The sequence below is a fragment of the Pinus tabuliformis genome, chromosome 2_1, assembly GCF_031772625.1.
Source record: "Pinus tabuliformis cultivar Carrire ecotype Pingquan chromosome 2_1, CPIR1, whole genome shotgun sequence".
Lineage (NCBI taxonomy): Eukaryota > Viridiplantae > Streptophyta > Pinopsida > Pinales > Pinaceae > Pinus > Pinus tabuliformis.
In genome coordinates, this window is record NC_142299.1 from 686016509 (window position 1) to 686088597 (window position 72089).

A 72089-nucleotide genomic window follows, 5' to 3' on the forward strand; every position below is an offset into this window, starting at 1 on the left:
CACAATATCAGCATCTGTATAATTATAACAATGCACTGACAATCCTTTTGGCAGGTTGTAAATCAAGTGTACAGTTCCCATATCGCTCACAATATCAGCATCTGTACAATTTTCAGATTCTGCATACCATGCATGTGGGCACTTTTTAAAGATTAGGGTCTGATCAATGTTACTAGAGTTGGAATTTGACGGGTAAATTGTGTGTTATGAGGTAATTTGTCTATCAAACACTGTTTAAAAAATTACAAAACTCTCAAAATTTTGGCTTGAAACTATGACAACAGGTCAAGAATTGTGTAAAACATTAAATTTAATAAGTAGGTCTCTTTTGAAATTCCAACTCCAAATGCTACTATGAAAAATATCCCTGTGTCTAAATAAATAACTAATTCACATATGTTTTTTAAATAAAAATAATAAATGTGTTTCCTATGAGCCGTGGAAGGGAGGGATTATTTTTTGTTTTAATGAAGAAAAAGAGATGTAATATATATAATTTACAAAAATAAATCATCTAATATATAGTTTGGAAATTTTTTTATTGTAAATATAATTTTTATATGTTTATTAGTTAAATTTGAATATGAAATATTCATGATTACAAATATGAATAATCATTATTTTAACTTATTTTAATATGATTTGTATCTTGTGTGTTTTTGGAAAAAAAATATCTATAATTTTAGAGAAAGATTCTTTGGCGAAAATCACATGGAATCTCATTTGTCGACGCGTTTCGAACCAACTAGTGTGGTTCATCGTCAGGACAAGTTGAAGAAACAGATCTAGCTCATCATGCTAAATAGTCTGAGTGGAGCCTCCAACAGCTATCATTTCTAACGGCTAGTTTGACTCAAGAACAGGGGTCAAAATTATTATAATAGTTTAATTCGTAAAAATAAATCAATTATTATTAAGGTAAATGGTACGAGACCTAATAATTAAAAATTATAAGTTAATTAATAATAAGTCAAATAAATGACCTTGAAATGCCTAAAAAATATAAACAATTTTATTTAAAAGTATTAAAAATAAAAGGTAATAAAGAAAAACAAAATTAATAATTAAAAATTATAATTTAATTAATAATTTAAAAGGAAAATTAGTTAATTAAATGACCTAATGGATGAATAAAAAATTATATTTGGCATGAGACCTAATAAATAAAAATTTATTATTTAACATACATTTTATTATTTAACATACATTTTTAATAATACTTTTATATAAAATTAATTTATATATTACTCTATCCTTATTACTCATTTAATTTTACTAATTTTCCTGTTAAATTATTAACTAACTTATAATTTTTATTAACCTTGATTCTCTTTATTACCTTTTATTATTTTTATTATTTTAATTAACATACAATTTTAATAAGATTATATTTTTATTCTTCATTTAACCAATTTCCTTTTTAAATTATTATTTAACTTATAAAATTTTTTATTTATTAAGTCTAATGCCAAATATAATTTTTATTCATCCATTAGGTCATTTAATTAACTAATTTTCCTTTTAAATTATTAATTAAATTATAATTTTTAATTATTAAATTTGTTTTTCTTTATTACTGCTGCTTTTCTTTATTACCTTTATTACTAATAATGTATGTTATTATTTAACATACATTTTTAATAATACTTTTATATAAAATTAATTTATATATTACTCTATCCTTTATTACAAGGTCATTTAATTTACTAATTTTCCTTTAAATTATTAACTAACTTATAATTTTTTTATTAACCTTGATTCTTTTGTTATTTTTATTTAACACACAATTTTAATAATACTTTTAAATAAGATTATATTTTTATTCTTCATTTAACCAATTTTCCTTTTTAAATTATTATCTATCTTATAAAAAAATTTATTTATTAGGTCTTATGCCAAATATAATTTTTTATTCATCCATTAGGTCATTTAATTAACTAATTTTCCTTTTAAATTATTAATTAAATTATAATTTTTAATTATTAACTTTGTTTTTCTTTATTACCTTTTATTTTTAATACTTTTAAATAAAATTATTTATATTTTTTAGGCATTTCAAGGTCATTTATTTGACTTATTATTAATTAACTTATAATTTTTAATTATTAGGTCTCGTACCATTTACCTTAATAATAATTTATTTATTTTTACGAATTAAACTATTATAATAATTTTGACCCCTGTCCTTGAGTCAAACTAGCCGTTAGAAATGATAGCTGTTGGAGGCTCCGCTCAGACTATTTAGCATGATGAGCTAGATCTGTTTCTTCAACTTGTCCTGACGATGAACCACACTAGTTGGTTCGAAACGCGTCGACAAATGAGATTCCATGTGATTTTCATCGAAGAATCTTTCTCTAACTTGATATGGATCACAGAAGCCTAAACTCTATTATCTATAATTTTATTAATAAAAACGAAATTATACTTATAACAAATTGAATTAGATTAATTTATTATTATTTTTTATTTTTTAAATTAAATTGATATTATGTTTTATTATTATTATACCTTGGGGAGGTATGGTATAACCATTTTTCCTTTGACTGGGTATTAGCTTGTCTTGCACAAAAAATTTATGGTATATATCCATAGTTTAACATTATGAATTCATTTTTTGTTATTATTTAAATGTATTTATTTGTAATCTGATTGGTTGAAGTCTTATTAAGGGTTTTAGTAACTTCTATTTCTATTGGTTACTAATTTTTTGTTTTAAGTTTTATTTCCATTTTATTTAACTTTTTTTCATTTTTTCATTTTTTTTTTCTATTATTTCTATTTTCATGAATTATAAAATTTCCAGCATATTTTTGATTTAAAATGACTTAAAATATTTATTTATTTATTTTCTATTAATTACGATTTTTTGTTTTGTTTTTAGTTTTATTTCTTTTTTATTTTTTCATTTTTTCATTTTTGTCTATTATTTCCATTTCCCATATTTTCTTTCTTCATATTTTATGACAAAATTTAAAGAGGAAAAAATATTTAAAAAACATTTTGAAATAATTTTTTTATAGTTTTTTTGTCTTTTTCTTTGGTCTTTTATTTTTTCTCTATTTTCAATATCAATTCCTTTAATCATGGTTTTTTTCTAGTTAATTTTTAATCTGACTTTATTTTTTTCCTTTCACCTTTCTATAATTTTCGAAGTAACAACTATACAATAAAACTTCCATTTCAATGATATAATTAAATTAGTAAAAAACAATTCTAAAAATAAGAAATTAATAAATTTTAAACAAACTTTAAGTGTAATTTTCTCCATATGTACATCTCATTCTTCATCCTACTTCAAATCTTAAATACCTATTGCCATTATTGCAAGCATTCAAATATTACAGATTTGGAAAATGACAATTTGTGAAATTGAAATTGACAATCTTTGTAATTTTCATTTATTTATTTCGATATTGTTAAATTGCAGATTTCAATCAATCATTATTTCTTATTATTTGCAGGTCTCTTAGTGAACTCTAACAACTACATATTTTCACACTGATGACTATTCACACGGATGACTATCCCCAAGTGCAGTAATGTCCCATGCAGTGACAAAGGAACTTGTGCCCAACCACTATTGTGTTGCCCAAATCCCATTAATAGGTGGTGTTTTTGTAAAAGTATTGTAGAAATTTAGTCGTTATTACTCATCAAAGTTTTAATTTAAATAATGGATGGGGAGCAACTTTGTTTCAAAAATAGTTTTGGATGGAATAAATGAAGTATCTAAGTGGAGATGATTTGGATGAGAACGTCTCTTCTTGCTTGTTGTTGCTTTTAGTCAATAATAATTATTCATTTTATATGGTGATGAGTTTTATTTTCAATTTCACAGTAAACATGCAATAATTTAATCAAAGCATGTATTTAGAAAATGTGAAAGCTTAATATTTGATTGGTGTTACCGTCTGTATCTTAGAGAAACAAAGTTTTTTTTATCTACCTATATTTTTTTAATTTTTTTTGACGTAGTTAGCAAGTTTTTATGTAAATTATAGTTTTCAACACATTTGTTATAAAAGAGTAGCCACATTGTATATGAGATTTAGTTGATTTTTTCAACTAGAATTATTTTTACTTATCTTTAAATTTAAATGTGCAATTTTGTCTTTCAAATTTTAAAATCTAAAGTTATTTTAAAATATTTTTATACAAAATGCGAAAGAGTAATAGGATAATTTTGTATTTAAATTTAAAGATATAGAAGTTTTAAACATGTTGTTAGGTTTTGTTCATGAACATTGATTAGATTTTTACAATAATAATATTGAAAGAAATACAAATTTTAATATTGGTATACAAATTTTAATATTGGTATTACCTTGATTTTTTCAAATTTTTAGAGTTGCAAAATATCTAATTTTTTAGGTATTAGCCTTTTACCATGTTAATACTAAAACAACACAAACTTCAAACTACTATTACTTTTTTTTACGTATTATATTTTTACCATAATAATACTGAAACAACACAAACTTGAAATTGGTATTATCTTAAATTTTTATTTTGTATTGAGAGTCTTACATATTTTAAAATGCATGTGTGTGCAATGTCCAACACATAAGTGGATTAGTTTTTGTGCATGATTCTTGATTAGCTTTTTGAAAATGCATGATTGTGTTGTCTCCCACATAAATGGATTAGTTTGTTTGCATGACCCTTGATTAGCTTTTTACCATAATAATACTAAAAACAAGTAACTTCAGTGTTATTTTAATTTTTTAATAAAATTCTAAAGAAATAAAAATTAGAATAATGGAAAATTAATATACAACATATATTTTATAAATGTGTTATTCATTAGTATTAAAGTTTTACTTATTTTTGGTTTGTTACGTTTTCTCAAAACAATGAGGTTTATGAGTTAATGTAAGTTTTCTAATCATCTTACAACTTTTGGAGATAATATTGAAGATGCATGGCTAGTGAACATGGCATTGAATGGATTCCTAACTTTAGTGGAAACATTTTTCAAAGTTATTTTCACTTGGGTAAACCTTCTTGATTTTGAGAGCCTTTATGATGATTATATCCAAGAGGAGACTCAAGTGGAGTCAAAAACTAGCAAGAAATATGGTGAAGACAAATTAGCTCTATTTGGTTATTCAAATAATGACAAAGGTAAAAAAGTTGAAAATGGTAAGGGAAAGAGTGAGGACTCGACCTCATATCTAGGAAAGAAGAACTTGAATAAAACCAATTATTCTATTTGTCATAAGCATAGTTATTATGTATCACCGCGTCTAGAGAAAAATAAGGGTAAAGGGGAGCGATATTAGAAGAAGGTAGTAGCCTCTACACAAATATAGTTGAATGAGTTAATGTTGTTCAAGAAGGATTTTTTGATAATATTGTTCCCTTATACCAACATAATTCTAAAGTGTGCATGGTATGTGGATAGTGAGGCATCTTGACATATGACATTAGCCCATCAATTATTTCATAATTTGAATAATTCAGACACAGAAGAATAGGTTGATCTTGGTGATGATGCCAAGCACCCAATAGTAGGAATTGGTACTATTCCCTTCTAGTTCGAGTCAAGTAATTATTTATATTTTGATGATGCCTTGTTTGTACCATTTCTCAAGAAGAATTTTCCTTTAACCGCCATCATGGAGGATAAGGGATTTACAGTTGATATTAGAAACTAACTATTTCTCATTAGGATAAATGATTATAGCCTTGATACTCAGGTAATAGGTGTTAGAGAAGGTCATTCATATATGTTGTAGGGTGAACCTATTTGAGCCTTAGTGCATAGCACTGAAAAGTTGTGGCATAATTGGATGGGGTAGTTGCATCATAGGGCATTGCTTATTTTGAGGGAGATAACCATGAGTCTTCTATAGTTCAATATTGAGCAACAAGCTATATGCAAAAGGTGCACACTTCGCAAGCATGTCAAGACTACTATCCCAAGTCGTGATTATAGGTCCAAGGAGATTCTAGACCTAGTGTTGGCTTGGTGGGGCTTGACTCAGGTTCAATGTTAGTTAGCCAAACAAATCCGTACACTACTGTCCCTTTCGGAATCAGCCCACGGAGCGTGGACCGAAGTCTCACCTGAAGCAATATGGGGGGATGCTGGAACCAAGTTTCCGCACCCTTAGATGGTCGTGATGTAAATTTATTCCTTCTATTCCTACTTTCACATAGTTTGTTAAGTTCTAGGGCCTTGTCATTCTAGCCCTTTATTCTGCACTTCGGTACCTCCGCGATGGGGTACGATTGCCCTTCACTCAACCCTAACCTGCGGTTAAGATACTTTTGCGCTACTAGGGCAACATAGCGTGTAGATTCCCAAATTATCTTAAGCGTCTTACTTATCTTATTAAACGAACATAGTTAGCACCACATAAATAGATATTCTTATGTGCGTTCAATTATCCAACGTAATTACATACATTCATGTATCATATAAGCATTATAAATGAAATTCATACACAATATGAAAAGATGAATTAATAGGAAACAAAGACACGGAATTTGTAAAATGCTTATCTTTAGTGATATCTTCAAATGATTACAGACTTTATCCGCCCTGTGCACACAGCTGCAAGTGTCAGTGCACTCAGCTGCGGACTTCTACGCTAGGCCTCTGTGCACTCAGATGTAGAGCCTCTACCTACGCTACGACCCGAGACCTAGACTTCTCTCCTTATCACTCAAGAATTCTTCTACAACTTATTACTCGTTAAGACTACTTAGAGCTTACTTAGCTCTTTTTATAAAATCCCATGGTCTATGGACCATGGGTAGATCTTTTATAGCCAACTTTACTTTACAAAATAAGAGCGGATAACCCTTTATGACTCATGACACCTTCGCACTCTGCAACCACAAAATGCAAAGTCTTTAAAACTTTATTACAAAATTCGGCCCAAAACATGGGCTTTTAGCCCGAAAACTGTCCTTGGGGGATCCCATTCCCAACAGGCCCCCAACACAAACATCGTGACTCCCTCTCAAGTCACTTGGCAGGCGTGGAGATCTTAGTGCGAAGACCTCCCAGCTCTACCCTTATGACTGAAACCTCAGCAGTGCACTGTGCAGCCGCTTGCTTTGCGTCTTCAACCATATTCTCGGTCACTGCTACTAAACTATCGACCTACAGCTTTTACTGAGTTGCTTGCAAATTAGTAATCTTTCCTTCGAGTTTGTCACTGTGTAAGCCTCATCCAGCCAAGGCTTCAGTCGTCCCTTTGGCACTGCTTCCTTGTGCAGTATTGTATCCACCTGTTCCTTCAACTACTTGGCCTCCTACAGCTTTGCTAGTCTCTATGTGAGTGTGACAGTTCGTGTTGTGCCTTTGAATTCATCATAGCATTGTTGCATCTCGCACGCTTCTGTCTCCAGTCACTGTACATTAGGGTCCTCTTGCAAGCTTGTCAGGACCTCGAACGATGCTCAAACATTTGCATGAAGTCTGCTACTGTGCTATCAACCGCCACTACTACTTTTGTGACAGTGGTCACCCACTGCTCCCTTACTTTTGGTGGAGCTAAAGGTTGGGCCTTCAATTACAACTTTATGATCTGCAAGTTCAACTCCAACTGAACCCTAGCCATTTCTGTACAAATGTCACGCACCCCCGTGGCCAGCTTGTGGACACACACCTCGGCTGGTTCTTTCTCAAGAATGGCCAACTCTAGGACCTTTCGGCATTCCTCCTTGATGACTTGCATTATGTGCTTGTTCTGATTGGTCACCTCGGTCACAACGGCGATGACAAGGTCTCGCTGTAGTTCCATATTCTCATTGTTAATATCCTGCTCACTAATCACCTAAAGGGCGTGGTGCTCATGGGCCCTCATCTCTGCAATCACTCCATCATGCAAAAGGTGGAGCGCTTCACCAGGGAGCGCTGCCAAATTCAACCCTACTCCCTTGAGGGTGCTGACAGTGGGCCTGTCAACTTCATTTTCCATGGTCAGTGCTCCATTAGGGAGCCCTATCGTGCTGGAGGCCTTCACGTGCAACATCTTAGCAGCTTCTGAAGTGCCAATAGTAAGGCTGGTAGACACCGTGCTAGCTTGTGACGTGCGGGTCTGCAGCTCCTGCAAACCTGTCTAGATAGCCCCCAAGGTTATTTTTTGCTACTACTCAAACTGTTGTAGGGCCTCCATGTTGACATCCTGCATTGTGTCACCAATGTCATGCAAGTCGCCCTCTGTGAGGGTGATTAGGTCCAGTGATGTCTTAGTAGCCTTGGATTTCTTCATGGACCCTCCTTTCTCTTACTCCCTTAGACGCTTGATGCGGGCAGATGTCGCCTATGGGTATACACCTTTTGTTTGCTTGTTTGTCTCCTCCTCTGTCTCAGGTGAAGGCGACCTTGTACCTTTGTCAGAGCCTCGCTCTGTTCCACATGTTTGCTTCTCTGTCTACTAAGTGGCATTGTGCTCCTGCAAACCTGTCTGGATAGCCCCCAAGATTATTTTTTGCTACTACTCAAACTGTTGTAGGGCCTCCATGTTGACATCCTGCATTGTGTCACCAATGTCATGCAAGTCGCCCTCTGTGAGGGTGATTAGGTCCAGTGATGTCTTAGTAGCCTTGGATTTCTTCATGGACCCTTTTTTCTCTTACTCCCTTAGACGCTTGATGCGAGCAGATGTCGCCTATGGGTCTACGCCTTTTGTTTTCTTGTTTGTCTCCTCCTCTGTCTCAGGTGAAGGCGACCTTGCACCTTTGTCAGAGCCTTGCTCTGTTCCACATGTTTGCTTCTCTGTCTGCTAAGTGGCATTGTGCTCCACTTGGGCCTTGTCAACGGCCTCCTTCTTTCTCTTTTGGGCCAGCTGTGTCATCTTTAGCTTGGCCTCCTCCTTCTTTCTCTATCCGGCAGACTTGACCCCTCCCACCTTTAAGTCTATTGTAGTGTACCTCTCTACCGACCATCGATTAAGTATTGCATTAATGGCATCATCGGTTGCCAGATAAGGAGGGTCATACCATTTCTGTGTAGGGTCCTTCCACGCCGTAATGGTCACATGGTGAAAATTTTCTTTGAACTCTACATAGCGTTGTAGGTTGGAAAACATCATAGGCAACAACTGTGTTTGCGATTAGTGGCCATGCGGATGTTCATCTCCATCAAGATCCAGAAGATCTTGCTATCCTTGATTTGTTGCGCATCCTTGGTCACCCACATCAAAGCATACTTCGCTGCTTCTAGTAGTTCTAGTGTGACCGAAGGGAACTGGCTGTCCTCTAGCATCTCCCATGCTACCAGCATAATCAATAGCAAGAGCCACGCGTAGTGGAATGTATTGTTGAGCTCCTGTGCTTCGCAGTAGTTCGCAAGGAACTCACCGTGGAGATAGTATTCCCAATTGAACTAAACTCCTTCAGCGCACTAGGCTGCTAGCGTGACGACAGGCACCAACACCTCACTGGCACAACACTTCTTCATCACCTTCCCTACTAGAATCTATGTAGCTACCTTTACAATAGGGTCACAAATGCTGGATATGACATATCCACACAACTTCTTTACCAACTTAAACTTCTCTTTCATGGCCTCCACGAGGGCCTGCTCAACACCTTTTCTGCCAAATATCATGGCTAGATTTTCTCCTATGTAGGGAGACTACGTGATCTTGTAGATCAATCTATCAGTAATGGGTATTGGCTCCTCCAGCCAAAAACACCCATCATGCACGAAGCATTGCAGCTACTTGATGACCGCTACTATAATCGGGGTGCTGTTGTAGTGCGACACGTAAAGCATATTGAGTAACCCTACCTTGTCTACTCTTTTGAGCCACTTTCGTAGCTCCAATGTGGTCATTCCAGTGGTTGTATCGATAATGGGATGCATCAGCTACTCGGTCACTAGGTGTGGGAATTTCTCATGGTTATCCAAGTCCCAGTCTTCAAGTTTTAATAGAGGAACCCACCCCAAGTGCGGTCCTTCAAAAACAATTTCATCCGATAACAGAGAGGTTTTGCAAGGGTACCTTGCTCTCATCGATATCCTTCAGTACCTTAGCCTTGCACTTGCACGAAGGGATGTACTCAGGCAACCAGGTGATAGGGTCATCACCCTGGGCTTCAAATGCCTCCACATATATTCCCACATCCTCATCATCCATAGGGATGTCTTCGATTTCTTCCTCCTCTGGCTCCAAATTGATGGCTTTGCCCTTCTCCTGTGCCGTAGGCTTCAATGGGTTTCTTCTCGGCAATGCGTGTACTGGTATCGAAAGATGCCTGCCCTTATTATACTTTGCACTTTCCTTGGTTGGGGTGGTCTTTGGTCTCACCATCCTTGGTGATTTGGGGACTTCTGCTAATACTTCGGCAACCTCGGGAGCAACTTCTTCGGCCTCCATATCAATTTGCGTCACCGACTCCTCTGCTTCGGTATCTATAGCTTCTATGGGTGCCAACATGATGTTCTGCAATAACTCCCCTGTCTCCTTCGACAATGTCTCAAATACTGAACTAGCTATCAGAAATTCAAAGTGCTCATGGTTCGTGTGCGCTTGAGAACTCAACAACTCAATTCTTGAAATGCCAAGTGTTTTTCATTGGAAAAATACCTGGAATTTATAGGGCATTTTCAATTCAAATTCGACCGTTCCCCCCCAAATTTGGTTCATTAATACCAGATTGGCAGCAAATTTTCAAGGATATGATCCATAAATTCTGTCTTAAATGTTGGCTGCCCGCTCTATTTGGTCGCATTTCTACAGTCAAATCATGAACAGTGACTTGAATGGTCACTTTCCGATTGACCTGCGCAATTTCTTCCTGGGTAGTGCAGCTCCCTTCATGCTTCCGTGAACCTTGTGACACTTCCTTACTTCACACAATCCTCCAATCACGCAGCTCCCCAACTTGGGCATTGTATTTTATAATCTCGTGCCTCCTTTCAGCTGCCTGGAGTGCTAAGACTATGCTACTTTCATATAGTACCACTGGTGTATGTCTTCAAGCGACTCCTGTTCACCTTTCCTGGGAAGGGACCTCCATTAAATTTGGCCAATTGAACCGCTACTCCATCGGTAATCTCCTTAATGACATAGGGCCCTAACCAGTGCATTCTGAATTTACCTAGAAATTTATCAAACTTCTTATCATATAACAAAACCAGGTCATTTACCTTAAAGGTGCACAGCTTAATGTTCTGATCATGCCATGCTTTTTCGCGCTGCTTTTGGACCTATTGGTGAAATCCAGCTAGAAATCCTTCTTCCTCATGCTCAGCCAGATGCACGAGCCTCTCTTCCAGGGCTCCACGATCCGTCATACCTATGAATGCCACTATGCACAAACCAGGCACTATGTATTCCATGGGCATTACGCTTCCACACCATATACAATCCTAAAGGGTGTTTTCCAGTAGGCCCATAGTACTACAGGTATGCACAGGTCCCAATCACTTTGCTGAGTGTTGCAAACCATGGTCAACACATTTTCCAGCACTTTATTGAATGCTTCCACCATCTCGTTAGCTTGTGGGTGATAAGGCGTGATCTTCTGGTGATATACATGAAATTCCTCCATCAGCGCGTTGATCGTCTCATTCAGAAAGTGCATACCGCGATAACTCATAAAAATCTTTAGACACCCTAATCACGTCAGTACATACTCAAAGAGGAGCTTCGTAGTCCATGCTCGTACAATCCTTTATAGGCTGTGCCACTGCCCATTGAGCCAAATACTTAGTCGCGGTGATAATGTATCGTGCTCCCATCTTCTTCCCTTGGGGTTGAATAGGTCCCACAAAATCTATCACCCATTTATGGTTTCAATGTCTTCTGTGGGTTCAAAGGAATCTCATCCCTTCATGAGGGTCTTCTAGTCCTTTGACACACATCACATGCTTTGCAATATGCTTTTAAGTCCTGATGGAGGGTTGGCCACCACAACCCTACACGTAGAATCTTCTGCGCAGTCGCTCTCCCTGCATAATGTCCTCCCATGGCACCCCCATGAGCATCTGTGAGGACACTACTCCTTTCAAACTTTGGTACATATCGTCACAATATTTCATCAAACCCCATTTTGTACAGATGCCCAACAATGACAAAAAAGTTCGTCGCGCACACCACTAACTCCTAATGGATGGTGTATCCTTCCAGGGCAGTTCTTGTCGTTAGGAAGTGTATGATATCTTCAAAATGACTATTCGTGATGTGTATTGTAAATAACTATGCGTCAGGCAATCCCTCCTCTAAATTAGTGGGATCTTCCCCTGTTTCGTTGTGCGCCAGATGGTCTGGTCCCGCGTTCAGTCATCCAGGCTTCACAATAACTTCAAAATAATACTCCTGGAACAGGTAAAAACCACCTGTAGATTCTACCCCCCAACACAGGCTTATTGACTAGGTATTTCAACGTGGAATGATCCATATACATCTTAAAATGGCTACCCAGCAAATGGTGTCTAAACTTTTGGAGCACATATACCATGGTTAACCCTTTGCGCTCAGTGGTGGAATAGTTCTTCTTCGCCTTGGATAACCTTCTGTTTGCGAACGATATAGGATGGTCCAAGTCTTCTCTGCCAACCTATGTCAGTACTGCTCCCAGCTTTATACATGACACATCGACATGTACATGAAACTCCTTCTTCCAATCCGAGAAGACTAAAATCGATACAGTAACCATCTTTTCTTTCAATACATCCAAGATTTTCTTATAGTCCTCGTTCCAAAAGAACGTGACATCCTTTTTCAACAACTTCTCCATAGGCGCAGTGATCTAGGCATAGCCCTCGATAAACTTCCTGTAGTATCCAGTATGCCCTAGGGTAGTGCACAACTGTTTCACACTCCTTGACACTTCTATGTTAAGTATCACTACAATCTTCATGGGATCTACCATTAGTCCCTGTCTACAAACCACATGACCCACCAGGGTCCTAAAAGGAACACAAAACATGCAATTCTTCAGATTGAGCACGATCTGGTATGTTCGACAGGTATCTAGCATTAGGCACAAGCTTGCTACATGGCATTTCACTAGCCCAAACATAGTCCAGTCATCAAAGTATACTTCCAAGAACTTGTGAATAAATTCCTTAAACACTGCAATGACTATGCGTGAAAAAATCAAAGGTGCATTCTTCAATCCGAAAGGCATTACAGTGTACTAAAAACATCCCCACTCAGTCTCGAAGGTTGTCTTGCTCCTATCCTCCGGTGCGATTTTGATCTGATGGTACCCAGAGAACCCATTAGTGAAGGAATAAGCTTCTTGTCCACCCACATTGTCCAACACTTCATCAATGAACGGAGTCGGGAAAGGATAATGTACACAAGCGTCATTCAACTTCCTAAGATCTATGCATATCCTTATTTCATCCTTATGCTTCTTTTCCTGTACCACCATTGGGCTTACCTAATCAGATTCTTCTACGAGCTCAATGATGCCTATCGCAAGCATCTTGTCTGGCTGAAAGCGAACTTTCTCCTTATACTTCGGATTGAGACGATAAGGTCTTTGCTTAACCGGTTTCATGTCGGGCTTCAACGTGATCTTCATAACATCGAGGTCCCTGATTATCCCTTTGAGATCTGTAAACTTGGTAGGGAATAAATCTTGGTATTCGCGGAGCAATTCAGCGACCTTATCCACCATTGCATCATCCTAGTAATCTCCAATCTTTGCGAATTTGGGCTCTGCCTCCGTACCAATATTTACCTGTTTCGTTTTCAGTGGCGTGGTTATATTAGGATTCTCAATCTGCGGTCCTCCAACCTCACGACGACCTTCTATTTCAGGGATGTTAATCTTTCATGGATCCTCATATTCTTCTTCAGCGATTACGTTATAGCATTCTAGCGCGTGACTTAGCTGAGTAGTCCAATCAAGCTGAATCATGTCCAAAGGATATTGTGATATCCTAAAGATTGTTGCTTTCACTTCTTGTAGCTCCTCGTCAATACAATCAAACCCATCTTCAAAGCTGAATCTCATTATGAATCCTTCACGCAGAATATCCCATTCACCTATACCATGTCGGAGCTCCATGTTTAACTACTAGTTCATGGGGATGACATCCAAGGTGTGACAGAAAAAGTGCACCCATTCAGGTTGGGGGTTCGCTCCATAAGCCTCGGCCCATATGGCTAAGTGTGCACATGGATCATCCTTCCCATCATACTTTTCTGTCATTCATATCTTTAGCTTCCCAAAGCGTGTTCTCATCATCTTTCTACACTCATTCCAATCATCAAAGCTAAGCTTGTGCGTACCCCACCACCTTGCGGGCGTAGTGCGCAGTGCCCAGTCCAAAGCCTCGAAGCGATGCTTCTCTGGTACCTCCCTCTCGAATGCATCCAAAAATATATCTACATCATTCAAGCCATCATAAATGGGTAGATCTATTACCTATCACGATAAACAGTGTAGCGACCGGGTCATCATGTTAGAACTTAGCGTGGTTACTTCATGTAACCGATTCTTCCAGCGCTCTAATTCTTCATCAGAGTCCAAGGTGCAAGAACTATCACGATCCCATGTAATTCATCCATCCACTATTGGATTCACCCAATATTGGTCTCGTTCTATTATCTTATAGATACAGTCCAGATCGTCATTGCTCTCATAATCGCGCACTGGTTCAGTATAGCGCGATCCTTCAGCAAGATCTAGGGGTACTATTATACGGAGTGATTTCTTTTCAAATATCATCTTATGCTTCTTTAGGTTGATTACCCCGTTCATATCAGTAGCCCAATCAATTCCAAGGAGCATAGGATAGGTGTTGCTATCATCCACAATTTCTATTACCTCAAAGTCAGCCAACGCACTTGAGCCTTCAATATCTATAGTCACCCCTTGTAGTCGCCCCATGGGGATGATCTTCTGCCGATTTCCCATCCTTAACTGAATCAGAGACCACTACAGTGTGGGTCTTCCCATCCATTCCCAAGTCTGTTTCAGTAGGATGTTTGCATCTAACCCCAAATCCAAAATAATTTGACCCATTTCATACTCTCCTATCTGCACAGTCAGTCTCATCTCCCATCCTATCCTTGTTTTATGCTTACCAATATTTCGTACCACACGCAGTTCACCTGGAGTGTTTCCAGCACATCTATTTATAAGCTGCTGTAATCCCTTCACAACTTTGATATCGCGCATCAACTTCATGCGAGTTTCGAGAAAGGTCGTAAGCATAGAAGGGTCCATTTTCTGATCATGATTATCCTTGCTCCCTGAGGTGGAGGACTTGGCGAAGCTCTTATTCCATTCCATGAATGTTTCGCATGCGCACTCCAAATCAAATTTCTTCCTCCCTCACCAGAGTTTTGCGAACCCATGCGTTGTCTTTGGGTTGTTCCCCTTATCATCCCCTGTTGCAATTCCACTTCAGACCACTATATTCACATTTAGATCCTCTTCACGAGGCTCAAACCTCATCATCTACAAGTTCTGAGTCGACTGAGGTGGTAGAGTCCCTTTGTCATGTATCCTTGCTATCAACGTAGGAAAGTCTTCTATCTCATGATCAAACAGAGTGCAATATTTGCACAATGGACGTGTTGGGTTAGTGCAATCGTAGGCATAATGTCCTGGTCCTCCGTAATTGTAGCAAATTAGCTGTCCACAACCTCTACCTGGTCCTCCTCTACCTCGGCCTCGTCTGTGCCCCTGAAAGCTTGTACATGCCATCCTTGCACTCTGGTCAGGGGACCATGTTTCTACCTGAACCTTATAGGTGGGTGTTCTATCCATCATTAATTCATAACTCTTGCAGTTGCGCTCATCATGCCCTACTTACCTATAGAAGTTGCAGAACAATTGTTGCAGTGTTTGTACAAACTTTTGCAGCAAATGATAGTTATTCGTGGTATGTTTTCCTACTACCTGCCATATAGCACACCACAACGCAGGCCCCGTGCTTGGTCTTGCTTGAGCTTTCGGCCTCAAAGGCATTGATCACCCTCCTGCAATGTAGTTCGCAAAGATCAGGCAATGGTCCTTGCCATGCCTCGGACCCTTGCATTTCAAGCACCATATCTCTTCTCACACCTTCGATCGAACTGTCCTTTCCTGCTTCAAGATTTGCATTTCAATGCAAAGATTCTGCAACTACACATGGATTGGCTAAACCCCCAGATTCAAATCCTACATCGGTGTTTCGTGCAGTCTTATTGCAATCTCTAAGGCCTCTACCCAAGATGTTATCTTTTGTTGTGACAGTGCAACCCTTTGGTGTGGCAAGAGTGAAGCCATGAACCATTCGTTGTGGTGTCCATTTGTTAAGTTCATATTAGCTCCATGGATTTTACACTTCAACCTCTGATCTAATTCCCAAGGTGTCTCGCTTGGTTTCATCGTGATTTCCTTGAACCCCACAATTGACTGTGCCTAAGATTTAGGCCAACTAAACTCTTTATTCAACATGGTCTGGATGTCTGTCACTCCATCTTTTGGGTTATCATTAGAATATTTAATGTACCAAGTTAGCGTGCGATCCTGCAAAGCACTAACCAGGGTTGCCTCCTTCAAGTGATCATTTGTGACGCCCTGAGCTTCCCATACAAATTTCACGACGAACCATAATTGGTCCGCGTCCTCATTTCCCAAGCCTTTAAACAGAGGTAGCTTCACTAAATTTTCCTTGTTGAATGGCAGTGGAGGTGGAGGTGGTACGGGTGAAGTCGCAGGTGATGGTGGTGAAGTTGGAGGTGGTGTGGGTGGAGGTGCCAATCGAGGGAATACTTGTCTTATTTACTAGATAGCACTCCATGGAGAAGCCTACGCTACTCCCTCTTCGTCACCCAATGGAGGTGAAATCAATGGACTATATTCAGGACCCTTTCTTCCTTCATTAATGCAATTTTTTTCACTTCACGTAGCCTCAAACATCAAGGTAATTGCATAACCCGTTTTTGGCACAATAACATTTTAATCCAGGTATTCAAAGACTTCAAATACTTTCCTCATGGACCCTTGAAAAAGCACCGCTCTACCTCGTTGTAGCTGACTGAGGTATCGATCGTGAATTCAATAACAAATCCTCCTATGATGCGATCGAGCCAATGATCAATAGCGCGGGTGATCTTATCCTCAGAGGCTTCCAATCTCTCTACTAACTTCGGGGTCCAAACAATAGGACCATCAAGTCTCCACCTTCCTTGGCTATTCGCTAGCTTTGCAATCCACTCGTATAGCTCAACCTGAAAGGAACAAAAAAATATCTCATGGATCTCTGTATATAGGTACCTATCCAGCCACTATTCCTTTGTCAGTCGTAGTTTTCTATTGTCCTGCATCACGAATTTATGGATCTTCCTATCCAACCAATCTCCAATCTCTTTCTTAGTTGGATTCCAGTGATACGACATCACACATCTCGTATGAAGATTTCGATCCCGACAACGGAACCATTTGTTGGCTTGGTGGGGCCTGACCCAGGTTCAGTGTTAGTGAGCCAAACAAATCCCTACACTATTGGCATTTTCGGCATCAGCCCGCAGAGTGCGGACCGAAGTCTCACTCGAAGCAATATGGGGGGATGTTGGAACCAAGTTTCTTCACCCTGAGATGGTCGTGATGTCAATTTATTCCTTTTATTCCTGCTCTTGTGCAAGTTGTTAAGTTCTAGGGCCCTGTTAGTCTAGCCCTTTATTCCGCCCTTCAATACCTCTGCGAAGGGGTACGATTGGCCTTCGCACTGTAGAAAATTTGTAGAATTTTTCCTACAAATCAACTAGCTTTGATACCATGTAGAAATTTTTCTACAAATCAGCTAGCTCTGATACCATGTAGAAATTCCCACTGTAGATCAACCTGGTAATGCAATGTACTAAGGCAAAACACTTGATCTACTTATACAAACAATTTAGTGGAAGCTTAATCAACCATGAGAAACATCAATAAGAACACATATAACTGATAAGAAGGAATCAATCACACATAACACATAAGAATTTACCTGGGGAAATCACCTGCCTAAAACCCCATCTCTGTATTATCATACAAGTGGAAATATAGTCCGGATTACACAAAGCCTTAGCTCGGAAGCTATCCAGCTCTCAATACAATCCCTCTGCTACTCATAAACAATCAAAGGCTTCTCACAAACCTTCTCTTCTACCCTCCAAGCCTCCTATTTCCTTGTGCAGTTTCCTTGAGGTCCAGTGCTGCCACTTGTGTGAATTAGCCTCTTCACACACTCACTAACCTCTGATCTAACTGCACAAAATTGAAGGAGATAAATCCTCATCATGGATGAGCTTCCTTTATAGGAAAAATATTCATCCAACTGATAGTACACTTTCCCTTCTCTGATCTCAACTGGGTCTCTGTCTGAACTGACATGCATCAGTTATCCATGAGAGAATACTCAGTTATCTGAAAATAACAGTTGTCACATGCATGTAAGCATCAAAAAACTGTATCTCATTAATTTAACAACTTGTTAAATTAATCTAATTGAACTTGACTAAGTTAAACTAAGTCAACAGATCCTCTCAATATAGAACTCATCCTTAATTCCTCAATCAGTGGAGAAAATCAAGGCACATTCCCCAATCAGTGGAGAAATTATTGCATGTTCTCACAAAGACTTCAAGTTTGATTTTCCTTAACTAATTAACTCATGGAGAATTAATTAATTAATATTCAAACTGCTGGTAAGACCAAATTCGAATTTTACTTCCTATTTTAGAGCAGGGACTATCTAAAAATAGGAATCCAACTTGAACTGCTAAAAATAGAACTTCTTTTTTAGCACTTCCATTTTTCATTCCTTGTTGCCCAATCCAGCACTGATGCCCAAACTGCTATTTTTAGCAGTGCTATTTTTAACACTTCTATTTTTAGAAATTTCTTGTTGCCAATTTTCAACACTCCCTCTCAACAAGAAAGGCTTCCTCTCGAACCCGATCCTATACCTCTGAAATGTTCTGCATGCAACACATCTACCAAGTGTGGTTGCTCCAACAACTCTCGGAACAAAAAAAATCCCAACTGACCACTCTGTTGGGCTAGAAACATACTCTGATGCTGAAGCTCTACCTATTGCTGACAAGTGCTCCCTCTCCAACCTCTGTGCTACTGCAACATCTCCATGCATCTCGCATCGTTGCACCCTTCTTTGTGCTACCTTGCACAGTGCAACACACTTGTGCCTCTCGCATTGCTGCAGCCTACATGCTTTGCGTTGTCCTGGGATTCTCTGCACTCTAGCTCTCTCTGCCACTCCATCTACATCTATCTCTACCCAATCAGTCAGTTCTTGCTACCCCACTTTGGGGCTCCTGTAGCAAAGTTGAATCAAAGAGTTTGGGTACCTCAAGGATCCAACCCCTCCTCCTTGGGACGATCACTCCACATCGCCCCACCTCATACCTGGAAGTATGGCTGCATGTGATCCCTCTACCCACCTGGCTCGAAGTTTCCCCTTACTGGAGGTCTTTGCATGAGTAGATGTCTCTACTTGATCTCCTCTCAGCTTCCCCTGTTGTGGCGGCTCCACAACCTCCTGAAGCTGCTGCACCAATCGTGGCTCCTCCACAATTGTCTGAGACCTCTTCTGGCTTTGCATGTTGAGAGACAATTTACTCTCCCTCTCAACCACCAAGTATCTAACCTTTGCCTTGCTCCTCAAGGATTTTCATGCATCTTGTACCTCATGTGCATACATGCTCTTGGCTAGCACACAAATCTATTTCCACTTTCCCGCCGTCACGAAATTTTCTAGAAAAAGAGTTGATTTTATATCAGCGATATCTCCCTCATCCGAACTCCGATTCAGCCAATTTTTTATTTTCTTTTTGGGTATTTGTCCGCAAGGAATCCATATTTTCTATTTATTTCTAAAAGTTTTGTACAAAAATTTTTAGATCTGCTCGGCAAACTCTCGGCCCAAAACTCAAAACTTGAAATCTCCTCTCAGTATATTGTTCTTCCTTGATCACCTATGCTCTGATACCATGTAGAAATTTTGTATAATTTTTCCTACAAATCAGCTAGCTTTGATACCATGTAGAACCTTTTCTACAAATCAACTAGCTCTGATACCATTTCGAAATTCCCACTGTAGATCAACCTGGTAATGCAATGTACTAAAGCAAAACACTTGATCTACTTCTACAAAAAATTTAGCGGAAGCTTAATCATCCATGAGAAACATCAATAAGAACACATATAACTGATAAGAAGGAATCAATCACACATAACACATAAGAATTTACCCAGGGAAAACACCTGCCTAAAACCCCATCTCTGTATTATCATACAAGTGGACATATAGTTTGGATTACACAAAGCCTTAGCTCGGAAGCTATCTAGCTCTTAGTACAATCCCTCTGCTTCTCATAGACAGTCAAAAGCTTCTCAAAAACCTTCTCCTCTACCCTCCAAGCCTCCTATTTCCTTGTGCAGTTTCCTTGAGGTCCAGTGCTGCCGCCTGTGTGAATTGGCCTCTTCAGACACTCACTAACCTCTGATCTAACTGCACAAACTTGAAGGAGATAAATCGTCATCATGGATGAGCTTCCTTTATAGGAAAGATATTCATCCAACTGATAGTACATTGTCCTTTCTCTGATATCAAGGGTCTCTGTTCGAACTGACATGCATCAGTTATCCATGAGAGAATACTCAGTTATATGAAAATAACAGTTGCCACATGCATGCAAGCATCAACAAACTGTATCTCATTAATTTAACAACTTGTTAAATTAATCTAACTAAACTTGACTAAGTTAAACTAAGTCAACTGATCCTCTCAATATAGAACTCATACTTAATTCCTCAATTAGTGGAGCAAATCAAGGACACATTCCCCAATCAGTAGAGAAATTTTGCATGTTCTCACAAAGACTTCAAGTTTGATTTTCCTTAACTAATTAACTCATGGAGAATTAATTAATTAATATTCAAACTATTGGTAAGACCAAATTCGAATTTTACTTCCTATTTTAGACCAGGGCCTGTCAAAAAATAGGAATCCAACTTGAACTGCTAAAAATAGAACTTCTATTTTTAGCACTTCCATTTTTCATTCCCTGTTCCCCAATCCAACACTGATGCCCAGACTGCTATTTTTAGCACTTCTATTTTTAGCAATTTATTGTTGCCAATTTTCAACATGCGCAACCCTAACCTGTGGCTAAGGTACTTTTCCGCTATTAGAGTAGCGTAGCGTATAGATTCCCAAATTCTCTTAAGTGTCTTACTTATCTTATTAAATGATCACAGTTAGCATCGCGTAAACAAATATTCTTACTTGTGTTCAATTATCCAACATAATTACATATATTCACACATCATATAAGCATTATAAATGAAATTCATACATAATATGACAAGATGCATTAACAGGAAACAAAGACATAATTTTTAAAATGCTTCTCTTTATTGATATCTTTAGATGATTACAAACTCTATCCGCCCTGCACATACAGCTGTAATGGTCCACACAGTCAACTGTGGACTTCTACCCTAGGCCTTTGCACACTTAGCTGCAGAGCCTCTACCTACGTTGCGACCTGAGACTTAAACTTCTCTTCTTATCACTCAATACTTCTTGTACAACTTATTACTCATTAAGACTACTTAGCTCTTTTTATACAATCCCATGGTCCACGGACCATGGGTAGATATTTTACAGCCGACTTTACTTTAAAAAATAAGGGAGGACAACCCTTTATGACTCATGACACCTTCACACTCCCCAACCACAAAATGTGGATTCTTTACAACTTTATTACAAAATTCGACCCAAAACATGGGCTTTTAGCCCCAAAACTGTTCTTGGAGATCCTGTTCCCAACACCTAGTGATGGAGAATGAAGAGCAAGAATCTCCAAAGGTTGATCTTATATCACCAATGATAGCTAGAGAACTACAATAGCCTTTAGTGAAGAGGGAGAGATAGTAGCCCCTTCCACTTTTGTTAATATACCTTGATGGCTCATTCAGTCATTGAAGGATGCTCGAGAGTATGTTCAAGCATGCTAAAAATGGAAACATTGAGTATCCAAAGTGGGGTTTGGGGTGACAAGGTTATCGTAGAGAGAGGGAGTGGACTATAATGATACATTCTATAACATATCCAACCCCTTAATACATGATTAAGGTTGTGGGGTATCCAAAATTGATTTGCTAAGTTACCTTAAGGAGATGAAACTATCAATTTTCATTTTCTTTAAATCACCCCAAAACTCATTTATGAGATCAAAATTATCTTTTGCTTTTTGAGACCTTTCCAACGATATAAAATTTACTAAAAATTGAGCTTTGGGAAAGAAGTTATTCCCATTTTAAAAAATTCCTTTCAAAGGTCACATCAACATTGTACCACCACATGTCCACCTTATTTGACCATATCAGTAGGTGTAACACTCCCTCTCACCCCCTTGTACTTTCTCAGGTTGTGAGGGATGTTACTTGTCGAACTACCTAATGCCCAAAGTTCATTATGAAGATAGGGTTACAAAAATCTTTCTCTTCCAAAGGTTACATAATTAACTTCTAATATCATTGTTGCATTTGGTTCATCAAAAAAATTTCGGCGATACCAGAGTTACCTTGATTCGATTCCTGGATCAAAATTAAACTCATTTAAAATTCATCCTATTAGGAGAGGCCATGTCAACAACATGACCATGTGGCCTCCATGTAGCTCCAACAAGTTATTTTGGCGGGTCCTACCATTAGGCTCATGTCACACCATTTTGGTCATTGTCACCCATGACATTCAATATCAAATAAGGAGAGGGTAGCAGTAAGCGGTAAAGGGTTCCCAAAAGGGAACCAAGGTTGGTCAGCCCCACTCCACTGGTGTCCTCAAATTACAATCTCCTCACATCACTCTTGGTGGTAGGCAGTGGGTGGCAACAAGTTTTTGTGGCAGAATTATGGTTGGATTGTTCGAAAATTTCTTGGAACACCTACTCCAAGTTATAATGTGCATTGGTTACGGTGGCGAGTGGTAGCGATGATAAGGTTATGCTACTCCTAGTTCCACCCCATTAACTTTCTGTGGAGCAGGGTGGTCTAGGATCAACATTCAGAGAATAATTTTTCCTCTAAGTTAAGGGATGGACCCCTACAGGATGACGATTATACAGTAGAGAAAAATAACATCTGCTTAGTCCCTAATCCCACACTCAAGGACAAGACTTTTCAAGGATTCCCACAGTTACACTCATGTCAAAGATATGTTCTATGGGGAGGGTGTCAAAGGTGTTACGTCGAGTAATGATATAGAGTGTATGAATTTGTTGACAAGAAAAATCAAAGCATGATTATTTAGCAAGCTAATTATAGGACTTTCCTAATATACATCCAGAATTTGAGAATGTATATGTGGGCCTTATAGTAGGTTTACCATAGGTGTGAGGTGTGGTTACATTGATAGCATATTTGACCAGGTGACAAAGTTTTCATGTCCTTTCATGATTGCATCGGAGTACAGGATGACCCAGGGGACAGGATTGTTTGGTAAGGAAGTGTGCAAGCTTCATTAGATGTATAGGTATACACTCAATGACCAAGATAGCAGGATCTCTACTATGCATGGGAAAGATATTTTTAGGTGGGATCACATTGGAATGGCATAATGTCGATCATGGTATGGTGATGATGCTCTCCATTTGGTGCGTTTAGTTCCAGGAGAGCAAATAATTTGCGCAAGAGTGACACTCCCATTGGCAGATCAGGAGATATGCCCTTCATATTTACTGGGGATGATTATGAGGGATGGTTCAGATTACTATGCCTCCACTTGTGGACGAATCATATAATGGTATATTTTTGACCTATGTATCAAGGGATTTATTAATGGTTGGATAGTTCAGTGGTATGGAGTGACATAGTGGCACATTTGGGACCTAGGTATTCATATGCAAGTTATGGAATTGCTTGAGGACAAGTAATATTGAGGATGGAGGACTGTCATGTCCCTTTTTTAAGTGATCACTGTGGGGGAAATGATTGATTTAATTAGATTAAAATTTGGTCAAGAGAACAAGGGAAAAATTTATAAAGTCACATTATTAGGTATTTACTTTCCCATGGTATTGGTGCCCATGGATTATTTTCCTGTGGTATTTGTATCCATGGAATACTTACCCATGGTTTTGGGTTGGACAAATATTATAAATGGGGGCTCGGAATCATTCATTAGGAATGCATAGATATTTGATGGATTGTTTACTTTGGCTCTTGGAGCTTGCTTGAGGGTTTATAACACTAAGCATGATCTTCTTCAGTGGAGTAATAACCCACCTCAATTTATAAAAATAATTAGTCTTAGGTAGTGAGAGACTCTACCCTAGATAGTCTTGAAGGAGGAACTGCTCATACTCCTCACTAGGTCAATTCATGGATTTAATATTAACTGCTATAATGAGAAGCCATCCAAGTTGCTCATTAGGGAATTAACAAATTAATTGGAGAGGTCATTGTCATCCATTTATATATTAATCCATTTGTTCCATCTTGATGGTGTCTTAAAAAGTTCTCATGTATATTCATATTCATATTTAATATAATAAGGTTGGGTTTGTAGCTTTTGCTTACTGTTAAATGAGGGTTTCATGTTAAATTGTATGCAATATGTTTGTTGAAATGTCCTTACATCAATAATTAGTAGAAAAACATTGGTAATGATATTTTTTCAAAGTTTTCGTTAGAAATTCCTCGGTGGTAATTGTGAAGATTATTGAAAAATATAGTCTCGGTCACTACATAAACCCTTCTATATATCTACTCGGGAGTTGTTTGAGTTGCATTATTTTTTTTGTATGTCAAAGTAAGTTCATGATTTGAACCTATAAATAAAAATCTGTCTAACATGGGTGTAATATGTCCATGATAATACAAAAATTCAAGTGGGAATGGACATTGCAAGAGATTTGTAGTATCCATCTTATCTTGAGAGTAATTGTACGTGGTGATTCCCGAGAATTGGAACATTTCAATGCAATGATAAGGTATAGACAAAAGTTTTTTAATAAATTACTTTCGAGAGAGTAGAGTTGCATCTTACCTTTTTGATATATATGCATATGCATAACTTCTATATATGCATATGTATAGATGCTATATATAGATATATATATATATATATATATATATATATATATATATATATATATATATATATATATATATATACATATATATATATATATATATATATATATATATATATATATATATATACATATATAGTTGTTATTTAAGTTTTTTAAGCCATTTAATCCATTCAAGTCAATTCCCATTATTAACTAGTTTGGATTTCCTTGTATTATAGTATATGGTCTCTCACCTTAAAGTCACAGTTGAGGTTGTTGTAAAGAAGGAATGGGGTAATGGGGGCCCAAATGACGCAGGAAATTACTATAAATAGTCAACAGACACCATTTTTATGAATATATTGGTTGGAATAGTCCTTATGGTCAGTTTTTTCTTAAGTGATATACTAGTATGCTTCTTGATCATGGAGAGAGAATCTTATTTCTTTAAATAGTTATTCTTTATTGATTTGTGTATACCATAAGTTCCTTCTCAATTTTGAGGCTTTCTGCCCATGAAAGCAACTTTTCACTGACCATTATTATTTTGAGCACGCAAAGAGTAAGAGTCATTTACTTATGTCTGGCATGAAATCTACATATTTATGGTCATCTTTAAGTGACACTTATTGTAAAAGTTTTAGCCTTACCCTATTCCTCCATAAAGAAACTTGAGTAAATCTTACACAATCCTTTGAAGACTAATTTTTGGTCATGAGATGTGAAATGAATTTCTAATATCTATTCTGAAATACTTTGCATTTGCATTTGGAAAGAATTCTCCTTGAAGACTAATATTGGTCATGAAATGTGAAATTAATTTACCATATCTACTACGAAATGTTTGGCATTTGCATGTGTCAAGAATTATCTTTTTCGACTCTCTAGTGGGGACATGATTTCCATACTCCAATACAACAGAAGACTATGTAATTGGAGATGTTAAGAAAATTTTGAATTTATATGCTTTCCTCATAAAGTTCTTACATCATAAAGGTCCTACACTCCAAGTCTATCACACACATATTTGAATCTCTTGTTTCAGAATTTGAAGACTTATTTACAACTTAATAAGGTTTATTAATCTCTCCTGAAGTTGTTAGAGGAATATTTCATGCTTATATCCAATCCATTGTACATAACAAAATATTCTTATGTTGGTGTATTTGTTCCAATGGTGGCACACAAAATAGTTTTAATATCTACAATGAAAGGTTTTTCATTTACAGTTGGCAAGCTTTATCTTTAAACACTATGTTTGGTTATGAGATGTGAAATGAATTTAAGATATCTACCCTAAAATGTTTTGCAGTTGCATGTGTCTAGCATTATCATTCCCAACTCTCTATTTAGGACAGGATTTTCATACTCCAATACAAAAGAAGACTATGTAACTAGAGATGTGAACATTATTTCAAATCCATACACTTTACTCATAAAGGTCTTACAGTCTGAATCTATCACAAGCATATATGAATTTCTAATTTTAGAATATGAAGACTTCTCTACAACTTGATAAAGTTTATTAATTTCTCCTGCATTGGTTAGAGGAATATCATAAGTTTCTACCCAACCTTATGTACATAAATGGACATTCATATGTTATGGCATATAAAACAGTTAGTGGTATAACATAGAGGATGGTCATTTTTGTTGTTTCATTTAACATATTTTATGTTATGTTCAAGTAGTTTTGATAATAGTAGTACTCAAAACTCAACAATCTTTTTTGGTTAAGTCCATAGTTGATTTGACTAGAAAAAATGATGCTATAAAATGGCCTTATTGTGTTGTGTAGAGAACCATCTTGAAGGTAGTAAGGAAAAGTCTTGAAATGTATTTCTTGAACTTGAGTAATTCCTTTTAGAACCAATTAATAAATTTAATATTATTTCCTTTTAGTCAGGATAAACTATATAATTTTTGGGAATGAAAGATAACACCTTTAATTTGGCCATATTTCTTCATTGACTTGTGAGGTTGCTTAATGATTTTGAATTGGAAGGAAACATTCTAAAAGTTGGTCAAGTAAAGTCCTGAAAGGTGTTACTTGAACTCCTGTAAAGCCTTTCACAACTAATCTGGTGAGGTTGATCTTGATGCCTTTCAATTAAAATATACCATGCAATTTTTATGAATGAAGCACCATGTCTTTGATTTGGTCATATTTCTTCATTGGTTTGAGGCTACTCTCTGATTTGAATTGGAACATTTAATCCCTATTGTTGGGCATGTAATCCCACCCAAGACATGTTTTGGGGCTCAAAGCCCAATTTTTTACTCAATCTTGTTGTAAAGCTTCGCGAATTGCGGGCGCGGAGCGCAAAAATTATGATAGAGTCACAGGGTTGTCCGCCCTAGTTTTGTAATGCAATGTTAGCTGGATAGACCTACCCATGGTCCGCGGACCATGGGATTGTATAAATAGAGCGAGGCTCTAAGTGTAAAGTAAGATAGAGTAGTAGAGAGATAGGAAGAGAGTCTAAGTGACTGAGTGAAGTGTGTCTTTGGGTCATAGAGTAGGAGAAGGCTCTGCAGCTGAGTGTGCAGAGGCCTAGTAGTTCATAGCTGAGTGCGTGGACCCCTGCAGCTGAGTGCACAAGGCGAAGTTGAGTTTGTAACCAAAGAAGGAATTAATAAAGATATTTTTTATCATAATTATGTGTATCTGTTCTTGGGTTAATGCATGTTTGATATAATTTGCATGTATATTGTTTATTTATTGTGCGCACCTGTATGAATGGTTTATGTTGTTAAGTATAACTTAAAGAAAGTAAGTAGGATAAATTAATCAAGTAACCTTGAAATACCAGTAAGGTCTTGGGTATTAATGCAGAAGCATAGCATTCGGCCCCTAAGTAGGGCTACGTGAAGGCAGTATATCGGGCTGCGAGGTATGGGAGAGTGCATGAAGCAACATGCATGCAGGGTCAAATCACAGACCACTTGAACTCATCAGACATCTCTAGGGTGTGGAAACCTGGTTCTAGCACCCTTCCATACTACTTCAGGTGAGACCTCAATTTGCACTTCACAGACTATTGCCAAAAGGGCCAGTAGTACTGGGATTTGTTTGGCTAACTCAACTTTGAGATCTGCATAAGAGATGTCGGATGTCGTATCACAGGAATTCGACAAAGAAAGGAATTGAAGAGTGGTTGGACAGAAGATTCACGAGTTCGCGGCACATGAAAATAGGAATCTACGGTTATCAAAGGAAGAGTGGTTAGATTGCTACTTGTATACAGAAATCCATGAAATTTTCTTTGCATCCTTCCCTTCTGAGTTGTACAAGTGGATCACGAAGCTAGCAGACAGTCAAGGAAGGTGCAGGCTCGACAAACCTATTGTGTGGACTCCAGAGTTGGTGCGCAGACTAGAAGCATTGGAAGATAAGATCGCACGTGTTGTGGACCATTGGCTCGATCGAATTATAAGAGGGTTTATCACGGAGTTCACAGTAGGTACTTCAGTCAGCTATAGTGAGGCAGAATGACGCTTCCTTAAAGGACCACGAGGTAAGTACGTTAAATCTTTGAACACTTGGATTAAAATGCTACTGTGTGAAAGTTGGTTATGCAAATAAATTGATATTTGGGGCTATGCGGAGTGGGAGGATCTACAGAAATGAAGGTAGCGTAGAACTAGAGTCTAGCCCCTTGATTTCACCTCTGCGGGAAAGCAAGGAAGAGCTCGCGAAAGTTTGACCAAGAAGTGTGATCAGTTTGATAAAGCAATGAATTTTGTGCATACCACCCCCACCTACACCACCACCAGTTTCACCATCTTCACCCCCATCTTCACCCACACCACCTCTGCCACCACCACAGTTCAATATGGCGAGCGCAATAACTTTTTCGGTGTTCAAAGGAGTAGGGAACGAAGATTCGAACCAGTTTTGGTTTGTGGTAAAGGCTGTATGGGAAGCGCAGGGAGTCACAGATGATAATATAAAGAAAGCAATGCTGGTCAGCGCTCTGCAGGATCATGCACTGATCTGGTACATTAAGCATTCCAATGAAAATCCAAACACAAGGATGGCGGATATCTAAACTACGTTAAACAGGGAATTTACCAGGCTAAAATCAGAGACACAATCGATTATTAGATTTAAGGAAATCGCGATGCTTCTAGGCGAGACACCCTGGGAGCTGGATCAGAGACTGAAGTGTATGATTCGCGAAGCCAACATGACCTTGATGGATGGGTGTTAAAATTGGCAACCAGGGAAAAACTTCATGTGGGTCATCTTATTCATGGCTAATAATATTTTTATTAGATTCCTCTCGTCGAGAGGTGTAGGATTGATATAAAGATCATCCAATTCTGATAAGTATTCATGGAGATATGAATTTATTTTGATTATGGAATTATTATCAAGCCGACCTACAACTCATGTAGGCTCAGAAGCCCAACAGTCGCATCTATTCACCCACCAACGTTATGTATAAATATAAGAGGACCTTTCCTCATTTGGACTCACTCATCTCATCACATCTCTCTCTCTCTACTGCGCAGATATGAGTCTCTTCTCTACTGCGCTGAAATGGGTCTCTCTCTCTCACACATGTGAAGCCGGAAGCTATTGAATTTGAAGCTGCAACTGCAGAAGTAAAGATTGACTTGCGTGGCCTAGAAGATCTCCTCTTTGGAACTATGCTATAGGTTCATCTGAACCTCCTTTGAAAGCTGCAACTTTTGGTGGTGGAATGAAGTCAATCTGACGAACGGTTTGCAAGATATCGACTGCCCTAGTTTGAAGCCGAAACTGTTGAAACTGAAACTGCAACTACAGAAGTAAAGATTGACTTGCGTGGCCTAGAATATCTCCTCTTTGGAACTGTGTTGTAGGTTCATCTAAACCTCCTTTGAAAGCCGCAAATTTTGGTGGTGGAATGAAGTCAATCCGACGAACGGTTTGCAAGATATCGACTGCCCTAGTTTGAAGCCGGAAACTGCTGAAACTGAAGCTGCAACTGCAGAAGTAAAGATTGACTTGCGTGGCCTAGAAGATCTCCTCATTTGAACTGCATTGTAGGTTCATCTAAACCTCCTCTGGAAGCTGAAACTTTTGGTGGTGGAATGAAGTCAATCCGACTGTCGGTTTGTGAGATATGGTCTGCCCTAGTTTGATAATGAAGCCGCTAATGCTGATACTATTGATCTAGGGTTTGCTACTGCTGATATGAATCAGATTTATTGTACTATTTCTCTCTGCTGAATTATTGAAGATAAAAGAAGATTTGATCAAAGGGTTTCCCCCCATATTGTGGGGTTTGTCCCTCGCTAGCCGCCACATCTTGTGTCTCTTGTCTTGGCTTGTTTTCTGTCAATCGTTTAATGTTCTATCTGCACTTTACTTTATGTACATGTGATTGCTAATTGGTGGAATATAATAAGAAAAATAAGTAAACTGTTATAAGCATAGAACATACCATAACTTAACATGGTATGAGAGCTGAGGTGAAGACAACGCCCGAGCAAGAGCAAGAGCAATCATCGAAGAGAATATTGGCAAGGCTATTCTAAAAGAACTATGGGGTCCTCAACACTCTTCCCTGCCGAAGACAAGCTCCGTGAGAAAGCTGACTATCACGGATGGAAGATGTCTATCGATCTAACCCTTGAGAATCAAGGAGTGTTGGATCATGTGAGAGGCAATATTGTTGAACCTCCATCAAATGCATCCACTGTTGCCTGGAACAAATGAAAAAAATGGAGAAGTCAAAACAATAGAAGATCATCCGAGACTCTATCGACAAGCACTTGGTGGCCTACATCTCTGAACTGGACACCTCCAAGGAAATCTACGATAGACTGGTGAGTTTATTTAAAGTTAATGATGCAAATCAAGTTTTGTTTCTTAGAAATAAGCTGAGGGAAATCAAGGAGGGTAAAGATGAAAGTATGCAAGCATACTTCTTAAGAATCACTGAGATCAAGAACGATCTCCTATCTATTGGGGAAACTATTACAGACAGAGAAATGGCACTCACAACTCTTGGAGGATTGCCATTTGAATGGTATGTGTTCAGGACTACTCTTTTGAACTATAATGTAATTCCTGGTTTTGAGGAATTAATGGCTAGATGCATTCAAGAAGAAACAAGGGAAGAAGTGCAAGAAATGCCCATGCCTAAAGGTCCTCCTGCTGCCTTTTTCTTCTCATGCAAAGAAAAGAAATAATTTTGGGTCTAAATCAAAAGGAAAGGCTGGACCTAAGGGTGGAAGAAAAGGATGATGTTACATCTGCGATAAAGCAGGTCACTATGCAAGGGAGTGCCCTGATAGAAAGGACTCACACCGGGACAATGATCAAAATCCCTCTGATGGAAAATCAAAGGAATGACAAATTCAACAGCAAAGGTAAGAGGAGAGCTGGGGATCGAGGAAGAGGACAACCATTCAAGAAGGCTAGAAAGTCCAAGATGTATTAAATGCACCTGACCTCAAAAGGAACCTAGTGTCCATCTCGGCAATGGAAGACAAAGGCTACAAGGTAACCTTAAGCAATGGCAAGGTATATATATGGAAATGCCTTTACTCTTGGGTTTAGTGTTGATTCATCATATCAGGTCGATGGAAGTCCACTAGGTGTCATGTCTTGTGACACAACTCTTCAGTCCGAACTTTGGCATCAGAGGTTTTCCCACCTTCATTACAAAGCTCTACTTGGTGTAAAACAAATGGTGACAGGGATGCCCGAATTCCAAGTAGAGAAAGAAGGTGTATGTCCGGGATGTGTCGAAGGAAAGCTCAAAAGGGGACTGTTCCCCTCAAGCCAAAGCAAGACCTCCGATGTATTACAGTTGGTTCACTCAGGCATATCTGAGGCTGGCATTAAGAGGGAGACTACTACACCACATACTCTTGAGCAGAATGGTGTGGCAGGAAGGGAGAACCACACGATGATGGAAGTTGTCTGGGCCATGCTACATGATCAAAGACTTCCAAAGTTTCTATGGGCTGAAACTACAATCACCGTCGTATATGTACAAAATTGATGCCCTCATCAAGCATTGGGTTCCTAAACTCCTGAAGAAATGTTCACCACCAGTCAAAGGGAAGTCGTGATTAGTTATGATGTCACCTTTGACAAAGATATGGATCTCAGCAAGGTGGACAATCTGCTGACTTTGAGTAGCTCTTAAGAAGCTGACACCAGGGAACCGAAAGAAAAGGATGATGAATCAATGCTTGATGTAGAAGAACCCATGGATCCGATTGATCCTCATTCACATGAGCCTTCCTCTTCTAGGAAGAGGCCTTCATGGCTTAGGGGGATACTTGATGATGCTGAAGGACATGCTGCACCCTGAGGAACCTTCCATCAAAGTAAGAAACTTAACAGGTATCAGGGATAACTGACTATCATGAGCACGATCATACAAAATGAACCTTCATCATTCTCAGATGTCATCAAGCATTAACTATGGAAGGATGCTATGACCATAGAATATGAGTCTATTATGGAGAATGATGTCTGGGAAGTAGTTCCCAGACCCTGGACAAGACAATTGTTACTTCAAAACGGCTTTACAAGATAAAGCATGCAGCAAATAGAAGTATGGAAAAGTATAAGGTTCATTTTGTTGCTCGTGGTTTATCCCAGAAGGGAGGTATAGACTATGATATTTGCACCTGTTGCCAGATATACGACCATGCGCTTGATCTTAGCCCATGTGGCTTCACAAGGATGGAACCTACATCAGATGGATGTTAAGACTGAGTTCTTGCATGGTTCTATCAAAGAAGAGGTCTATGTGGAGCAACCTGAAGGATTTGAGATTTATGATTGAAAATCTCATGTATGCAGGTTCAAGAAGGCTCTCTATGGGCTGAAGCAAGCACCCCGAGCATGGTATGAGAGGATCGATAGCTACTTGATGAAGCTGGGATTCACTAGGAGTGAAGCTGATCCTAACCTTTACTTTAAGGTTGAAGATGACAAGCCTCTCATACTGGTGTTGTATGTGGATGACCTATTTCTAACAGGTGCAAACCCTCTCATTCACAAATGTTAGAGGGAGATGGCTTTTGAATTTGAAATGAAGGACCAAGGACTTGAAGTGTGGCAGAAGCCAAGGGAAATTTTCCTATCTCAAGGAAAATATGTGGTAAATATATTGGAAAGATTCGGTATGATGGACTGCAAGCCTGTGACTACCTCGAGGATCTTAACTTTTAGAAGTTATATGGTAGTGATGTCGGACTAGACTTAGGAAATGCCTCTGAGTTTCAAAAACCCATTCGCATTGATGTTCTTGGTGAACCTCCGTCCGAACATATGTTTTGCAATTAGCATTGTGAGCTCATATTTGGTTGAGCCTCACTGGATTGATGCCAAGAATCTTCTAAGATGTCTTCAGGACACAATCTCTCATGGATTAAGATACACTGCCGGAGATGTGAGACTACTTGGATATACTGATGTTGATTGGGCAGGCAGTGTGGTGGACCGTAAGAGCACTTTCGGGTACTGTTTCACCTTGGTATCTTCTTCGATATCTTGGATGAGCAGGAAGTAGAAGTTGGTAGCTTTGAGCACCGTCGAAGCAGGATATATTGTTGCTAGCATAACCTCGTGTGAGGCAGTCTGGTTGCGAAAGCTCTTCAGTGAGTTGTTTGGATTTACATTGGATACCACTGTGATTCTCTGTAACGACCAGAGGTGGGATTCGATTATTGAGGAATCCCGTATTCGTCAATTGCTCTAGCAGATAGACATCATCTGGGATATGGTAAGTTGATGAGCAAGGAAGCTCCACCACATTAAGATGATGTACAGGTTGATACACCTTGTCAAAGCCCCGAGGAAAGATCTAATCTGTGATTTTCCAAAATGACTTGGAGTCGGCAAGAAACCTTTGTACAAGGGTCCTGCATGTTGCATACATTGAGCTCTGGGAGCTCTAAGGGCTTGCAGTTCCTACTGGAGCAACATATGACCACAAGGTGACTCACCCTCCCCTGGTGGTGCACACTAGAATAAGATGATTCGCTCTCTTGTGGGACAAGATGATTCGCTCTCTTGTGGAACAGGATGATTCGCTCTCCTGTGTAGCAGGATGATTAGTTCTCCTGTGAGGCCTAGATTGATGTGTTCTCCATGGCAGCCTGGATTGATGTGTTCTCCACAGCGATTGTAGCAGGATTGATGTGTTCTCCTGTGAGGCCTGGATTGATGTGTTCTCCATGGCAATTGTAGCAAGATTGATGTGTTCTCCTGTGAGGCCTGGATTGATGTGTTCTCCATGGAAATTGTAGCAGGATTGATGTGTTCTCCTGTGAGGACAGGATTGATTAGTTCTCCTGTCGAGGCATCCTACCCATGCAGTCTGGGACTCATGGGAAGTACCTCTCATCTGATCAATGAGCAGGGAAATGAAGTTAGGGACCATAGTAGTACCAATGGACGCATCGTTGTAACTACCGTACTCCCTATGCTAGGATGACCTCCATTGATCCGGGATCAATGATACTGGTCTGGGACTAGTGGTAGGAGTTGTACCATATTATGACGCTGACTTCGGGTCGGTTGAGACTGGTCTGGGATCAGTGGTTCATACTCTGAGACTGACTTTGAGTCAGTGGAGGATGATATTGGTCTGGGACCATTGGAGTTGTACTCACTATGACACTGACTTTGGGTTGGTTGAGACTGGTCTGGGACCAGTGGTACATACTCTAAGACTGACTTTGAGTCAGTATGATACATCCTCGATCATTTCTTCTTCTTCATAATTCGGACAAAAGCAGAGCAGAACAGAACAATGCAAGAGCAGAGCAGAACAGAGCAAAACAGTACAGATCAGTGCAGGGCAGAACAAGACAAAGCAGAACAGGCAAAATAGAGCAGAGCAAGGCAAGGGTCAGGTTGTACAAGGCAGTGCATTTGATGGATGAATAGTAACGACCGATAGACAGATTGCAGATGAAGTTCTCCATGGTTGAGAGGGAGTGTTAAAATTGGAAACCAAGGAAAAACTTCATGTGGGTCATCTTATTCATGGCTAATAATATTTTTATTAGATTCCTCTTGTCGAGAGGTGTAGGATTGATATAAAGATCATCCAATTCCGATAAGTATTCATGGAGATATGAATTTATTTTGATTATGGAATTATTATCAAGCCGACCTACAACTCATGTAGGCTCAAAAGCCCAACAGTCGCATCTATTCACCCAACAACATTGTGTATAAATATAAGAGGACTTTTCCTCATTTGGACTCACTCATCTCATCACATCTCTCTCTCTCTACTGCGCAGATATGAGTCTCTTCTCTACTGCGCTGAAATGGGTCTCTCTCTCTCACACATGTGAAGCCGGAAGCTGTTGAATTTGAAGTTGCAACTGCAGAAGTAAAGATTGACTTGCGTGGCCTAGAAGATCTCCTCTTTGGAACTATGTTGTAGGTTCATCTGAACCTCCTTTGAAAGCTGCAACTTTTGGTGGTGGAATGAAGTCAATCTGACGAACGATTTGCAAGATATTGACTGCCCTAGTTTGAAGCCGGAAACTGCTGAAACTGAAGCTGCAACTGCAGAAGTAAAGATTGACTTGCATGGCCTAGAAGATCTCCTCTTTGGAACTATGTTGTAGGTTCATCTGAACCTCCTTTGAAAGCCACAACTTTTGGTGGTGGAATGAAGTCAATCTGACGAACGGTTTGCAAGATATCGACTGCCCTAGTTTGAAGCCGGAAACTGCTGAAACTGAAGCTGCAACTGCGGAAGTAAAGATTGACTTGCGTGGCCTAGAAGATCTCCTCATCTGAACTGCACTGTAGGTTCATCTGAACCTCCTCTGGAAGCCAAAACTTTTGGTGGTGGAATGAAGTCAATCCGACTGTCGGTTTGTGAGATATGGTCTGCCCTAGTTTGATAATGAAGCCGCTAATGCTGATGCTACAGATCTAGGGTTTGCTACTGCTGATATGAATCAGATTTATTGTACTATTTCTCTCTGCTGAATTATTGAAGATAAAAAAAATTTGATCAAAGGGTTTCCCCACACATTGTGGGGTTTTTCCCTGGCTAGCCGCCACATCTTGTGTCTCTTGTCTTGGCTTGTTTTCTGTCGATCGTTTAATGTTCTATCTGCACTTTACTTTATGTACATGTGATTGATAATCGGTGGAATATAATAAGAAAAAGAAGTAAACTGTTATAAGCATAGAACATACCATAACTTAACAATGGGAAAGACCACGCATGGTTTGTATCATCGCTAACACCACATCTAAGGAATGCGTTGTCACAACTGAAGCTATCCACTCAAGGCGAGGCCTTGGAAATCGCAATGAGACTGCATGGGACCCCAATACAAGATCCTAACCTAGGATTCCAATAGATCCATGCGCAGTTGAAAAACTTGTGCCTTGAGATGCAGAGTTTGAAACAAGACAGGACAGCTCACCTATAAGCACGTGAAGAGGTATGGTGCGTAAAGTACAATGGCCAGGGACATGCCAAGGACCATTGTCCAGTATTCACGAACTACCTGGCGGTAGGAGGACCAATTCCATTGAGACTAGAGGCACAAGTAAGACTGAGCGCGGTGCCTACATTATGGTGCGTGATTTGTCAAATAGGAAGAAAGCATGCTACAAATAACTTCCATCTATTACAGAAGTATACGCAAAGTTCCTAGCAATTGTTCTATAATTTTTGTAGGTCAGTGGGCCACGATGATCACACCTATAGAAGTTATGAAATGATGATGGATCAGACTCCTACGTATAGAGTTCAGACCGAAACACGTGCCCTCGATCAAAATGCAAGGATGGCGTGCACTGGATTTTAGGGGCATGGACGCGGTTGAGGTGGAGCAGGACCAGGAAGAGGGCACAGACAACTGATCTATTACAATTGTGGAGGGCCAGGGCATTATTTCCATGATTGTATAAATCCGACGAGACCATCATGATTATATTGTACCCAGTTTGATCATGAGACGGAGGACTGTCCCACGTTGATCGTGAGGTTGCGTGATAAAGGAGCACTCCAACCTCCCTTGACTTAGAACCTGCAGATGATGAGGTCTGAGCCACGTGAGGAAGACACGAATGTAAATATCGTCCTCTGAAGTGGTATTACGATAGAAGATGACAAAGGCAAGTAGCCCGAGAGAGTGCCTGGGTTCGCAAGGCTTCAACAAAGGAACTAGAATTTTATTTAGAGCATGCTAAGGAGACATTCATGGAAGCTAAGAAGAGCTTTGCGGAGGCCTCCACTTCAGGTAGTAAAGAAAAACTAGAACCAGAAATGGACCCATCAATGCTCACTACCTTTTTGGAGATATGCATGAAGTTGTTGCACGGCAACAAAGTTGTGAAGGGACTGCAAGAACTCATCACTAGATGTGCTGGGACCACTCCAGGAGAACTGTGCGTAGTCCGGAAGCTTAGGAAGCACATAACACGAATAGGAAGAGAGATGAGATTGACTGCGTAGGTCGGGGAATATGAAATGGATCAAGTGATTTTGGATCTAGGATCGGACGCGAACATCCTACCAAAGCAGAAATGGGAGCGCATGGGTAGGCCCACGTTGCAATGGTCTCCTATTCAATTGCGAATGGCAAACCAACAAAATATCCTACCCATGGGAAGATTGCAGGGAATAATGGTGGATATCGAAGGTACGAGCGCACTTGTAGATTTTGAAGTGATAGAGATTTTTGATGATAGAAATCCCTATCCCGTGCTACTAGGAATAGATTGGGCCACTGACATGAACGGAGTGAAATCTAAAGAAGCACAAGATGATTTACGAGAAAAGGTCACTACACGTAGTGGTACATTTGGACCTTGCAGAAGGATCGCGCTACATAGAGCCAGTGTGCGACTACAACAATGATGATGATCTAGACTGTATCTACAAGATAGTCGCTTGGGAGAAGGACTAGATGAATCTAATAGCGGATGGTAGGATTTCGTGGGATCGCAAAAGCTCCTGCACCTCAAATTCGGACGAAGAGATAGAACGATAGCAGAACCAGTTACACGAAGTAACCACGTTCAACTGCAACATGATGACAAGATCATTGCACTGCGTGACAATAGAGGTAAGAGATCTGCCTATGTATGATGGGTTGAGCGAGGTGGATGATTTCCTAAACAAATTTGAAAGAGAAGTATCGAAACAGCAGCATTTCGACACTCTGAAATGGGCACTATGTGCTACGCCCTCAAGATGGTGGGGTACGCATCAAGGAAGTTTTGAGGACTGGCGCGAATGCAGAAGGATGATGTTCATGTGGTTTGGAAAGCCTCAGATGTGGATGAAAGCCGAGTATGACAGACGAAACAGCCTGCGTGCCGACCTCCCCTGATGGGTACAAACGTATGGTGCCCAACCTGCATGAATGCATACTATCCTCGCGATAGGAAACACGACTGACAAGCAAGAGTGGGCAAGACGATGGCGCGACTGATGACCAAGAAGTATGATAAGACCAAGCGCACCGAAGGAATACTCCGTTAAATAGAAGAAGGAATTGGTGGTGCACACGGCGGATTTCTCTATCATCGCAGGGTACCTATACAAAATGGGAAATTATGAGATATTGCGAAGGTACGTACCTGAATTTGAACGAAGTCAGATCCTCGAGGAAGCACATGGGAGCGTTGTAGGAGGACACTATGTAGGATGAGCAACAGCACAAAGTATTCTCTATGCAGGGTTGTGGTGGCCAACCCTTCATCAGGATTCCAAAGCACACTGTAAGGCCTGCGATAAATGTCAAAGGACCAATAAACCATCACAAAGGGACGAGATGCCTTTGAATCCAGAAATGATGCTACAACCCTTCAAAAAGTGGGCCATCGAATTTGTGGGACCTATCAAACCCCATGGAAAAACAGGTGCATGATACATCATCACCGTGACAGAGTACCTGACGCGCTGGGCAAAATCACAGCTGGTCAAAGACTGCACAGCCGCTATTGCTGTGACATTTTTATTTGAACACGTGTTGACCTGATTTGGCTGTCCAAAAATCTTAATGAGTGATCGCGGTACACATTTCTTGAATGAAACCATTAGTGCACTCACAGAGGAGTTCCAGGTGTATCATCATAAAAGCACATCGTATCACCCACAAGCCAATGGAACAGTAGAAGCATTCAACAAAATACTAGAGACTGCACTAATCAAAGTATGCAGTTGTTGGGTCCCTATAATACTAGTGATTACCCCATTACTATTGTAGTTATACCCCTTATTTATATTGTTGTGCCCCCATTGCCCCCATATTGTTATTAATGTGCCCATAGAATCCCTCTATTGTTATTTTTGTGGCTTTATATTATTATTGTTAGGTCGGCTGGATTATATTGTGACTCCTTAGACTCCTATATATAGAAAGGAGGTTTTGTCATTTGAATCATCGAAGAATTGTTCATTTATGTAATGTAAAGGAGGTTTCCCCCTCGAAGAGGCTGAATTCTAAGGCGTTGATCTATCTTTTCTATCTTTTCTTGAGCTGGTTTCATAACATTTGGTATCAGAGCTTTGGATTCTAGGGTTTCGCTGCTCCAAACAGGTCATCGTGGCATTTTCGCTATAACTTTTTTTCTGTGATGTTTCAGAAGTCGCAAAAAAAACCCATTTGAGAAGAAATTGCGCTGAACCTTGGGTCCGAATTTTAGAGCTTTTCGCGTGATATTTTCGGAGATATGATCTGAGGAAGTTGGTCTTTTTGCAGACTCCTGAATTACACTCAAAACAGGTGACCTAGGGAAAATCGTCATATCTTTCTTTCTGAGCATCGGATTGAAATTTCATAAGAAGGTACAGAAAGAGGACGGACTGTAGTTTTCTTTTATATATTTTTTAGAGTCAAAGGTTGAAACAGTGATACGTGGCACTTCATACAAGTTCGCTCTACTGAACTAGTCTATAATCAGGTCACTGCGGGAGATTGTGCATAACTCTTTCTTGGAGAATCCAATTTGGATCAGACTAGTGGCATTGGAAAGAGGACATAGAAGGATATTACAGGTCACAATTTCAGAACTGGATGATTCGAAATTACAGAGATACATCAGATTCAATATCAGGCTTCTACAAAGAAAAAAAGGTGTGTAGTTTTTTTTTTTTTTTTGCATAAGCTTGGTTTGAAGGAATTCAAAGGGCATAGTAAAGCATTATTGTCGGTAACTGATGCCCCGAGGAAAGAAAATGCAAACACCTAGTAAGGAACCTGAAAGCTCTAGCATGAATCATGAAGAAGAGGAAGAAATGCTACATGATATATCAAAATTACAAGAACAAGTGCAACAAATGTCACGCTCACAAAAGCTAACAGATGCTAAGATAAATGGCGTGGAATCTAAGATAAAGGGCATGGAAGCTAAGATGGATGATCTGAAGGCAGATTTGAGGACAAATTTGAAGACAGACATGGCAGATTTGAAGACAGATTTGACAAATTTTCTACAAGAAATACTTACTAATGGTGAAAAGGTTGTAAAGGAAACTCATGATGTGAACAAAAGAAATGTTAATCATGATTCCATAGACTCTAATGTTGGATCGAAGACCCACCATATTCCAAAAATCGATATGAGGAAGTTTGATGGCAAGGATCCCGCCACATGGATATTACAGATGGAGCAGTTCTTCGATCTCAATAATGTGCAAAACACACAAAAGGTACGTATGGCAACTTTATATTTGGAACCAAATCAGTTTGTATGGTATCAATGGCTTTGCTCTCGTAAACAATTTATCACTTGGGCAATTTTTACGGAAGAATTGATAGCACATTATGAGGATACAAAAAGCAACACTTTTTTTAGCCAATTGATAAGTCTCAAACAAAAGGGTTCAATAATGGAGCACATTGAGGAGTTCCAAAAATTGAACATAAGGGTAAAAGATATTCCAGAGGAGCATAGGATTGATGTGTTCATAGGGTCTTTAAAGGATAATATCCAACATGATGTTCGACTTTGGGAACTGATTCATTAGAGAAGGCATTCAGGTTAGCAAGAAAAATGGAAAGCAAAATTATGGCAACCAGGAAGCATACCACTCACAACTATAAAGACAGAAGTGCAGTTGCCCCTAGTCTTCCACAACCTATAAGGTTGACACCACAACAATTGGAAGAAAAAAGAGCAAAAGGGCTTTGTTATAGTTGTGATAGCAAATACACTAAAGGTCATAAGTGTGCTGAGAAGAAATTATTCTACATAGATTGTGAAGAGGAAGAAGAAAAGGAGCAAGAAAGGTCAAAAGAAGAGGATATGCTCCAGGAACAAAGCCTAGATGAAGAACAAATAAATCCGACCATATCTTGTAATGCATTGGCGGGAATTACCACTCCTCAAACCATCAAGATAGAAGGACAAATCAAGAAGAAAAAGGTAATAGTGTTGATTGATTCAGGAAGCACCCACAATTTTATTCATTGTAGGGTAGCAAAAGAATTGAATTGCTTCCTATATCCAGCACCAGAGTGTCAAGTGATGATTGCAAATGGAGGAACAATAAATTGCTCTGGAAAGTGCCATAATATCAAGCTATCCATGGGAGAATATGTATTGACTAGCCCAATGCTTTCCATTCCAATGGGAGGTGCTGATGTTGTACTAGGAGTCCAATGGCTACAATCCTTGGGTACAATAGCTTTTAATTTTCAAGAACTTTTCATCAAATTTTCTACGGAAGGAAAGGAAGTTGAATTAAGGGGTATTGCAGGGAAACCAGGAAAGATAATCAGCTCTAATGGTATGACAAAGCTTCTAAAAAAGGAGCAAAGGGGTGTAATTGCACAATTATGTTCGCTAGATGTTTCCACATTAGAATCATCTATTTCTCCAGATCTCCAAAAAGTCCTGGACAATCATTCCAAGGTATTTGAGACTCCCAAAGGTCTCCCACCTATGCGTGATCATGATCATGCTATTCATCTGATTCCAGGAAGTGTTCCTCCAAACATCAGGCCGTACAGATATCCCTATGTCCAAAAAAGTGAAATTGAACGTATGGTTGCAGAAATGCTAGAGGCTGGTATAATTCAACCGAGTCAAAGTTCTTTCTCTGCTCCAGTAGTATTGGTGCACAAGAAGGATGGATCATGGCGCATGTGTCCGGATTATAGGGAGCTCAACAAGCTCACTATTAAAGATAAGTTCCCCATTCCTGTCATTGATGAATTACTGGATGAATTGCATGGATCAATTTACTTCACCAAGTTGGATCTTCGTTCAGGATATCATCAAATCAGAATGAAGATTGAAGACATTCCGAAAAAGGCATTTAGAACTCATGAGGGTCATTATGAATTTTTGGTCATGCCTTTTGGCCTTACCAATGCACCTTCAACATTTCAAGGTTTGATGATATACTTATCTACAGCAAGTCTTGGAAGGATCATGTTGAACATGTTGACAGGGTGCTACAACTATTGGAGGAGAAACAATTATATGCAAAAAGATCCAAATGTTTTTTTGGAGTCCAGGAGGTGGAATATTTGGGTCATATTGTATCTCATGAAGGAGTTAAGGTAGACCCTAGCAAAATTAAAGCCATTAAGGAATGGAAAATCCCCACATCCATAAAGCATTTGCGAGGATTTCTTGGGTTGACAGGGTATTATCGCAAGTTTGTTAAGAATTATGGGAGAATAGCAGCACCTCTAACAACATTATTGAAGAAAGATGCATTTTCATGGACTCCAGAAGCAACAAAGGCCTTTGAACATCTTAAAGAGGCAATGTGCCAAGCACCGGTCTTAGCTACACCGGACTTCACAAAAACCTTTATTGTGGAATGTGATGCTTCAGGAAATGGAATTGGTGCTGTTCTAATGCAAGATGAAAGACCCATTGCTTTTGAAAGTCGTCCAATCAAGGGAAAGTTTTTAAGAAAAGCTATTTATGAGAAGGAAATGTTGGCAATACTCCATGCACTTAAGAAATGGCGACCCTACCTAATGGGAAGACACTTCAAGGTAAAAACGGATCATGATAGCCTTAAATACTTTTTAGAACAAAGATTATCCTCTGAAGAGCAACAAAAGTGGGTCACAAAGATGTTGGGTTATGACTTTGAAATCATCTACAAAAAAGGGAAGCAAAATGTGGTGGCAGATGCACTCTCAAGAAAGGATGAGGATGTGGAAGCATTGTTGTGCGCTATTTCTATCATCCAACCAGATTGGATAAATGAAGCAAGGGAGGAATGGAAGAATGACGAAGAAGTGTGGGCACTTATTCGAAAGCTACAACAAGATTCCAGTACGTCTGATACATTTAGCTGGAAAAATGATTCGTTATGGTACAAAGATCGCTTATACCTCTGTAAGAATTCCCAGCTAAAACAAAAGATTCTTATGGAATTGCACACTTCTCCCTTAGGAGGGCACTCAGGATTTTTAAAAACTTACCACAGGGTTAAGAAGGAATTTTTTTGGGATGGCCTTAAATCAGATATTCAAAAGTTTGTGGCAGAATGTTTGGTTTGCCAACAAAATAAAGTTGAAACAATTAAGACACCGGGTCTATTACAACCTTTATCCATTCCAAGCCAACGTTGGGAGGAGGTATCAATGGATTTTATCACAGGTTTACCCAAGTCTGAGGGAAAGAGTGTCATCATGGTGGTAGTTGACAGACTTACCAAGTATGCACACTTTTGTGCATTATCACATCCATTTAAAGCCAGTACAGTTTCTACTGCATTTATGGAAACAATTCAAAAGCTACATGGAAACCCAAAGATTATTGTAAGTGACAGAGATCCCATTTTCACTGGAAATTTTTGGACAGAATTATTTTCTTGTCTTGGTACTCAGTTAGCTCATAGCTCATCTTATCATCCTCAATCTGATGGGCAAACTGAGATAGTAAACAAATGTTTGGAAGGATATCTTCGTTGCTTTGTATCTGATAAACAGACACAATGGGTCAAATGGTTGCCTCTGGCTGAATGGTGGTATAACACTTCCTTTCATACAGCAACAAAAATGACCCCATTTATGGCACTTTATGGGTATCAACCACCATCCATCACATCATATTTAAGAGAAAATTCTAAGGTTCAGGCAGTGGAACATCACATCGAACATCAACAACAAGTCCTCCAACTCTTAAAGGATAACCTCGTGTTGGCACAAAATAGAATGAAACAACAGGCAGATCAACATCGCAGTGAAAGAAGTTTTGATGTAGGTGATTGGGTATTCCTACGGCTACAACCATATAAGCAAATGTCCCTCAAGCAAGCTAAGAAGGATAATAAATTATCACCAAAGTATTATGGTCCGTACAAGGTGTTGCAAAAGATTGGTACTATGGCATACAAATTGGAGCTTCCTACAGCTTCTCGATTGCACCCAGTTTTCCATGTTTCATGCTTAAAGAAGGTTATAGGCGACAAGCTCCCAGTTCAAACAATATTGCCAGAACTTGACGAGGAAGGAAAAATTATATTGGAACCGGAAGCAGTTATAGAAACAAGAACTCGACAGCTACGAAATCGATCAATTTCAGAGTACCTTATCAAGTGGAAGAACTTATCCGCTGAAGATTCCACATGGGAGGATGAGAATTTTATGCAGAAATATCCAGAACTACTCAAGCGTTGAGGACAACACTTTTTTGAAGGAGAGGGGCATGTTGGGTCCCTATAATACTAGTGATTACCCCATTACTATTGTAGTTATACCCCTTATTTATATTGTTGTGCCCCCATTGCCCCATATTGTTATTAATGTGCCCATAGAATCCCTCTATTGTTATTTTTGTGGCTTTATATTATTATTGTTAGGTCGGCTGGATTATATTGTGACTCCTTAGACTCCTATATATAGAAAGGAGGTTTTGTCATTTGAATCATCGAAGAATTGTTCATTTATGTAATGTAAAGGAGGTTTCCCCCTCGAAGAGGCTGAATTCTAAGGCGTTGATCTATCTTTTCTATCTTTTCTTGAGCTGGTTTCATAACAACAGTGCACAGTGAAGCTATTGGGACCTATGCGTACCTGCAGTACTATGGGCTTATAGGACAACGTGCAGGAAACTGACGGGACAAACACCTTTCCAATTAGTTTATGGTGTGGGAGCTATCATGCCAATGGATTATATTGTACCTAGTCCGCGAATAACAACACTCACAGGTATGACAAACTGTGAAACTCTGGAAGAAAGGCTCGCACAATTCAAATAACTTGAGGAGGAACGGTTCCTGGCTAGTTTTCATCAGCAGGTACAAAAGCAGCATGAAAAGGCCTAGCACGATCGCCATATTAAGTTGCACACCTTCAAGGTAAATGACTTAGTGCTTCTGTATGACAATCAGTTTGAAAAATTCCCGAGAAAGTTTAGAATACATTGGCTGGGACCATATGTGGTTAAGGAGGTCACAGACGGAGGTGTAGTATAGCTAGTCAAACTAAATGGAGAACCTTTCCCAGGAAAGGTGAATGACAACCGCTTGAAGCCCTATATGGGTGGCCCAACTATCTGACTAATCGATGGAAGCTCATTCTCTGTGCTCCAAGGATCCGGACAAAGGCGCGTGACTATAAACATATGCATCAAACAATGGAGCAGATGCAGAGAAGTAGTTCGGACATAGAGGTCTCGGAACAACGCATGCAACAGATCCAACAAGCAGTAGCTCAGTGCGTTGCTGACCTCCGCACAGTTTGAGAACAGTTGGAGGGACTCCATGCAAAGATCGACGTGCTGACAGAGTCACTCAAGGGCGAGTCACAATGTTTGTATTGGGGGCCTATTGGGCATGGAATCCCCCCCAAGGCATGTTTTGGGGCTCAAAGCCCAATTTTTGACCCGATCTTGTTGTAAAGCTCTGCGAATTGTGGGCGCGGAGAGCGAAAAGTATGATAGAGTCACAGGGTTGTCCGTAAAGTAATGTCAGCTAGATAGACCTACCCATGGTCCGCGGGCCATGGGATTGTATAAATAGAGCGAGGCTCTAAGTGTAAAGGAAAATAGAGTAGTAGAGAGATAGGAAGAGAGTCTAAGTGACTGAGTGAAGTGTGTCTTTGGGTCGTAGTGTAGGAGAAGGCTCTGCAGTTGAGTGCGCAGGGTGGAATCAAGTCTGTATACAAAAAAGGAATTAATAAAGAGAAGTTTTATCATAATTCTGTGTATCTGTTCTTGTGTTAATGCATGTTTGATATAATTTGCACGTATACTATTTATTTATTGCGTGCAACTATATGAATGGTTTATGTTGTTAAGTATAAATTAAAGCAAGAAAGTAGGCTAAAATAATCAACTAACCTTGGAATACCAGTAAGGTCTTGGGTATTAACATAGAAGCGCAGCGTTCAGCCCCCGAGTAGGGCTACGCGAAGGCAGTATATCGGGCTGCGAGGTACGAGAAAGTGCGCAAAGCAACCTGCGTGCAAGGTTGAATCGTGGACCACTTGAACTCATCAGACATCTCTAGGGTGTGAAAACCTGGTTCTAGCACCCTCCCATACTACTTTGGGTGAGACCTCAGTCCGCGCTTTGTGGACTGTTGCCGAAAGGGCCAATAGTACCGGGATTTGTTTGGCTAAATCAACTCTAAACCTGGGTCAGGCCCTAATAAGCCAACACCTATTTATGGTGGTAATATGATTTTATCCAATTGTGAAAAAGGGAATTTGAGTTGTTCTATTTAATTTTAAAATTCCTATAATAAATGAAGTATGGATGAAGCACGTGAATTTGAAGATTGAAAAATTTTCTAGCCAACTTGAAACTAGCATTTTTGAAAAATTGCTCCCAAAATTCAAATGTGTGGGAGCTATAGCTTAGCAGAATGAAATTGTTTTCTATGTTTTTGTTAAAGGCTATATAAATTTATATGATCCATATATGTTGTTTAGGAAGCAACGAAATCGATAGAGTAAACATATTTAGGTCAAAATCATAAGGATCTTCTACTGAGGATAGGGAGGAAGGGAAGCCAGGATAGGAAGGGATATTGGTCAAGATGGTGGTGCTTAAACCCTCCATTAGTTCTAGATAAGTAATTGGATCAAATATTGCAAGTAGTACTAAGTATCTGAGACATCAAGCTACCTTTCATGATTTTTTCTTTTGAGACCAAGAATTTAATGATTAGTATAGATGGTCATGATTCTCGTTGCTTTGGGTAGCCAATGTCGAAGTTTACATCATTATGTTGGGGGCCATTTCTTGTTCTATAAAAGGTGAGGGTGATAGATCAATGGAACTTGGGTCCAATCTAAAGGGAAAAATCTGCTTTGTTACACAGTTTGTCATTTTACTGCCCATACAGTGCAATGTTCTCATTTCTTGTTCGTGTTGTATGTTGTTCCATCTTCTTCCATTCTCATATTCCTTTGTTCGATGCTTCCACCATCCCTCATTATCATTGACATCAACCACATTTCAATTTTTCTGGTGCTCTAACCTACATTCAGGTTTCTATTCAACAACCGCTATGTACCAGACCACCTCGTCAGTGATCTTGTCTTCTATCGTTGACCCTCATGTTCCGCTATCCAACTTTTGTTCCCCCTCTGCCATCCCTCCTCATCATCATTTTTCCCCCACGTATTGTTCACAGATCCCGATCATCCAACTGCCTATCTTCCCTATTTTATCCAGCACATGTCTGTCCCACTGTCTAGCCACCTGTCTTGTCTAACACTTTTTTCAAGTCTTCGGTCAAACACCGCATTATTTCCCATTGTATTGATGGTAGGATTATAATATATTAGTTATATAATAGACTATTATTACATATTTTTTTATAATAATCGTTCATTATAATAAGTTATACGCTTGTTATTATATAGTTAATTTATTATATTTATTAAAATACAAATAAAAAATAAAAATTATCTATATATATATATATATATATATATATATATATATATATATATATATAAAAAGAAGTGTCTTCTAACCAAAAAAACAAATCCAAGATGGGGAATAATGACGAATAAGATATTAATAAATGTCAATAAGAACTCGATACACTACATCATCACCTCGAAAATGTCGAAAAAAAAGAAAACAAAGTTGGGAGAAGAAGAGAAAAAGATAATTGAAACTTAGGAACGATTAGTGACATATATCAACAAAATAGACAATGTTAAAAAATTGTTGCAAGGAATGTAGAACCAAGAAAGAAGAGATTTTGATTATCGTTGGCAAGCCTTCTTAAAATTAAGAGAGGAAGACAAACGTGAAGAAACTCTTAGGGTTAAGGAACAAAAGGAAATAATGGACCAGCTAGTAGGAAGGGTTAATTTTTGTTTTTTTTTGTAAATCCCTTAAACACTTAAAAACCAACACAAAGTCAAAAATCTGAAGATAGTGAAGATCCCCAAAATCATGACATAGCCAGCACTATAAAAAAGTTATAGAAAAGGACTATCAAAGGATTAAAAAGGAGCTACCCAAGTACGATGGTAAATACCATAGAGGCACTATTGTTTGGGTTAATAAATTGGAATCCATTTTCGAATCAAACCCACCATTACGTGAACATGAGAAGATCATGTCAGAATCTAACAATTTGGAAGCATAAGCATATGATTAGTTCCTATGTTGGTCTGGAAAATGTGATGCACGTTCTTTTCATTAGAATAATTTCATGGATGCTTGCTAAAAATATTCTTCGACAAAGAAGAAGATGATGTCTTCAACAATTTTTTTCATCTCAAGCAAAAGGAGTGTATAAGCAAGTATACCGACAAATGGGAATATTGGCTACACAAAAAATAGGATTTACTGATGAAAAACTACTTTAATTGTATAGATGTGGACTTAAATATTATATCCATGTAGAATTGAAATTGTATAAACAACAAACTATCGAAGAATATAGACATGCAACAAAGATTATTGAACAAACATATAAATTCAATAAGTCATCATACACCAGTTCCAAAAAATCAAGCAATTACTCAAAGGGAAAATCAAGTAAGAATTCCTTGGACAAGCCTAACAAGTATATACCACCTCAATTGCGAGAAGAAGGTAATCAATATTCAAGTTCTAAAAGGAAGAAAGATGGAAAATGCTAGAAGTGCAGGGAGAAATTTTCACTAGGACACAAATGCAACTTAAAAAAACTCTACAGTTTTGAAGTAGAATAAGAAGATGACTCCTTGAAGGCGCTAAACCGTGAATCAAATGAATGCATCCTGGCTCTAATAGGGAAACGCTCAAAAAACTTGCGAAGCCGCCAGAGGAGAAAAAGGAGGGGGCTCTCAGTAATGACTGAAACGAAGATACTAACAAGGAAAATGAAGCTCCAAACACATAACCTGAAGAATATGTTATGTTGAGAATTTCCCTAGCCATAATCACAGGAATAACACAACCACAAACCCTAAAGCTAAAAGGACATATTGTAATAGAACATATGGATTTGGGAAATGTCACAAGATCAAATTCCAATTAAATGATTATGAAATGGAATCTAGCTTCTACACAATACCCTTGGGAGCTATAGATGTCATCTTAGGAGTAAAATGGTTACACACATTAGGAACATACTCCACAAATTACCAGAAGAAATTTATAAGTTTAAATGGGTTGGAAGGAAATATAAATTATTTAGTTTTCAATCCCCCCCACTCAGATTGTATCGACACAACAGATGAAAAAACACAATTGGAAGGGAGAATTTGCATTCATTGCTCAATGTCAACAATTGGAATTATTTACTACAAAGTAGCATTAGTACAACTACTAGAGGTTACACCCTTAATCCAAAAATATGATAAGGTGTTCCGAGAATTACCAATGAAATTACCTCTAGAAAGGAAGATTGAACATATTATAGAAGTTAAACCAAATGTTGCACTAGTTAAAATAAAGCCATACCACTATCCTTATCACCATAAGATGAAGATAGAAAGACTAATCCAATATTTTCTAAAATGCAGAGTCATTACAAAAAGTAGAAGACCCTATGCAACCCAAGTGGTACTAGTCGAAAACAATGATGGATCCTTCAAATTATGTATAGATTATTGAAGATTAAACAAGATAACTATTAAAAACAAGTTTCCTATTCTTTTTATAAATGAGTTGCTAGACGAAATTCATGGTGCATAGTACTTCCAAAAGTTAGATTTGAGATCAGGTTATTATGAAATATGAGTAAGGTTAGAATATACCAATAAGACCACATTCTGAGCTCATGAAGGACATTATGAGTTTAAGGTGATGCCATTTGGATTAACAAATGCACCAACCACATTCCAAGAAACCATGAACGAGCTCTTTCATCCACACTTGTGGAATTTTGTATTAGTCTTATTTGATGATATCCTTATCTATAGAAAAACATGGAAGGAGCACCTCAAGCACCTAGAAGAAGTGATTTCCCTATTGGAGAAGAATCAATTCTATGCAAAATTATAAAGGCACACCTTCAACAAGAAGGAAGTTGAATACTTCGAGCACATTATATCCAAAGGAGTCAAAGTAGACCACAGTAAAGTTGAAGAAATCAAAGAATGCCCAAGCAAAGAAATATATCAAAACTAAGAGGGTTTCTAGGATTAACTGGGTATTACATAAGGTTTATAAGAAATTATGCTCATTTGACTGCACTAATGGCAGAAGTGTCCTCAGACACGTAATTTTATTAATCAGAAAAAAAAAAAATTACATAATTGATTTTGCAAGAGTTTACACCCGAACAACACAAACACTCTTGCAATGAGCTATTTATAAGCTCCATGTCCTAACTACCTCTAATTATGGATCACTTATTAAATAACAAGTGTCCATTTACAATAAATGCTATTCAAACCAACTAGCTAACTAATCTCCTAAAATAGAGCCTAAGATACGACACATTTGGAGAGTCATATCTTGTTACAACAATATACTAAGTCTAATTGTCTCCATTAAATAATTAATCATTCTAGAATAATAATTATTAATTTAATTTCTTAAATTAATAATTATTTTATTTCAATTTTATAACCTATGATAATAAATTATTTTTGGATCATCTAACATTCCCCCCTATGATCCAAAGATACATTACAGCAAATACCAAGTTCATCTCTGAACTTAGTAAATTTTATTCTGCCAAGCGGTTTCGTGAAAATGTCGGAGATCTGATCTTCGAAAGGACAATAAACTGGCTTGAGGACATCTTTGGCAATGAGAGATCTGATATGATGATACTTGGTGTCCACATGCTTTGTCTTTGAATGAAAAACTGGGTTCTTGGCAAGTTTGATGGCTGACTGGCTGTCAATGAATAACGATGTAGCTTCTGCCTGAGAAATGCCCAAGTCCTACAAAATTCTGTGCAACCAAACAATTTCACATGCTGCTTCCCATGCTGAAATGTACTCTGCTTCTGCTGAAGAAGTGGCCACTGTAGCTTGTTTCTTACAACTCCAAGATACTGCTGCTGACCCCATATTCATTAAATAACCTGATGTTGATGCTCGATCATCAATACTCCCAGCAAAGTCAGCATCAGAATATCCACCAAGTACAAAATTTTTAGTCTTTGTGTAAAGAAGACCAAAATCTTTTGTTCCTTGGATATATCGAAGAACTCTTTTGGCTGCATTCCAGTGGCTGTCTCGTGGTTCCTGCATAAAACGTGAAAGAATACTAACTGCATAAGATAGATCAGGACGAGTATTTGTCAAATAAATCAAGCCGCCAATCAACTGTCTGTAAGTTGTACTGTCCACCTTTTCCCCCCCTTCAAATTTTGAAAGTTTCAAGTTTTGCTCCATGGGGGTAAGAACGGGCTTGCAATCCTGCATGCCAAAACGCTGAAGAACCTCTGCTGCATACTTACTTTGAGAAATGAAAATATGATGTGGACGTTGGAAGACTTCAACTCCAAGATAGTAGTGAAGTAATCCCAAATCTGTCATCTTAAAACCTGCATGTAACTCCTTTTTCACCTGTGCAATATGATCATCATGGTTGCCAGTAATGATAAAATCATCTACATACATAACAAGAATTACTAGATATTTTCCCTGTTGTCGCACATACAAAGTATCATCAGATTCACTTCGTTGAAAACCAACTTTCTTAAGGTATTCATCCATCTTTGCATACCAAGCTCGGGGAGCTTGTTTTAATCCATAGAAATCCTTGATCAATTTGTAGACTTTATGTTCTTGTCCTTCAACTTCAAAACCTGGTGGTTGGGTCATATACACTTCCTCCTGTAAATCCCCGTTGAGAAAAGCGCTTTTCACATCCATTTGATGAACTTTCCATCCTTTTTGAGCGGCCAATGCAAGTGTTAATCGGATGGTGTTCCATTTAGCTGTAGGAGCAAAAGTTTCTTCATAGTCAATGCCTTCCTGCTGCGCAAAACCCTTTGCGACAAGTCGTGCTTTATACTTTTCAAGTTCTCCCTTCTGATTATACTTAATTCTGTAAACCCATTTGCATCCTATGGGTTTAACATTTGCTGGACAATCAACAAGTTTCCAAGTGTTGTTATCAATTACTGCTTGATATTCTTCAACCATAGCCTGTTGCCATTCTTTATGTTTTACTGCTTCTTTGTATGTGGAAGGTTCAGTAAAATCATTTGCTATCAAGGCAAAATTGCCTTCACTTCTATGTGCCCTTCTGGTGCCTGTTTTATTCTGTTCATCAGGCTTTACATCTTTCAAAAGTTGAACTGCCCATTTCGGAAGTTGGTGCTCACTTGTTTGCACTTCTGTAAAGTCTCCATCATTGTAAAGAGGATTAATATAAACTGATGTTCGTCGTTCAGGTGAAGAATGTGGAGAATCATTGTTAGAAGAACTGCTGCTGCTTGGAGATGTGGATGAACTTCTAGAAGACCCAGATGATGTTGTTGATGTAGATGGACTGGATAACTCATCTTCAGAGGAAGGAAAATCAAGTTCATACCAATTTGGTGAAGTTGGTTGACTTTGCTTTTTTTCATTTCTTTTACTTCCCTTAGTTTCTAACTTGTGAAGAAGATTTTCAATTTCTTCAGCACTCTTACTTTCAGTTTCATCAAAAATGACATCCCTGCTTACAATAAATTTCCCATTGGTCAAAAGACGATACCCTTTCTTCTCATCAAAATAGCCAATCATTATGCATTTTAAACTTCTTGAGTCAAGCTTAGTTCGTTTTTCTTTCGGAACTAAGGCATAACACACTGAACCAAAAACTTTAAGATGTTTAACTCGAGGTTTGAAACCAAACCAAGCTTCATAAGGTGTGATTCCGTCTAAAGAAGCAGTTGGAGATCTGTTTCTTAAGTAGACAGCTGTATGTATTGCTTCCGCCCAATATGTTGGACTTAACCTCTTGAAAGTTAACATGGATCTCGCCATTCCTAACAAAGTGCGATTCATTCTTTCGACTACTCCATTTTGCTGTGGAATGTAAACATTAGTGAGATGTCATCTTATGCCATTTTCACTGCAATAAGTTTTGAATTCATTTGAAGTGAATTCTCCCCCATTATCCGTCCTGAGAGTACCTATCTTTTCTTTGACTTCATTTTAAACAAGTTGGCGAAAAATTTTAAACTTATCAAATGCTTCTGACTTGTTCTTCAAGAAGTAAACCCAAGTCATTCTGCTGAAATCATCAATGAATAGTAAGAAATATTTGCAACCACCAAATGAAGTTTGTAGTGGACCACAAACATCACTGTGAACTAGTTGTAGCCGCCTATTTGCACGCCATGAACTTGTTGGAAAACTTTCTCGATTTTGTTTGCCATAAATGCAAGCTTCACATTTTGCATTTTCCCTTTTGAATGTGGGAAGTCCTTTAACCATTCCTTGTTTCTGCAATTGAGAAAGACTGTCAAAATTCAAATGTCCATATCTTACATGCCATAGTCTTATAGGTGAAATAATTGTAGTCACTGCCCTTGCAAAATCAGAATGCCTTGGAATAACTGTCCCTTTCATCCGTAACAGTTTTCCATCTTCATAACCTGTCATGACTGTTTTCAAGTTCTGTTTGATTGAATTAATCTTGACTAAACCATCTTCCATAATCACCTGATGTCCTGCTTGTCGAATCGTGACTAAAGAGAGCAAATTTTTCTTAAAACTGGGTACATACCATACATTGGAAATCATTTTTTCTCCAATGCCAGGGAGAAAAACTTTTACTGCTCCTTTGCCATAAGGAGTATGTTTTGTATCATCAGCAAGAAAAATGGAATTAAGTTGGCAATCTTGAAAATTCCAGAAAAAATCACGTCGACAAGTCATGTGCTGAGTTGCCCCGGAATCCAAGATCCAGGCATCTTCGTAGTCACTTCTAAGATGGGATGAAATTTGTGATGCTGGTGAGGAAGTAAAAACATATTCGGAGTTATCTTCATCTTGATCATTTGCAAATTGTGCTGAATGCTGCTGAAACTTGGGAATTTTATTAAGTGATGTTCGACAATCTTCAGCATAATGGCCAACTTTGTTACATCTTCGACACACAATTTGACTTAAGTATCTTCCTCTTCCTGAAGATTGTCCTCTGCCTCTGCTTTGACTTCTATTTTGAGATTGTCCTCTACCTTGATTATTATATCCTTGTTCTTGAAAATTGGCTCTTCCTTGGTTGTTTCCTCTACCTTGAAAATTATTTCTTCCTCCTCTGTTAAAATTGTTTCCTCTGCTTTGGCTTCGACCTCGATTATGTGCTGCTTGATTCTGATTCCATCTGCCTCTTCCTCGAGAACTATCTGCTGATGACTTACTAGTGCTGGCCTCTGTGAGAAAAACATCTTCACCAACTTTCTTCTTCTTCCCAAAAGTTTTATCATGTTGACTCAACATTTCACAAAGCTCATCAAACTTTAGTTTCTCTAATTTCCCAGTTACTTGTAGAGTCTCTAAAAAATGCGTATAGGAAGAAGGAAGCCCAAAAATTACAATTGTGACCATAAAGCTATCATCAATTGTGGGAAAACCAGCATTAATAATTTCTTGCCTGATATTCTTAAGTCTTGAGAGATATTCAAGAACATCACCGCCTTCAGTTAATTTTTGTTGCAACAATTTTAATTGTAGATCGAATTTCTTTGATTCAGGCTGAGTATCAAAGAGGTCTTTAAAAGTTTTCAAAGCAGTCCATGCATCTATAGCATTTTCTATATGGACATACATTTCATCATTCACAGACGATTTAATAAGAGCTAAGGCTTTAGCATTCTTGATTTCCCATTTTGCTAGTGCAGCTGCATCTGTGGGTTTATTTGGCTTAACATCTCCATCACATATTCCCTGCCATAATTCATTGTAAATGAGTGTGCTTTCAATGAGATGATGCCATGTTTTATAAGATTTGGTGCCTTCTAGTTTGTCGGAATCAGAAAACAAATTAATCAACTTAGACATTGTAGTGTTAAGACTTCACACCACGAATCAAGCTCCAAAAAACTCAAGATGCGCAACACAACAGCAACACACGACGCAAAAAACGAACTATCGGGGCTTGGCCTTGACCCTCGAATAGTCGTCAAAACAGGAGAAAATTGACTGAGCTTTGCACTTGGCTCTAGTCAATTTCTCAAATTTTTACAAGGCAACTTTCAAAATTTGATTTTTACAATGGTGCTTTTGCACAATCTGGTAAAAAAAATTACCCCCCCTCAAAGTAAAAATTACTTTGAGTTACAATCTCTCCGAAAACAAATTACAACTAAAGTCTCCTTATTACTCCAAAATTTACAATCCCTAACATTTACAAATATCCCTTATTACTCCACAAAACATAAACTCCAAAATTAAAAAATCATGAGATTTCTCCAAAATACAATATACCTTATCCCTCCAGATAAAAAATATTCCTTGTCTCTCCACAAAAATTACAAACAATGGAAAAAACTTTTCACTCCATTAACATTACAAAAATTAAAAATAAAAATAAAAAAATTAAGAGACTGATTTTTTTTTTTGTTGCAGGCTCTCCTCCATGCTGGCTGAAGGGTAGATTCTTGCTGGCTTCTTGCTCACGCTAGCTGGCTTACGCGGGCTGGCTCACGCTGAGTACGTCACTCTGGCTGGATCTTTTACTTGTAAAACGCTGGGTCTTTTTAACAAACGCTCGCTGGCTGGCACTGGAGCGCTGGCTACGCTGGAGTGCTGGCTGGATCTTCATTAAATTTCGATCCATCCATTTAACCACTTAAAAACAGTGTTTGAGTGCCATTTATAATCGTCTCTGATTCGGTACAAACCTCCACATCATGATACTTACACCCACAGCGGCTACCAAGTAACTCGGTCTCCAAATTGGCTATCAGTTCCAGGAAATACGTCCCTCTGCATTAATTATTTATCTTTGAAATAGATCTTCAACATTCTGCCTGCAAAGATTGGCAATATGCGTTAGAACATCCGACCCTCTGCTTTACTGCCATTGCATACAACAATATCCACCTTCGCTTGATTTCCAAAGTCACAAGTCGAAAGACTTGAATCAGGCAGCTGTTGTCTACTAGATGGTGAACACGCAATAAAACATGAGCATTTTCTTTTCTCGTATTCTGCATTTCCTTCCTGCTCTCAGTAGAGTTTGTAATGGGCCATTCACGACAAAAGCAGCGACATTTACTTCCGGATCAGCGTTGTGCAGTGGAGCAGCGCTAAATGCAGTAGGGGGCAGGAGGCTCCTGCTCTTAAATGATTTGCGAGACAAAAAAGGGTCCAGAAAGAAGAAGAAAACAGAGTGCAAATTTTTGAATATAATAAAAAATGATTTTGAGATTTAAAAATCTAAAATCAATAATAAAATTCCCTTTCCATTTAAACAAAAAGCCAGACAATTTCCATACCAATAATCTGTTGATCAATTCAATGGAGTTTTCCAAGAACTTGTAGAGCTGGAATCTCCTCTTCACATCAGCTGCATTATTGGAGCTCTGATACCACAATAATGGCAGAAGTGTCCTCAGACACGTAATTTTATTAATCAGAAAAAAAACAATTACATAATTGATTTTGCAAGAGTTTACACCCGAACAACACAAACACTCTTGCAATGAGCTATTTATAAGCTCCATGTCCTAACTACCTCTAATTATGGATCACTTATTAAATAACAAGTGTCCATTTACAATAAATGCTATTCAAACCAACTAGCTAACTAATCTCCTAAAATAGAGCCTAAGATACGACACATTTGGAGAGTCATATCTTGTTACAACAATATACTAAGTCTAATTGTCTCCATTATATAATTAATCATTCTAGAATAATAATTATTAATTTAATTTCTTAAATTAATAATTATTTTATTTCAATTTTATAACCTATGATAATAAATTATTTTTGGATCATCTAACATGCACCTCTGACAAATTTGTTAAAAAATGTGTTTTTCAATGGGATAACAAGGATGATGAATGTTTTGAGTCAATAAATGAATAATGTCATCTACCCCGGTACTGAAAACCCCATATTTCTCCAAGAACTTTGTGGTAGAATGTGATGCTTTAGGATTTGGAATTGGAGTAGTACTAATGCAAAATAATCACCCCATAGCCTTTGAAAGAAAAAAGCGCAACAAGATGCAAAATAATCACCCCATAGCCTTTGATAGTAAAAAGCACAATGGGATGCAAAGCTTGAAGTATTCTTACCACACATATATGTTTTCCATCATATATTCATTAAATAAGTGGTCAATGCCTATTAGGAAGGAAGTTCTTGATTCTTACAGATCACAACAATCTTCAATTTTTGTTACCACAAAAATACTTTATCAACAGAAAAACAAAAGTGGATGGATAAAATCTCCTCAATTGACATGGAAATTTTACATAAAAAAGGAAAGGATAATTTAGTCCCTAACACTCCCTCGCAAAAGGATGAAGACACCACAACATGATCCACACTGGTGGTAGTTCCTTATTAGTTGGATGATATTGTTGACACCTAATCCTCTGCGATTGGGTGAATTTGGAATGTGAACAGTCATCAGAAGATGAACTGAGCAGTCAAATTCTTTGTATATAACAATACCTACCTAATAAAATAAATCGTATCAGTTTTCTGCCAAACTGGAGTTACTCCTGGCTTGACATGGTATCAGAGCCAGCTCCTTGTTTTTAGCTATTATGCTCCTTGTAACTCCTCTATCCTGGCCTCTGCCTCTGCCTCTGCTTTATTCCCTTCTGTTCTGAAATAATCTGCCTCTGCCGCACTGCACATCTGTCCACACTGAGACCTGACGGTGCCACTGCAGAGATACGCCACCAACTCCTGTATGCATTGTTAAATGGTATGCGAATGAGATACCTGCATTGTTTTAACGTTGTCCAATTTTTTTAACAAATAACACATCAGTTAAAATGACTGTGGTATCTGCATTGTTGAATGGTATAACGTTGAGGAATGGCATATTGAACTGTCCCATTAAACTGCGCTGAATGGATTTTAACACAGCGTTCAAGCCATTTTTAACACAATGTTCCTTCTCTCTACAAGTTGCTCATTTCATATGATTCAAGGATATACGAGTGGGACGTTTGAATGTGCTGTCTCATGGTATGCGCTGTCTAATAATCCAGTGGTTTTAACGTTGTCCAATTTTACTGTTTAACTGCGTTGAATGTATATATTGAACTGCGTTGAATGCATATTAATGCTGTGGGTTTACTCACTATTCCACGGCTCTTTTAATCTAGAATACTAACGCTGTTTATATGGTATTTGAAACACTGGTATGGTATATTGAACTGCATTAAATGTGCTGACATGGTATTAACGCTGGTATGGTATATTGAACTGCGTTGAATGTGCTGACATGGTATTAACGTTGTTTATATGGTATTTTAAATGCTGGTATGGTATATTGAATTGCGTTGAATGTGCTGTGCGCTGTGGGTTGTATTAACACTATGGTTTATATGAGCTGTGCGCTGTGGGTTGTATTAACGCTATGGTTTATATGAGCTATGCGTTGTGGGTTTATATGTGCGCTGTGGGTTTATGCGTAGAATGGTATATATTAACCAACATATATATTGAATGATATATATTGACCAGCATATATATATTGAATAGTTTGTAGATATGCGTTGAATGGAATATGAACTAAGTTTGTAGAATGGAATATGGTGGATGTATTATATGAGGATCCTTTTATAAACATTGGAGGGATTTGAAGAAACATAGTACATAAAAGTATTTGAAATCTTTTTTCCCTTTTGAGAACAATTTCACTGTATATCAGCAGAAGTATTTTTTCTATCAGCAGAAGTTCTTTTTACAGAATGCATTCAATCATCTCTATGGTAGGAATAGTTCTCACTGGCAAGGAGAAATATCCTGAATAGTCCCGGATGATAAAACACACCCTCATTTTCAATGAGTTGTGGAAAGGAGTGTGTGTCGGAGAAGGAGACAATTACCCAGTACAACCTACCTCAGACAAAAAGCTCGTCATTTGGGAAAACAAGAACAGCAAAGCCTATGCATTAATCGCAGCATCTATAAATGAAGAGGTGAGTCACCATATTTCATCATATTCAACTGCCTTTGAAGCTTTACAAAAGCTGAAAGAACTCTATGACTCACATTCTGCACTTGAAGTTGTTCAGCTCATGGTTAAACTCTTCACTCTTGAACTGAAAAATAATGATCCTCTTTCTCTTGCATCTGAAGTAAAATCTATAATGCATGATATCAAATCCACTAAGGTTGAGCTAGATATCCCTCTTATTTATTTTCTCAAGGCACTCTATCCTACTTACTCCAATTATCTTGAGTCTTTACAAGCAAATGAAAATCTTAAAGATATAACCTTTGACTCTCTTGTGAAAAAGTTTGCTGAAAGAGAGAAAGCCTTTGGAAAGAAGATAGCCCCTGAATCTTCTGAAGAGACTGTGTGCCTTGCTCATAAAGAAAAGCATCCTTCTCAAGATCCTACAAGAGGAAGAGGTGGACGAAGAGGAAGAGGAAGATATTTCAGAGGCAGGGGGGCAGACATTCTCAAGGAGAAAAGGTAGACTTACACTGCATTCGCTGCAAAAGAAATGGATCACATGATGCCTCTACATGCAAGCTACCATGGGAAAAAATTGAGCAGAAAAGAAACTGATAGAAAGGTAAAACTGATGATACAGACAAAGGTAAAGCACCTGAATCAGCTCACTATATTGAGGCACAATGTAACATTGGAGTAAATGAAGATTTGTTTAATGATTCACTTGCTTCTTCGAAAAATGATTGGTTGCTTGATTCAGGAGCAACCTGTCATATGACTCATAGAAAAGATTTTTTTGAAGATTTCACTGATAATGTTGATGGAGCAGTATACTTTGCATATCAGTCAAAAATCAAGCCATCAGGGCTTGGCACAATCAGGCTTAAACTGCCTGGTCTTCCAGACTTTCTTCTGGATCATGTTCTATATCTCCCACAGCTCAAGAGAAACTTGTTGTCCTTGGTCCACATCCGCCAGCAAGGTCACTCCATTCATATGTTTGATGGCAAGCTTGAGGTAAGAAAAGCTTCTGACCACTCACTTGTCATGAGGGGAATAGAAGAAGAAAGACTTTTCAAACTGCAAGGAACCTCTGCTCATGCACAACATTTCTCATATATTTCTCATCATGAAGAAGGTACACTTCCATCAAGTTTATTATGGCATGCTAGATTTGGACATTTAAACTATGACAATCTCCACTTATTGAAAAAAAATGGTGTTGCTGGTTTGCCTACAATTCCTAGGAAACATAAGCAATGTGATGTTTGCATTCTAGGAAAGCATAGCAAATAGTATTTTCATGATTCACATTCAAGAGCACATAGGAAGCTTGAACTCGTTCATTCAGATTTATTTGGTCCAATGCCTGTTCCTTCTGCAAATGGAAATAAATATATCATGACATTTATTGATGATTACACTAGAATGTGTTGGGTTTATTTATTGAAGAACAAATCTGATGCCTTTCAAACATTCAAGAATTTTCATAAATGGATTGAAAATGATGCACAATCTCATATTGGGTCTATTCGCACTGATAATGGAAAAGAATATACATCAAATGAATTTGAAAACTATCTTCGCCAACATGGGATCAAACATCAAACAATTGTGCCTTATAATCCCCAACAGAATGGTGTAGCTGAAAGAATGAATAGAACAATCCTGAATATGGTACGATCCATGCTTTTCTTCAAAAATGTAAAGATAATGTTTTGGGCTGATGTTGTTCTATGTGCTGCATATATAAAGAATAGATGTCCATCTAATGCTATAAGAAACAAGACTCCTTATGAATTGTGGTATGGACATGTTCCTTCGGTAAAACATCTCAGGATCTTTGGTTCCACCTGTTATGCTCTGATACCAAAGGTACATAGAAACAAACTTGGCGCTAGAAGTCATAAGTGTATCTTCCTGGGGTATTCAACAACCTCCAAAGCATACCGCCTCTATGATGAAGTAAATAAAAAGTTTGTTGTATCTAGAGATGTAATTTTTCTTGAATCATCCAAATCTGATAGTGTTGTTGAGCGGCAACTTGATCACTTGGATAGATTCGCAAAAACAAAATCATTTCAAGAATTTGATAATCAGATTCCACATCTTGAAGGGGGGATTCCTATACTAGATCAACATGTGGAATCTTCTTCTGAAGAACACTCTCCCCCGAATGAAACTCCAACAACAGATGATGCTTTAAGTGATGTAATTGATAGAATTGGGAGACTCAATCTTGATTCAGTCCCAACTCAATCAACAGAGCAGCCTGGACCATCTCAAAAAGGTCCCCCAAAGTGGCTGACAAAGACACTTGAAAGTGTTCATCCTAATGAAATTGGAAAAACAGGAACCAGGAATTCAAACCGACAAAATGGAGGTGATGTAGATGACTCTAATTCACCTGTTGATATGGATGTTTCTTATGATTGTGAATTGAACTTGTCTACAGATTTTGAACCAACTTCCTTCAAAGGAGCTGCTTCTCATGATGAATGGAAAGAAGCGATGCAAAAGGAGTATGATGCCCTCATAAAGAACGACACTTGGAAGCTGGTTGATCCTCCATTTGGAACCAAACCAATTGGCTGCAAGTGGGTCTACAAGAACAAGTACAAAGCTAACGGCTCACTTGACAAGCACAAAGCTAGGCTTGTGGCAAAAGGTTTTGCACAGAAGGAAGGGGTCGATTATGAGGAAACTTTTTCCCCCACAGCAAAATGGGCCACCATCCGGACATTCTTTGCACTAGCAGCTTAGAACGGTTGGAAAGTCCATCAAATGGATGTAAAAACTACCTTCTTGAATGGAGATCTAAAAGAGAACGTTTTTATGTCCCAGCCTAAAGGATTTGCTGTGAAAGGACATGAACAAAAAGTATGCAAACTTGTGAAGTCCTTGTATGGCCTCAAACAAGCACCGCGAGCCTGGTATGAAAAACTAACTGAGCATCTTCTGAAACTCAACTTCAATCATTTTGATCTTGATGATGCAACTTTATTTGTCAAGAAAGTTGGTAAAATAGTTGTATATCTTGTGGTATATGTAGATTATCTTTTAATGATAGGGAACAATGAAAGCTACATTGCATCCATAAAGAAGGAATTGGGGAAAAGTTTTGAAATGACTGATTTGGGCTATGTTCATTACTATCTTGGCATGAAGTAACCCAACATCCAAAATCCATATTTCTTTCTCAAAAGAAATACATTGGAGATTTGTTAAACAGATTTGGCATGACAGAGTGCAATCCTCTTTCTACTCCAATGGAACAAAACTTAAAGCTCACATCTATTGAAGGAAAGGAATTTGAGGATGCAACAAAGTATAGAAAGCTTGTAGGAAGTCTCATCTACCTCACTACTACCAGACCAGAAATTTCATTTGCTGTTGGAATCCTCTCCAGGTTTATGCAAAAGCCTTGTGAGGGACATTGGTCTGCTGCAAAAAGAGTTCTAAGGTACTTGAAGGGAACTCAAGACCTTGGAATCAAGTATACACAGGTGGACGACTTCAGCTTGATTGGATACTCTGATTCAGACTTCGATGGAGACAAAGAAACTGGGGTATCTACTTCAGGATATGCTATGAGTCTTCGATCAGGAGCTGTCTCTTGGAGATCATGCAAACATTCAATTCCAGCAGATTCCAAAACAGAAGCAGAATAAGTGGCAGCAGCGGAAGCAACGAAAGAAATTGTGTGGCTCAGGAAAATTCTTGAAGATTTGCAAGTAAAACAAGTACTATCAACTCCACTCATGATTGACAACACCTCTGCAATAAAGTTGGCCAAGAACCCAAAGTTCCATGATCGTACAAAGCACATCAATACTAAATATCATCTGATCCGACATCATGTTAAGGCCAAAACAATCCATCTCCGTCATTGTTCCACAAATGAGCAAATTACAGACATCTTCACCAAAGCGCTTGGAAGAGAAAAGCTTGAAAGATTTAGAACGATGCTTGGAGTAACTCCAGTTTGGAAGAAAACTGATACAATTTATTTCATTAGGTAGCTATTGTTATATACAAATAATGTGACTGCTCAGTTCATCTTCTGATGACTGTTCACATTCCAAATTAACCTAATCACAGAGGATTAGGTGTCAACATTCCCCCCCTTAATCTGAAGGGATGTTGGTGAGTCCAAGCATCATTCTGAATCTTTCAAGCTTTTCTCTTCCAAGCGCTTTGGTGAAGATGTCTGCAATTTTCTCATTTGTGGAACAATGATGGAGATGGATTGTTTTGGCCTCAACATGATGTCGGATCAGATGATATTTAGTATTGATGTGCTTTGTACGATCATGGAACTTTGGGTTCTTGGCCAACTTTATTGCAGAGGTGTTGTCAATCATGAGTGGAGTTGATTGTAATTGTTTTACCTGCAAATCTTCAAGAATTTTCCTGAGCCACACAATTTCTTTCGTTGCTTCAACTGCTGTCACGTATTCTGCTTCTGTCGTGGAATCTGCTGGAACTGATTGTTTGTGTGATCTCCAAGAGATAGCTCCTGATCCAAGACTCATAGCATATTTTGAAGTAGATACCCCAGTTTCTTTGTCTCCATCGAAGTCTGAATCAGAGTATCCAATCAAGCTGAAGTCGTCCACCTGTGTATACTTGATTCCAAAGGTCTCGAGTTCGAATCACACCCATCTCGCGCTGGGGGGGAGATTGTTGGGCATTGGATAATCCAACAATTCCCGTGTGTTTCGTGACATGGACTAACCGCCTCTCAAGGATTTGTTAACTCTGGCAATGCATCCATTTACTAACACCTGCGGGTTTTGGTGTAACGGCAATCGTGATCCCAACAGATATTTAGACTGAATATAATAATGATCCATACTCTTGTTCAACAATAAAAAATATAAATCAACATCCCAACTTTGAATGGAAAAATGACATATTATGGTATAAAGGTAGAATTTAATTAAATCCATTATCCAAATTTAAAATAAAATCTCTAAAAGAATCACACAGTTCTCATGCAACTGGGCATGTTGGATTTTTCAAAACATATTACAATACTCGTCAATCATTTCACTGGAAGGGAACGAGTAAAGAAACTAAGAAGTATGTTGTTGAATGTGACGTTTGTCATAGAAATAAAAATGAGAACATCCTAACCTTGGGGTTACTTCACTCACACATTCCAAATCAGAAATGGGAGGAAATCTCCATGGATTTCATTAAAGGACTACCCATGTCTGATGGTAAAGACAAAATATTTGTTGTGGTGGATAAACTAACTAAATATGCACATTTCATGGCAGTCAAGAAAATAGACTCAACAAAACAAATTGCAAAAGTCTTTTGTAAAAACATATACAATTTACATGGCCTTCCAAAAATGATCAATATTGATAGAGACGTAAGGTTCAAAGGAAACTTCTAGAAGAAATTTTGCAATTAGGATGGAATATCCCTTAACATGAGCTCATCTTGTCATACACATATTCCCTTAAGGGTCTAATTCCCTTAATTTAGACCGAATTCATGAGGATATGGTCGGCCTGGTGTGGAGTTGACAAATGACCTTTTTTAACTCAAAAATAATTATTTTTATATGATACAAAATCCTAAGAAAGGTCTAATAAAAGTGACAATGAATATATTGACTCAAGATAAAAATTAGGAGCCTTCAACAAAGGATTTTATCTAGAAAACATTGACCCAAACATGAAACCCATGCTTTAATAAGTCATTTTATTTAATAATAAAATTTCAAATACTGTAGAGTCCAAGGATTGCTTTACCTTGACACCCTTTTTTCCCATATTTCCTCCTTTTTCCTATTGCTATCATCCAAATAAATGCAATAAATATAAGGTTTTGTTAAGGTAAGCATACATATGTCCTCTTTTTCATATTTTATCCATATGCCTGATTGTTTTATTAAAGTTTTCATTCAGCTACATAATTGACCCGATTCTGCAGCTAATCCACAGATCCATAACTACTTCGATTGTTGGCAAGGTTTGAGTGTGCTAGCTCAGCAAAGGACTATATGGGTAGATAGAGAATGATCCTCTCATGGATTTCTTCCTGTTTACTTGAACCAATCCATCAATATAATCGCACTAAAACACGGTCAACCATGACAATTAACCACAAGATAATGTGCCAGAATAGAGTCTGAGTTTAAAGAGATACTATCGATTTGCTTTTTCAAATAGAAAATCGATGAATAAGCGATATGATTTGGTTTGATAAGTATTGTAGCGACGATACTTGGGCTTGAAATTCTCATGTTGTTAATTAAAAAAACTCTATAAGAACAATGGTTGCTCTGTGTTTTGGTGTGCATCACTATATGTAATTTTGAAAGCATCCTGTTGAAACTATTTTCCGATTAATAGATCTTGGTTCATACATTTTATGTTGCATTGATTAAAGCTATTGATTGCCTCATGGAGGGCCCATGCGTGTAGATCAGGTCTTTAACTCACTACAAGTAGATTTTCTTTTATTTCTTAGAATTAAGTTGTGGATGCTGTGTTTTATATTTTTAGTATGCAGTTCGATGGAGTTCACGATTAAATTGATATCTGCATCAGTAATGCCATTTGCTTTATACCTAGCAATATTCAATCATTTCATTTGATTTCTACCTAGTATAACTCAGTGATTTTGTTTCATAGTTTAGTTATTTCATAGCTTAACAATCTTGTTCTTGTTTTACTTTTTCATTGAAAGAAGTTGCAGTAGTTAAGAGTGACAGTCTTTTCATAGCATCTAAATTCAAGCATCTTTCATTTTCCAATAAATATAAGACATCAACAAAAAATTCATAATTATTCATTTATTATTCTAAAATCAAGAATTCTTAAATAATAATAAATAAACAAATAAATAGATGTTCATCCTATTGAATATAATTTTTTTTTTTTTTTATGAAAATCATTCTCAGATTAATCAAATTTCACAACTATTCATTTATTAAAAATAAAAATCAAAATACTCGTATTTTATTAATAATCTAAGAATTCATATTAAAAAGGGTTGTAATAATACAAATTAAAAACAAATCAAAACTTATTAAACACTAGAATTTATATATTCAATTAGATTATAGTGAATTAATTAAGTAAATCCTTGATATTTTAAAATCAATATAAGACATCAACAAAAATTTCATAATTATTCATTTATAATTCTAAAATCAAGAATTCCTAAATAAAAATAATAATAATAATAAATAATAAATAATAATAATAATAAAATTACATCATAATCATATTTATTAATTATAAGTAATCTATAATTTATATGAAAAAGGGTAATAAAGCTTTCATTTTCTAATTATAAATAAATCTCAACTAATTAACAAATAGATTATATTGAATTTAATTAATCAAATCCCTAATGTTTAAATTTCAATTTTTCTAAATATTAACAAATTAATTAGATATTGGCCGACTAAATTTATTATATTATTCTTTTTACAACCCATATATATACTTTGAAATTTAGCTCTTGGATATATCATTGATATCTTCTTAAATCTATTGACACATCCCTGATGATGTACTCACTTGCTAGTCTGAAACATTGGGTTCATAAAACTCTATAACAGGTCATTACTCTATCTAAATTTCTCCTCACCTCTATGGATTCATTATTTAATAAAGTAGGATCTCCTTCACATCATTCCATGCTTTCATGACTAGCCTTGTTTAGCTGCAGCATAAAATCCAAAAATAATTAAAAACAGTTTAACTAAGTATATTCACTGAAGAGAGTGAAAACCATTACTCAACCATTCTACAAAGCTCAATTCAATTAGGATTAATTTTAGAATAATCAATTAACAAATCTCAAAGATAATACTCTAATATAGATAGTAACATCATCTCCATACTAATTCTAGATTTAGACATTAACCATAACGTAAACACATTAACAACATGAGTAACTTCTATCACATATATTGCACTTGTACTTTGTCAGTTTACTTGCCCAGATCGATAATTTATGCTTACAATTTAAGAACATTAAATTGACTAAACATTTCGGCATCGTTGCTGGGGAAGTACAAATAGAATTAAAAAAATCACCAATTAAAAACATGATATGCATAGGGAAAGAGACTCTAGGGGTAGATTTGTAGGACGAGCAAAAATTTTAATACCCACAAATCCACTCACTCCACCACGACTTCAAAGTTCCACACCACCTACTCAAACTTGAATTCCATTTATAGGACAACGAAGACTTCCTGAAGTCTCAAGATCAGAAATCCAATCCAGAACTTCACCTACTTCATCCATTGACGTTGTAATTGAAGAAAATCCTACATCCCCAACTACAGGAATAGTTTTTTTATCTTCCATTGGTGAACAAATTCTAGGAGAAGAATTAGAAATTTCTAGTGAAGAATAGGAAAAAGAAACTTATTTTGGTTATCCATTGATAGAGGAACCAAAAGAATTAGAAGAACGTTACATTAGTTCTGAAGAATCTATCATGGCTGAAGAACGAGAAGGTCAAGTACACAATGTCAATGGTGAGAAAAATAGGATTGGAGGAGGAAGAGGTATAGGAGGAGATGGAGAAAGGAATAAAGGAGGGAGTATAGGTAGAGGAAATCAAGATCCTTTTGGATTTTCTATTTTTGATGAAGATACAACCCTCACAATGAAAAATATTTCACCTTCTATACTTCCTAATTTCCATGGAAAAATAAGTGAAGACCCAGAGACATTTCTCTTCGAATTTGAAGTATTATGCAAATCATATGATTATCTGCATGATGCTCAAAAATTGAAATTGTTCCCTGCTACCTTAAAGGATTCAACATTAAAATGGTTCATGAGTCTAGGGATGAATTCTATAAGGACATGGGCACAAATGAAAGAATATTTCTTAGAGAAATATAGAGATTATTGTATGCCTCATAACATTAAAGATGAAGTCTTCAAAATGGCACAAAAAGAAGATGAGAACCTTGAAGATTTAATTGAGAGATTTATCTATAATTTTAAAAGAAAAAAATGGATAATTTGGATGAGGAATCTTTGAAAGCCCTTCTACTCAAAGCTATCAAATATGAGTGGATTGATCTCCTTAACTTAATAGGAAAAGGAGATATTTCTCAATTACCATTTACAAATATCTGTGATTTATGTGTACAGATCTCAAGGGGTAAATCAAAAGTTGGAAAAAGTCCTAGAGACCCTCTCTTATCAAGAATCAATAAATTTGTAGTTGGGACAGTCAATAGGGAAGAATTAGGAAGCTTGCCTGATACTTTCAAGACAGATATTTTAGGGAGACTAAGTGAACAAATAAACACCCTTAAACTACAAAACAAGAAAAAATATGAAAATGTTGCATTATCCATTTTCTGTCCTGGATGTCGAAAGAAGCATGCTCTAAGAGAATGTCCTTTAGACTTAAAAACTATAGAAGCTTGTCCCATATGTGCATATAACCATGAAACTAAGGAATTTCCTTCTTTACCAGGTATCAAGGTTGTATTTAATGATGAAGGGATACCAGAACAGGTAGACCCTCTTTACTTTATTGCCAAGAAACCATGGCAGAATTCTCAAACAAATCAACCACAAGGCTTTAGATCACAACAATTTTCTTAGTCTTCAGAAAATAATTGGAATTCATCCTGGCTACCTTGGGCTCAACCACAATCACAATCTTGGAATCAAGGATGGAAAAATCCTTATGGGGCTTATGCTCAATATCAACAATATTCACCATCATATCTTAATTTTCCACCAAAATTCCTACCCCAATCTAATCAAATTCCTCAATCCAACCAATTACCTCAAGTCCAAGTTCAAATCAAAATCCATAGCTCTCCATACCATTTGCAAAAAGATCAAATCAACTACCCACTCAACCACTTCTGAATCCCAATAATAATATGTCAAAACAACAACCTCTTTACGATATGGAAGGGAAAAATCCTCAAACCTATGGAATAACTCCACTAGATCTAAATAATGTTCAATTAAGGTCTGGAAGAGTATTGCAAAGAAAACACCATGTTGTTATTTAGGAAGCAAGGATAAATATTCAAAAACATAAAAAATAATCTGAAGAAGGAGAAACCTCTCTCCCTCGGAAAGAGAATAATCAAACAATTTTTTTTTGAATAAATACTCCTATTATATAACAACCCTCAGTATCCATTAGACCACCTTTTCCTAAACAGTTAAAAATTGATGAAGAAGTAGAAAAACAAATCACATTGCATGATTACAATATGATGGATGAATTAAGAAATGTCTCTATAAAAATTCCTTTATTGCAAGCCAGAAAAGAAATACCAATCTTTGAAAAAAGAATTAAGTAATCAAGTACTCAAAGATCAGGAAGAAAAATAAAAGACATAAAAATAATTCAATTAGTTAGGAAAATTGCAGACATCATGATGGGGCAAAAACAATCCAAAAATATCTAGATCTAGGGAGCCCCATTGCAAAAATTCACATCAATGGAATTGAAATATCAAACACATTATTTGATCTAGGAGCAACCATAAACATAATGAGTAAACAAGTTATGGATTCACTTAGACCTCCTAACCTTCAATTCAGACCAACACTATTAAAATTAGCAGATAGGTATGTAATTAAACCCGATGGTTTGTTAGAAGATGTTTGTGTATCCTTAGATTCTTGGGAATATCCTGTCGATTTCATGGTCTTAACACCCAAGAATAATTTCGGATGACATCCATTAATCTTTGGAAGACCTTGGTTAGATACCATTGATTATTTCATCGGTTGTAGATCAGGTGACATGTTTATCTCAGATGGAAACTCTACAAAAAAATTTACATTATACCCACCTGCGAAAACAACAATAGAAATAGATAATGAGGAATGGATAGATGATGATGATGATATACAACCTTTTTTCACTATTGAACAAGTAAGAGAGAAGGACCAAATTTTAAATCTACTGGAAAATAATGAATCTTCCTCACATTATGACTGCAGTTGAAATGAATATCTCCCATTGAGACAAGTATCATTGCTCTCTATGGAGAAATTTGGGAATTGTTCAATAGAAATTTTTCCAGGTAAAACTTTGAATAGTAATGAAAACCTCAAAGAATTACAAATAAATCAACTGGTATAAATTTTACAAAAACATTCCTCTGCTTATGCATGGGAATACACTGATATGAGAGGAACCGATCCTAAAACTTGCATGCATCGTATCTACATTGAACAAAGTGCAAGACTAGTTAGACAATCACAACAAAGACTGAACCCAAATTTAAAAGAAATTGTTAAGGGGGAATTACAAAAACTGCTAAATGTAAATTTCATCTATCCAATATTAGAAAATCAGTGGATAGTCAGTGGATGTCACCCTTGATAATTGTTCCTAAGAAAAATGGGAAATGGAGAGTATGTATAGATTATAGGGAATTAAATAAAGCAACATTAAAATGCCATTTCCACTTCCTTTCATAGATCAAGTCTTGGACACCTTAGCAGGGAAAAAGTATTTTTCAATTTTGGATGGTTTTAGTGGATATAATCAAATTCAGGTAGCACCAAAAGATCAAGATAAAACCACCTTTACCTGTCCATGGGGAGCTTATGCTTATCGGGTACTTCCCTTTGGACTATGCAATGCTCCAACAACATTCCAAAGAGCAGTCCTTGGAATTTTCTCTGATCTTATTCATGATTGTGTGGAAGTGTATATGGATCATTTCATAGTTTATGGAGATTCTTTTAAAGAAGCACTTGAAAATTTAGAAAAAATTCTAATAAGAGGTAAAGAAATAAATATTTCGTTAAGTCATGAGAATTGTTTTATGATGTTTAATGAAGGAATCGTTTTAGGTCACCATATTTCAGGAGATCGAATTAAGGTAGACTCATCTAATGTTGAGGTCATTCTAAATTATCATTGCCAAGCCGTCAACGAGATGTTAGGAGTTTTCTTGGTTTTACTAGATATTATAGAATATTTATTGAAAATTCCACAAAAATTGCATCCCCACTCTTTAAACTACTTACCAAATACTATGAATTCAGTTGGGATTCTAATTGTCAAACTGCCTTTGAAACTTTGAAAAAAATCTTTTTGAAGCATCTATATTAAAGGACCTAATTGGAAATTGTCTTTCCATATATTAACTAATGCTTTAGATGCAACATTAGGAGCTATGTTAGGGAAAAAATACCTTACTCCTTATGTAGTCTATTACACCAGTGAAAATTTAACTCCAGCAGAGCTAAATTATGTTGTAACTGAGAAGGAGTTTTTAGTTGTAGTTCATACCATTAACAAATTCAGAAATTATATAACTGGCTAATGAATAAACCGATCACTAATGTAAGAATAACTAAATGGCTCTTATTGTTACAATAATTCAACATGACCATTCTAGATAGACCTGGAAAACAGAATACAATTGCTGACTTTTTATCTAGAATTTAGAATGATAAAATGATCAACCTATGGAGGATAAATTTCCTTATGGATATCTTTTTGCAGTATCTACTAAATCACCTTGGTATGTCGATATTGCTAACTATTTAGCTACAAGGAAAATACTATTTCATTTGTATCTTAGAGAAAAGAGGAGGATAGTTCACAATAAAATATCTTATTCATGATTAAACGAAGAATTATACAAAACAAGACTAGATCTCATC